Here is a 72,089-nt window from a genome sequence, read left to right on the forward strand (position 1 = left end):
TGGTAGCTATCTATTGTTGGTGGGGGGTGGCAGGTATCCTGGTGGACAGAGTTATCTGGTAGCTATTGTTGGTGGGAGATGACAGGTATTCCGTGGATTTAGTCGAGGTGCGCCCAAACTGTTGGGTTCAATTAGTGTGAATGAAAAATGGAGGGACACAACCCTTTGAGGAAAAGATACATTCTTTTCAAAAAAGAGTGACTGTCCGGATAGTTGTGTCTGTTCAGAAAAAGACACAATGTTTCGAATGAACAAACATGACTCTTCCAAATGATACACCTTTTCGGATGAACCATTGCCACCTTTCGGAATGAGCACTTTATGGCTATATAAACTTGCATTTTTTCCATAGGTTAAGTATGAAAAAATTATGCAAAAAGCTCTTCTTGTTTTATGAAAATACTCCGTGTGATCATCTAATCGTTGAGTGAGTTCGAAGAAAATCCGATCGTTTGATATACCACGACAGTAGGATTGTTAAACTATTTTATCCTGGAAGAAAAATTTCGCAACCTCGGGTACTTGAGGGGAATTATTTCCTTAAGGACACTTTGTGAAGTCGAAGGAGTTGGCCTTTTTCTATTTCATCTAATTTTCTGAAAAACACACTTCTTTGAAAGGTCTTTTTGATCTTGTGTTGAGGGTGTTACTAACTTCATAAGTGTTCTTATTTTATACTTGAACTTGTGTTGAAGTTGTTGTGCCAAAATATAAATTTTTATATACCCGAAGAACAACAATCTTAAGGAAATAATTTACTAATCTGTATTGTTTCGTTTATTATTTTTTCAGTAAATAGTTGAACTTCATTTTGATAGTTCATAAGTTGGTTGAACTTGTGTTGAAGTTATTAACATTTGGTTTTGCTATTTTCTAGAAAATAGTTTGAACTTCATTTTGTTGATGTTCATAAGTTGGGTTGAACTTATTGTTAAAAGTTCAAAGTTGTAAATACAGAGTTAAAACTTCATTTGATTGCTCATATGTTAATTTGAACATGTGTTTGAAGTTATTATTGAAAAATACAGATTTTATCAAAATTGAGAAAAACAACACTAAGGAAAGTATAAAAATATTTATTTTTACGCTTCTTTGGTGAAGGAAAAAAAAATATCGCCATTTGTAAATCAAGTATTTGGTTAATCTGTATTGGGTCTGATTTTGTGGAGACTAAAATCTTTTGATTTCTACTCCCTCGATTAGAAGAATATAAAAACTTCATCGAAAAATCAGTATGAGAATTCGGTTCGAAGAATATAAAAACTTCACCGATTCGTTATGATCTCTGTATTGGTTTCTGGAGTTTAAAATCTGTGGGATTTCACTCTGTTTGAATTTGATTATGATTTGAAGTCATAAAAACTTCGTTATGTTTCATAGTTCATTCGGTTGATGATTTGAAGATATAAAAACTTCATCATTAACTAGAAACAATTTGGCTAACGATTAACTTCTTTATTGTTAGTATTCTGAAATACTAAAGAGTATATCAAAGATTGACAAGAAAATGACGAATGAAACCAAATAATAAATTGATTTGGTTGTGAATGGTGTTTTACCAACGACTACCAATGTTGCGTCATTAAGTCATTCAGATATTTCTCTAGCAATAAAAACGACAGAGAAATAGAAAAATATTTTGGCGTGAACTTCAAAGAATGACATCAATTGATGTCATTTTGACTGGTCAAACTTGCAATGTAAATGTTCATAAGTATAGTTCCTCATATTTTAAAATAATAATAATAATAATAAAAATAATAATAATAATAATTGAAAATCGATTATTTGATTTGAAAGATCTTATGAGTCATTCCAAGATAGACGAGGATAATGACTTGAATGAAAAATCATCAATGATGGTTGCAAATCCTGTTAAGGATGATGCTCCAAATAATAAGAAGATGAAGAAGTCTTCTGGACAAGAAAAGAGATTAGATAAACATGTTGGAAACAACTAGAAAATTTGAAAATCTATGTGATATAATCACTGAAAGCAATCTAGTCGGACATCCAAATGAATGATGGTTTAATTTAGGAGCCACTAGACATGTTTGAGCAGACAAAGAAGCTTTTGCTACTTATGATTTCGTTGGTCCCAAAGAAGTGATCTTCATGGTAAATAATATAACAACTAAGGTTGAAGGAAGTGGGAAGATATTCCCAAAAGTGACTTTCAGCAAGGTGTTAACTCTCAACAATGTTCTCTATGTTCCTACTATTAGGAAAAACTTAGTGTCGACGACACTTCTCATTAAAAATGGATTTAAGTGTGTGTTTGTTTTAGAGAAAGTTGTAATAAGCAAGAATGAAACATATGCAGGAACGGGCTACCTCAATGAGGGTCTTTTCAAACTTTATGTAATGGTTGCTGAAATGAAGAAAGTTGATGCTTCTTCTTACTTGCTAAGAGTCAAACGATTTTTGGCATAGTCGTTTAGGACATGTCAAGTACAAAACCTTGCAAAAACTGATTAACTTAAAAGTTTTACCAAACTTTAAGTGTAATAAATCAAAATATCAAACGTGTGTGGAATCAAAGTATGCTAAGCATCCGTATAAGTCCATTGAAAGAAATTTCAATCCCTTAGACTTAATCCACACTGATATTTATGATATGAAGTCAACACCATCTCGTGGTGGGAAAAAGTATTTTATAACTTTTATTGATGATTGCACTAGATATTGTTATGTCTATTTGTTAAACAGTAAGGATGAAGCAATAGATGCGTTTAGGCAATATAAAACAGAAGTTGAAAATCAGTTGGATAAAAAGATCAAAACGATAAGAAGTGATATGGGCGAAGAATATGAATGGAAGTGTCCATCAAACTACGGCCCCGTATTCACCCCAATCTAATGGAATTGTGAAAAAAAAATCCGAACCTTGAAGAAAATGATGAATGTCTTACTAATAAGTTCAGGTTTACCGCAAAACCTATGGGGGAAAGTTATCCTTACAGCTAACTGAATACGCAATTGAGTGCCCCATAGTAATACACAATCAATTTCATATGAAAAATGGGAAGGAAGAAAACCCAAATTGAAATATTTCAAAGTGTGGGGCTGTCTAGCGAAGATCCAAGTTCCTATCCCTAAAAGAGTAAGGATAGGACCTAAGACAGTGGACTGTGTGTTCATAGGATATGCTAAAAGTAGTAAAGCATGTGGGTTTTTGGTTCATAAATCTAAACATCCAGATATCAATGAAAATATGGTAATTAAGTCAGATAATGTTGAATTCTGTGAACACATTTATCCATATAGAACTAGACATAAACAGTCTAGTGGGGGGTTTAAACGACCTCGAGATGAACTAAGTGAGGATGTACATAATGATGAGAATCCAAGACGTAGTACACGTCAAAGAACGTCAACTTCGTTTGGATCGAATTTTGTAACATTTCTCTTAGAAAATGAGCCTCAATCGTTTAAGGAAGCGATGTCGTCAAACTCATCCTTTTAGAAAGAGGCAGTCAATAATAAGATTGATTCAATCTTAATCAACCATACGTGGGAGTTAGTTGATCTTTATCGAGCAAATAAACCTTTAGGTTCTAAATGGATCTTCAAAAGAAAAATGAAAGCAGATGGTACTATTGACAAATACAAGACAAGACTTATAGTAAAAGACTTCAAACAGAAATAAGGCTTTGATTACTTTGATACATACTCGCCAGTAACAAGGATAACATCGATTCGAATGTTAATTGCCTTGGCAGCGGCATATGATCTTGAAATTCATCAAATGGATGTGAAAATCGCATTCCTAAATGGAGAATTGGAGGAAGAAATTTACATGGAACAGCCTGAGGGTTTTGTGGTTCTAGGAAAATAAAATAAGGTGTGTAAACTTTTTAAGTTACTTTATGGACTAAAATAAGCACCTAAACAATGGCATGCGAAATTTGACCAAACCATGTTGGCAAACGAATTCACGATTAATGAATATGACAAATGTGTGTATATTAAAGACACTCCAAATCACTAATTCATTGTGTGTTTATATGTGGATGATATGTTGATCATCAGTAGAGACATTTCTGACATAAATGTAAGGAAACGAATGCTCGAGAGCAAGTTCGATATGAAAGACCCTGGAATTGCGGATCTGATCTTAGGAATAAGAATCCATAGAACTCCACAAGGATTGGCATTGTCACAGTCTCAGTATATCGAAAAGGTACTTGACAAATTTAAGTATATGAAATTTGGTATTGCTAAGACTCCATTAGATGTGAGCTTCGCGCTTTGAAAGAATGAAGGTGAAAGTGACTCACTATTGGAGTACGCAAGAGTGCTGGGATGTTTAATGTATATAATGAATTGTACACAACCAGACATGACATGTGCTATTAGTAAGTTGAGTCGGTACACGAGTAATCTTAACAAAACTCATTGGATGGCAATGAAAAGAGTTTTGGGGTATCTGCATTATAATAAATATCTCGCGGTACTTGAAGGATTTAGTGATGCAAATTGGATCACCGGATCGAACAAAGTAAAATCCATGAGTGAATATGTATTTACTATCGGTAGAGGAGTGGTCTCTTGAAAATCTTACAAACGGACATGTATTGCTCGCTCTACAATGGAATTTGAATTTAGCGCATTGGATAAAGCCTGTGAAGAAGCAAAATGACTTCAAAATTTCTTGGAAGATATTTCTTATTGACCCAAACCAGTGGCACCAGTGTGTATTCACTGTGATAGCCAAACGACAATAGGTAGGGCAGGGAGCATGATGTACAACGGTAAATATCGTCACATAAGACGAAGACATAATACTGTTAGAGAACTTCTCTCTAGTGAAGTTATCGCTGTTGACTATGTGAAGTCAAAGAATAATGTGTTGGATCTACTTACAAAAGGTTTATCTAGAGAAGGAGTTGAGAGGACATCTAAGGGAATAGGTTTAACGCCTAGGACAAGTGAGCATGACTGTAACTCTACCTAGCAGACTGGAGATCCCAAGAGCTAGGTTCAAAGAGATCAAACAAAGTTGTGTCTGACAGGTTCAACATTGTCAATATACCAACTCATTCTCATGATGTAGAGAATGTTTAGTAAAAAAGGACAAGACTTAAGGTGAAAAATCGTTTAATAATTATCTAAATTTAGCAGATTTGACCAAATAGTTTAATCTACAGGATTGAACATTTAGAAATCACCTATGTGAGGGCGAAATTGAAGCCGCTTCAAGGAGAATATTAGTAAAGACCTATTCTCTAAGCTCTCATGAAACCGGAACGTGTTCATGGCTGAAACGAATAAAATCGTGAGAACCATAAACGGTAAAAAGATTGGTTGTGTGACATGTGTTGTCTAGGTGTACATTAAAGCTCGACGGTTCAAAGATATCAAATCTACCAATTGATCGAGTGCATCCGATGCATGTTCACTATGAAAAGTTTAAAGGGAAACCCACTTATCCAGATACAATCAGTCTTTGCTTGATGATCACATACTTGTCCGTAAAGTTTTACAAAGAATAGTCATTCCCCATTTATGTGGGGGATTGTTGGGTTCAATTGGTGTGAATGAAAAATGGAGGGACACAACCCTTTGAGGAAAAGACACATTGTTTTGGAAAAAGAGTGACTGTTCGGATAGTCGTGTCTGTTCAGAAAAAGACATAATGTTTCGAATGAACAGACATGACTCTTCCAAAGGATGGACCTTTTCGGATGGACCATTGCCACCTTTCGGAAGTGGCACTTTATGGCTATATAAACCTGTATTTTTTCCACAGGTTTAGTATGAAAAATTTCTGCAAAAAACTCTTCTTGTTTTCTGAAAATACTCTGTGTGATCATCTAATCGTTGAGTAAGTTCGAAGAGAATCCGATCGTTTGAGGTACCACTATAGTCGGATTGTTAGGCCATTTTATCCTATGAGGAAAATTCCGCAACCTCGGGTACTTGAGGGGAATTATTTCCTTAAGGACACTTCGTGAAGTCGAAGGACTTGACCTTTTTCTATTTCATCTAATTTTCTGAAAAACACACTTCTTTGAAAGGTCTTTTCAATCTTGTGTTGAGGGTGTTACTAACTACGTAAGTGTTCTTATTTTATACTTAACTTGTGTTGAAGTTGTTGTGCCGAAATATAAATTTTTGTACACCCGAAGAACAACACAAACTGGCCCGGACACATTATTTTCTTGTTTTACCGTATAACCAGATCTCTTTTCTTCTTGAACTTTGTTTACCATTTTGATTCTTTCATCAAAGTTTCCTCAAGAACAATACTAAAACAATTTTTTAACTCTTTAACATGGTAAACAATAGTCCTACGTATATTTTAACAATTTTTTTTCCCTTTATAAGCATCTAAAGAATTACTATACAATCTTAAAGTATCATAAGTTTTGTCTCCAATATTTTGTCAGTTTTAGTGTTGAATATTTTAAAATTAAAAAATTAATATCAATGTTAAAGATGCTTATAATGCATTCAAAATTGAATTCTATGGCCAAAAATATGACAGAAGTTCTTCATGAATATAAAGAAATTTTAAGATAGGTTGGAGGAGCATGTAGACTTATTGTGGTAGAAGATCAAAGATTAAATGCAAATCGGCTATTTGAAAACGATGAAGATAGAATGTTTAAAGAGAAGAAAGAGATCATGAAAAATCAGTGTGAAATTTTGAAAAAAAAATATATAAAGAAAATTGGTAACCTGTTACGACAGGTAACATTTACCTGATGGTGTAAAAAAATAAAAACACTAATAGAACATTAGATTAAAACTCGATAAGATAATATTTTTCTTGCTTACATATCAAATATCAGAAAATAAGTAAAAAAAATTAACTTATTTTTTGAAAAAACATTTATCGTCGTGCCAAACACACCCCAAGAAAAAAATTTACGGTGTGCTATGTAATGCTTCAAGAGGAACTGACTTAATAAAATCAATTCTAGGTAAAGAAGAGGGCCATTAGAGACTTTTAGCACATGATTTAATCAAATCTTTCTATAAAATATGTATAATTATGAAATACAGAGCCATTAGTCATGGTACTCTAGATTTTGGAATTATAACTACCATTATGTTGTTAGATTGATTAGATAATTATGTATGCAATATATAATGACAGCCACCTTTAATAGTTATCACTGCTTCCTCATGAAATGTATCAACTTTGGTTGGTTGTGTAACTTATATTAAATAATCACATCTCACTCCACCCCCTAAATAAGGGTAAAACTTCAAATATTTATCGCAGTGGAATGAATAAGATTTATTTCATAAAATTTTGGATCAAAATAGTGTTAAGTAAGGAATAATTTCAACAAATAGGTTTGTCAGATTTTTCATGATCAAAATGGTGAAAACGCATGGCGAATGGAGCACCTTTAGAGTGCAATTTTCACGTTAAAAAATAGACAGACCGTTAAATATATTTACACTGAAGGTACTCTACTCTCATGAGCTTCAGTGAATATTTTGCATTTTAAAGAAAGACTCATTAATAGTCATGGGCCTTCAATATTAATTTACTATTCAAGAATCTGAGAAACACTGTCATTTTCTGAACTGATGGACAATAAAGGACAACTTTTTCATACTCTAAAGGCTCATGCAAAGCAATGCACCTTCAATGCATCATAGGCTCATGCAAAGTAATGCACTTAAGATTTAAAACTTTTAAATAAATTAAAATTCTTATTTTGATTTAGATAAGAAATAATAGTATTTAACACTTTTAAGTAAATTAGAATTTTTCTTCATATATATATATATATATATATATATAATATCTATAGTACTATTTAAATAGCATTTTAATTAAATTTATTAAAAACATATGTGTGATTGTTGTACTTTATTTTTCTTCTTACTTTGATATTTTAGTTTTGCTTTTGATTGATGATTGATTAGAGTTTTCTTCTTGAATCCATTACAATCATCTTTTCTATATTTCTCTATTTATTTAGTTAGTAAATTTAAAGATTATATATCTGTAATACATAATCAATTACAATAATCTTTTTTATTTTTCTCTATTTATTTAGTTAGTAAATTTAAAGATTATATATGTGTTATACATAATCAATAATTGACTATGGATTCTTCTCTTTTAATAATTTCATGTTTCTTTTTTAGTTAAAAATTTTTGATCAAAAAATTATACGAAACAAATATGTTGCAGCCGAATGAATTAGCTGAAAAAATTAAAGGTTTATCTCTTTTTCTGTCTAATTATTTTTACAAGAATAATAATTCTCTTTTCGGTTATCGCATGTTTTTCTTTTTTTCACATGTATATGATAGTTTCTAAACATATTCGCTATTATTTTGATAATGTGTAGTACTAAATTTATAAGGCAATATTATATAGTGTTGTTAGCATAATGATTATTATTGATTTGGTCATTTTTTAATCCCTCTCCGACAAGGTTTTATGCACTTTTTATTTGTTATATCATACAATTCATGTTGAAAATATTTTATTTGTTGAAATTAGTGTTGTTTTGTTATAAAAGTAAAAAATAAAAATTCTTTTTCAGTTTGAAATTAGTTTTTTAGAGTGCAACTTAATAGCTTGAATCAAATTTATGAAATACTTATGATTTTTGGGTTTGTTTCTCACTCCTTCTCTTAGTCATTACCAATTTCAAATTGTATTGTTGATTTCTAGCCTTACTAAAAAGTTACAAACTTACCTTTTTGGATGCTAATTAATTAATTATTTTTAATTACTTATTAAAAAAAAAGCAATATGTGAATTCATACATGGTACATATATACATACAATACACTCAAATTGCTATTTTTTATTCTTTAGTTACTGACTTCTACTAATGCTTTGCTTGAAGGTACATTGCCTGCATGAGCCTTTAGAGTATGCAAAAGTTGTCCTTTATTATCTCATCAGTTCAGAAAATGTCAGTCATTTTCAGATTCTTGAACAATAAAATTAATATTGAAGGCTCATGACTATTAATGAACCTTTCTTTAAAATGTAAAAAATTTATTGAAGGCTCATTAGAGTAGAGCACCTTCAATGTAAATATATTTGACGGTTCATCTGTTTTTTAACGTGAAAATTGCACACTGAAGATGCTTCATTCGCCATACATTTTCACCATTTTGGTCATGAAAAATCTGACAAACCCATTTATTGAAATTGTTCCTCATTTAATACTAGTTTGATCCAAAATTTCATTTCATGCATAATTCTGAAGTTTTGGGTTTACATTTTAAACATGAAAAGAATCATGGGAAAAAAAATATTTTCTCTTTTAATGGGCTTTCGCCGATACTAAAAATTACACAAATACACAACTTATGTTTTCAATATTACAAAAAATCCCAACTCCCTAAACATATTACAAAAATCCCACCTATACACAAGTTATGTATATCCGGCTATGTTATGTATATTAATAGGGAGAGAGAGTAAAATAATTAAAAAAGTGGGAGAGAGTGTAATTACTTTTAAAAGGTTGGTATTTATGTTATTTATACATAAATTTATATTAATCAGAATCACAAAACACATAAACGCTAATTAAACAATAAATATATACTAAATATTAGACAATTTAAAAAAAAATAAAAATAAAAATAAATATAGATGCACTTAATAATACAATGCAATATGACCCCCTTTTTTGTATCCTCTAATGTTGACGGAAGCAATCCTTCTTTAGGTGGTTAATTAATTGTATGCAGACTGAACTAATTGCGAGGTAATTTTGTGGATACTATCGTTTTCATTTTTACTAAAATACAAGTCTCATGAAATTAAAGAAAAATGGAGTATGATAAAATAATAATTATAATAAGAGATGGATAAATCTAAAACGTTTGTCCTTGAAGTCGGAATATGGCAATTTCGTATTTCACTTTACATATTATGGTTAAGGGTTTTGGTGCTTATCTAAATTAGCCAATTTCATGCCTCCCTCCAAAGTGAAACTCAACCATTGCTAATAACAGATTCTTATTAATCTTTCTCTCACAAATCCTCATTAAAGACATCTCAGTTTCGCTACCGTTTGATCATAGTTTTTCTAAGTAGTTTTTAGAAAGAAAAAAAAACTTGACAAATTGTGTTCATTATTTAGGAAATATTTCTGACAAATGTATCAAATTCTCAAATACTAGAAAAAACTAGTATTTGAGTCAAATTTGATTTTTTGAAACACTTTTAAAAATGAAATATGTTTTTCAAATACAATGACCAAACACATGTTGAAATTCCACCCAAATCTTCACCAAAAAATAACTTATCAAAAATATTTGAGAATTCATGGCCAAACGCTAGCTTAGATACCCCATTTTCAATGGAATTAAATATTTATTCCCAAAATCATGTGAATAGTTGTTCTTTAATCTCCATTTTTCAAAAATATTTATTTTTCATCGCCCCATAATGAAACTCTACCATATCTAACAACAAATTCTTAATAATTTTTCTTTCACAATTCCGACAGAGAATGAATGCTCAACCATTGTTGAAGCTCGAAGTTTCAAAGTTTGAAAATTGAATTTTTGTAAATAAGCTTTATTTGAGTGTAGTTTTTAAAGTGTTTCTGCAATAGTGCATAAGATTGAATATGGGAGTAAATACATCTTCTAATTTTATAGAATATTATATCGTGAGTATATAATATTGTATATCAATCTCTTAAATAATTTTTATAAAAAATGAAAGTTTTGTATGTTATTGTACATCGACTTGTTGTATTGAATTTTTTGACATCGCGGTAAAAAATAGTAAAATTGTGGAAAAATTATTACTTGATATGCAATTTTGTGCAAACTGTTATAACGATATATTTTTTTTTTAATCATGAGTGAGCTATCATATTTTGACTAGATTATAAGTTTTGAGCAATATTTTTACAATGTAAATTACATTTTCTAAATTATTATCCCTAATTTAATCACAGAAGGAAGAAAGAGAGAAAAATAATTCGAGAAAAAATAAAAATAAAAGGCAACAAAATAAGATCGTGCAAAGCTTGTTTCTTTCTTTTCCCCTCAAAAAAACAGTAAGAAATTGACTTGAAAAAAGCCAAACAAGAAGAGGTTCCCTTTTGTTTTTTCTTTATTTGTCTTTAATATAACCACCATACCCATAGTCAGCAACTCTATAGAGTTTTTAGTCTCCATTACTATAATTACTTTCTCTCTTAAACCCCCCAAACTCTTTTCAATACTTGAAAATAAAAAATTCCACTTGTTATTTTGTTGAATAACTTCCTCACATTACTAGTAGTCTCTAGTGTCCCATTTGTTTATGTTGTGTGTGCAACCAGATCTGAATTTCTAAGTTGTTGAATCTTGTGCTACATTTCAACTGCTCTATGGTACTTTTTTTTTTTTTTTAAATCTTAATTTTTTTTTGTACTTTTGCTTACCCTTTTCAGTTTTTTTTAGTTCTTGAGTTCAGTGGCATAGTCAAGATTTTTTTTACTAGGGCCATGTAAAAATAGTGTATTTTTTGGTCCAAAGGGGTTAACTCCTTGGCCTTACCTAGCTCCGCCCCTGTTTGAGTTGGTTATGATCAGAATTAAGTTGAAAATTAGAGTCATTTAGCTTTAGTTGGTGCAGTTAGGTAGAATTGCTTTGCTGCCATTATTCTTACTTTGATGGTTTTATGTATATTCCTTTTGACTAGGGTACTTTTTCTGATTTTTCTCTGTGTTATATTTTTGACCCATTTCGATTATTGATGTTTTGGTTTGTCTGTATTTGGTAAAGTTGAGGAGAAATGGTGCTGCATGTTTCAGCTCTAGTAGTCTCTAGCTAAATCATTTTTGATTCTGGCACTTACATCCTAAGTTTTCTTGTTGGACCATTTCATTCTTTTTTGTACTTAAGTTTTTCTTTGTAGAGAAAGTTGAGCGAAGGGGAGCCTTGGGGTAACTAATAATTGTCGCCATGTGACCAGTGACCAGGTGGTCATTTGTTTGAGCTTGGAAGTAGTTTCTTGCAGAAATGCAGGGTAAGGCTGCATACAAAAGACTCTTGTGGTCCGGCCCTTCCCTGGATCCCGAACATAGCGGGAGCTTAGTGCACCGCTGCCCTTTTTAGAAGTAAGTTGAGAACATTACATACATTTTAGCTTTATATGTTGCATTGGGGGAGAAATGTTGATGTTGGGAAGGATATGTGGGGTTTTTGCTGATTACAGTGGTTATCATGAGGGATTCTTGAACCAATTGGTAGTGGTTTAAGATACTATCTGGGGTTAAGGTGAGAATTTATGAAGTTTCTGTCTTTTATGCAGTAAAAGGAGCTCTTTGGGTGCTCACAATGACTAAACCGAGGCAGCAGTTTCAAGGGGAAGATGTGTTGTCGACATCGCCAGCTGCAGTGCGCTCTAGAGAATGGGAAGGACCAGCTAGGTGGACTGAGTACTTGGGTCCTGATATTTCTCCAACAGTAGGTCCTAAGGCTTCTAGAAATGGTAGCTCTGATGGTAGTGCTCATAGCTCTAGCGGGTCAACTAAAGGCTTGAACATGCAATGGGTAAACCAACTCACTCAAGTAGCTGAAGGGCTGATGGCAAAAATGTATAGGTTTAATCAGATATTAGATTACCCTGATGTCATTGGAAACACATTCTCTGAAGCATTTTGGAAGTCTGGTGTGTTTCCAAATCATCCAAAAATCTGTATTTTACTATCAAAGAAGTTTCCGGAGCACCACAGCAAGTTACAACTAGAAAGAGTAAGACAATATGGCCCTCTTTTTATAGATTGCTGTTTGTTTTTTCCTGATGGAAAGTATATTCTTTCGTTTGTGTGATATATGCTGCAAATGTTAATGTAGATTGACAAATTTGCTTTGGATGCCATGAATGATGGTGCTGAAGTACATTTGCAAAGCTTGGAACCATGGATTCAGGTAAGTTGGCTCTGCTCTGTATTCTTCTTCTTTCTTTCCTCTCCATATTCCAGTGCTTCATACGACACTTTTAGTTGCAGTATTGCTGCATTTTTTCCGATGATACTGAAACTACAAAAAGTATTAAAGAATTTCTGAAGCATCAAATTTATTTGGTGCAGACTGAATTATAAGGTATATTTAGAGTAAAAGGCCCATAACTTTTTTCTAGAAATTAACTAGATTCACTACCAGGGAATATGACACCACAGAGGAAATGAGAAGTAGTGAAAGCATCGCAAACTAAGTTGTCAAACAAGAGAATGTTGAAGCTGTATGTATCTGGAATTTGGGATTCACTTATGGGGGGTACGTTATTGTCTGATAGGATGAGTTAAGAACGGCATTCAACTATGATTATATAACAAACACAGTTATCAGTTGTTGATTTCTTTGTTTTTTTTTTTTTCCCTGAAGACCAAGTAATAAAATGGCAGTAAATGTCTAGAGCTTTCTAGGAAATAGTTTTTGAGCAGCATTAAGAGGTTCTATTTGTTTTTAAGAAGTATTGGTTAGACATGGAATGAGCCGGGAGTTTATTGGAAACAACCTCTCTACTTCACCTCTGTGATAGTGTTATGGACTGCGTACACTTTACCCTCCCCAGACCCCACTTTGTGGGAATACACTGCATATGTTGTTGTTGTTGTTGTGGTTAGACATGGAAAGGAGCCATTAGTGACCAACGTTTCTTAGGAGAAAAGAGTTGATTTCAACAGAATTACTTTTCCGGTGGATGACCGACTTACCAGCACCTGTTCATCTTGCATAATTCGTTATAAGTTTATAATTGATACTTCCACAAAATATAATAGTGTACAAAGGGAGTGGAGAAGGTATATTGGTGTGCCAGTAGTAGGACAACTTAATCTTCTACTTCTAAAATTGCTTAAATGATGAAAGGTTTGGGATGCATCATAACTATGAAGCCAAAAGAGAGTGAGAAATCAAATACAGGAAAATATAGTGTCAAGGGTCAAATTTTGTTATCAATTTTGAAATTAGGTGCACAAATTTTCCAGGATATCACCTGTCGGGTGGTTTCTTCTATCATAGTTTTGATACTTGTTTATTGCAAAAAGGATTATTTCGTTATCAGAAGTTGATATAAAATATTAAATAGTATATACACTTGATTAAACTTTCTTGTTTTGATCAGATGCTTCTTGACCTGATGGCATTTCGAGAACACGCCTTGCGTCTTATATTGGATCTAAGCAGTACAGTGATTACCTTGTTGGTCAGTGATGATATCATCTTTCTATCTCCAACTAAAGTTTTTGTTAACACAAATAATGTTGGTCTTCGATTCAGCACAAGAGAGGAACTTCCATAGCCTGACTTACTCTTTTTAAATAAAAAAGGACTGTTATAGCCTAATGGGTTTCTTTCTTGACTAACAGGTAATGCTGAATCTTCTTATAACGATATCATATGTGATATATTTACATGTTTCTTTTGCTGCAGCCTCACCAGAACTCTCTCATACTGCATGCATTTATGGGTCTTTTTTGTGCTTTTGTTCGTGTAAATATATTTTCAGAAAAGGCAAGTACACAAAAAATTCTGTCTATTATTTTCTGTTCTGTATATTGTTGAGTTGACACTTTTATGCTGTGTTATATATAATGCCTTTATAAACTGCTCCTCTTATCGTCCACAACAGATACCAAGGAAAATGATGCTGCAAACATACAATTTGCTTCATGCCATTGCAAGAAATGATAGGGACTGCGATTTTTATCACAAGTGAGACTTCTTATGGATCTAGGCTTACTCTCATTTCTCTTAATTTTTTTTCTTTTGGGGTGGGGGATCGGGGGTTGCGAGGAATTGGGCTCTGTAGTTTCGTTTTAAATAACTTCAAAATTTCTATTTCTTTGACCCCTTAAAGTAATTTGTGTCACATGGTGAGGAATCGGGCTCTTTAGCTTCATTTTAGATAACTTAAAAATTCTCTTTCTTTGACCTCTTAAAGTAACTTGTGTTACATGAATCTAATATATACTTTGCATTTTGATATACTGCTTATTCTTTTCAAAGTCACCCTTTTGTCCACATGATGAACAACATGCCATTGGTTGGACAATTTGTCATGGTTAGTAGAAATTGAAGGAGCCGTTAGATCAAGTTACGCCGATGTCTTCTCTACAAAAGGTGGTTCTTGACTTGGTTATCAGTATCATCTCTGGGGTTCTTTTAGTTTAGGACATCAAGCATTTTAAGAAAATGACGTATACTTGATATCTGCATTGAGAAGTTTAGTCTTTAAGGCGATACTATTTCCAGCAATGACTTTCCATTTACTTTGAGCAATTGAGGGTGGATACAGCGAGCCAAAGTTTTTAGATCCTCTATCGGAAACAACCTTTCTACCTCTGAGGTGGAGGTAAGGTCTGCATACGCTGTATCCTCCCCAGACCCCACTTTGTGGGATTATATTGGGTATATTGTTGTTGCTGAAGTAAGATGTTCCATTGAAATTTGGATCCTCTTCTTTTTTTACATATATGTTGATCCATTTAAGCCTTGTTTTTTCGGTCAATATCCTGCACTGGAAAGGAATATCGTCTTTGCTAGATGTCAGAATTTTAAATTAATTGATCATAACGTCAAAAGTTTGAAATGGTGGTTGAGCTGGTGGAAAGCAGAATAAGCTACACCCAGCTTTATGATATATGGTAATCTCTGGTGTATTGTAGTTTCTCAGGTTGGTATCAGATGGCTCCGGGAAATTATACTGCCCTTGAGAAAGCATGATCAGATCTAGAAGTTTAGCATGATGGCTGGTTTGCCTGACGCCCATGGAGGGTAGGTTTGCGTGGCGCCCTCGATGGAGGGAAGGTTTGCGTGACGCCTACGATGGAGGGCAAGTTTGCCTGAGTCGTGATGCCCACGATGGAGGGCAGGTTTGCGTGAGTCGTGACGCCCACGATGGAGCGCAGGTTGATGAGGGTGGCTTAGGCAAGGTTTTGAAGAAGGGGTTGGTGTGTATGCCACCATAGGCAAATATCATACTGGTAAGAGAGGGATGATATAGTGTTATATAAGACATCACAAGTTCACATGGTACACAGGTTTTGGACTCGATATGGTGTAGTTCAAGAGACAAATCCATGAGATTTGTTGGGCCAAAATGGCCAAAATGGCCAAAATATGCTATGGGCTGCGGCAAATATGGTTCCAGAGCCAAACCCCTGTTGTACAATGGTGGGGTAGCCCTCAACGAGTATACTGAGTCCTGAGGGGGTTCCATATGACAACCTTGAAAAAGGGAGGGCTTACAAGAGCAGGTTAAAGAAAATGATGTGCAGAGTTCTAGCTTCAGAAAAAGGGGCACACATAATGCCTTATGCAAATCCAACATTGAAAGGGAGAGGAAGGGAGAGGAAAGTAGTGCTACACCCTATATGAGACAGAGCATAAGCTTATGTGGTGTGCGTGCTTTTTGACTCTATGTGATAATTTCATCTAACAAATTTGTGAGGTTTCTGGGACAAAATGGAGAAACATATTATATGAACCCAAATGTACTATAGGTGCCGTTTCCATGACAGCAATCTTTTTACTGGATCCTAGCTTACTTGTCCACCAACTAGTTGACCTATTTGCCACTCTTTTGGGAAAGAACCGCGGGATATTAAAGGATGAAAGAATGTCCTGCAATCTATGAATAAAAGGTGCCTAGGGTTGAGGAACTTAAGGCTTTTTTCTATTGGCTATGGAGGTACAATCAAGAACACGATGTTTGTGTGCAGTAAGCCTCCTTCATATTCTCACTTGATTCATGGAAACATATTAGAAATTATGGGTTGAGTTCATGACATTTCTTGAGAGGTAATCAGAGTATTGAATTCTGGTAGGATGCAAGGATTGGGCATACAACTCTCAGGGAGGAAATTTGGTCTTTTCAGTTTGCATAAAATATACATATCCCGGTGTCGAAATAACAACTGGATGAGGTGAGAAGGAATGGTAGGTTGGAGGTTTGGAGATAAACCCTGGAGTTTAAAGGGTTCAGGTTGAGTAAGACCAAGACAGAGTACTTGGAATGCAAGTTCAGCGACTTGGCACTTGAGGATAAGGTGGTAGTGAAGATGGATTCCCAGATTGTTTGTAGGAGGGATAGTTTTAAGTACCTTGGATCTATGATTCAGGGGAATGGAAAGATTGACGAGGATGTCACTCACCGTATTGCGGCTGGGTGGATGAAATGGAGGCTCGCCTCGAGAGTTTTGTGTGATAAGAAGGTGCCTCTCAAGCTTATAGGTAAATTCTATAGAGTGGCAGGCCGTTCGACCATGCTGTATGGAGCGAAGTGTTGACCGGTTAAGAACTCCCATATCCAGAAGTTGAAGGTGGCGGAAATGAGGATGTTGTGGTGGATGTGTGGGTTTACTAGGGGAGACAGGGTTAGGAATGAAACTATTGGGAGAAGGTGGGGGTGACTTCGGTGGAGGACAAGTTGCGAGAACTGAGGTTGAGATGGTTCGGGCATGTGATGAGGAGGGGTACTGATGCCCCAGTTTGTAGGTGTAAGAGGTTAGCTTTGGATGGTTTTAGGCGAGGTAAAGGTAGGCCGAAGAAATATAGGAGGGAGGTGATTAGACGTGATATGGATCAGTTACAGCTTACTGAGGACATGACCCTAGATAGGAAGTTGTGGAAGATGCGAATTAGGTTAGAGGGATAGCGCGGGTGGGCGGGCGTAGCTAGTAGATAGAGTGTTCTGGGGTAGCCTTGCTAGTAGTTGTAGGAGGGTTAGGGTGAGGCGTGTGCCCCCGGTTTGATAGTGTAGAGTACTACTTTGTGGGTCTTTCTTTCTATTATTTCATCTTGTTTCATGTTTATTTCGACTTTGTTTGCGGTCTTTTGTCCTGAGTCAGGGTCTATCGAAAACAAGCTCTCTACTTCTTCAGAGGTAGTAGTATCGACTGCGTACATTTTACCCTCCTCAGACCCCAATATGTGGGAATACACCGGGTATGTTGTTGTTGTGGTAAGAAGGAATGGGTAGGAGATGGACATAGAGATGGCATGGTGAAAGCATTTAGGAATGCATACAGTGAAATATGGCTACAAAATACTCTCTGAGATGATAGTAAAGTAACATTGTTATTCGTGAAAAATGCTACAAAATCCGAAGTCCCTTCTAGAATTGCATATTTTTGGGTGGACGGCACTTCATGAAACATGCCTAAGTTATGCCTAAATATAACTTGATAGAAGGAGTTTTCTTAGTTGTAACATATAGTATGTGTGAAAACAAAATTGGAAAATGGTAAAGGTTTGTTTTTGCATTGTGCTTTGACAATAGAGATGTAGTGCATGCTTTAAATCTTTTTGGGGCTAAAAAAAGTGATGCCTACAATTCCAAGAGAAACATTTTATAGTTAGAAGTACAGGAAAGCATAATGCAACAAACAACAACATACCTAGTATATTCCCTCATAGTGGGGTTTGGGGAGGGTAGAGTGTATGCAGTCCATACTACTACCTCAAAGAAGAGGTAGAGAGGGTGTTTCCGATAGACCTTCGGCTCGAGACCAAACAACGTAAGAAATGACATAATAGAAGAACAAGAAACAAAAGGTAGTAACAAAACAACAGACAGTAACAGTACAATAGACATTAGCAGAAACAAGATTATTACCAAATAGTACCACCAAAACCACAAACAACACCCAAAAACTCCAAGAACAAGACACTATCCGTGAAATGCTACAACTACTAGCCCCTATTCTACTAACCTTCTATCCTAATCCGCATTCTCCACACCTTCCTATCCAGAGACATGTCCTTGGTAAGCTGTAACTTCTCCATGTCATGTCTAAACACTTCCCTCCAATATTTCTTCGACATCCGTGCCCCTCCTCATTACATGCCCGAACCATCTCAACCTTGCTTCATGCATCTTGTTTTCTATTGAAGTCACTCCCACTTTGACACATATAACCCCATCTTAGTAATGGAAGCGTTCATCTTGGGTAATGGAAGCGTTGAGCAGGATGATGAATAAAGATGTAATGAGAGGATTCATAAAGGGTTTCAATGCTACAGTTAGGGGTGCTGGAATACTTTCGGTTTCTCCTTTGTTGTTTGCAAATAATACTTTGGTGTTTTGTGATGCAGATAGGACCCAAATGGATTATTTACGCCAAGTTAGACCGTAAAATTAACCTGAGAAGTGTGAGATCATTCTAGTAGGAGAGGTGGGCGACATTGAATCCCTGGCTCAAGTTTTGAATTGCAAGGTTATGATCCTTCCTACTACATATCTTGGTTTACCATTAGGTGCTTCGAACAAGAATGTTACAATGTGGAATCCGGTTATCCAAAGGATTGAGAAAAGATTAGCAGAGTGGCAGAAGAGATATTTGTCCAAAGGTGGAAAAGAGGTGCTCATTAAGAGTACACTTTCGAGCATTCCTACTTATTACATGTCTTTGTTTCAGGCTCCAGCTTCGATCTCTGAAAAGTTGGAAAAGATCCAAAGATTTCCTTTGGGGACGCGGTGGATGGGACAAAGAAGTTTCATTTGGTGAAATGGAGACCGTCATTTCTCCCCCCAAAAGGGGAAAGGCTGGGCATTAAAGATTTAAAGGTGTTTAACAAAGCTTTATTAGGTAAGTGGCTTTGGAGGTCTGGGGTAGAGATGAATGCTTTTTGGAGAGAAGTGATAGTTGATAAATATGGGACTAGGGAATGGAGAACTAGAGAAAACAACAAATTTTGTGGAGGGTTATCTTGAAAGGATGAGATGATTTCAAAGTAAACATCTTATTCAAGGTAGGAGATGCGAAGAGAGTAAAATTTTGGGGACAAAGGTGGTGTGGAGACAATTTATTGAAAGATGATTTCCCTAGCCTTTGCAGAATTTCTTGCCAAAGAGACTTGACAATACAACAAATTAGGGGGGACACAAGGTAGAGAGACCCTTTGGGACCTGAGATTTAGGAGGGACTTCCACGACTGGGAGGTGAATGAGTTCCAAAGATTGTTGGACTTACTCCATAAGCAAGTCATGACAGTGATGCATTATGGTGGGAGGTAGAAAATAATGGTATGTTTTCAGTCAAATCTTATTATGGAAAACTTCTGGTTAGAGAGGTAGATGTTTTTCCTTTTAACACTGTTTGGATTCCTAAGGCTAAGGCATCAAGGAAGGTGTGTTTCTTCATCTGGCTAGCCACTCATGGATTGATCTTGACGGCGGAAAACTTTAGAAAGCGAAAGGTTGGTTGCATTTGTTGGTGTTATATGCAAGAAAACGGGTGAGGACGTGGATCATCTTCTTCTTCGTTGTGATTTTACCACGAGGTTATGGCGGGATATGTTTAGGTGGTTTGATACTTCATTGGCAATGCCAAGAACTGTGAACGAATTGATAATTAGTTGGAAGAGAGGGAGGAGGAGGAGAAGATGTAAGGCTTGGAACGCGGTTCCACTGCGTTGATGTGGGTGGTATGGAGAGAAAGAAATAGGAGAGCTTTGGAGGAGGTAGAACTGCGCTTTTCTTTTTTTTTTTTTGATAATTGGTACTGTTATATTCCTCAGCATTAAGGGATGCTGGTCACCTCCAAAAATAATTACAAATGAGAACTTAGAGTCTAGAATTGAGCTTTTCTTATTTGAGTAGTCTTCTCTGGTCCCTTATTTTCTTTTGGTGCACCCATAGAATTCCAACTTGTATAGGAGATTGGGTGGAGTTTGTAGAGAATCATTTATTAGTGAAGATTCTCTACTCGCAACATCCTCATCTCGACACCTTCATCAGGAAAGCACAAAGGAACATCTGAAAAATCTGGACTGCTATTTCACATTGACTAATCCTCCACAAAAAAAGGAGGAAAAAAAGATTGGATTTCCACAACTTATGTCTTTTATGGATTAAATGGAGAGAATGAGCAAGAGATGCTTTAAAGGAAGAGAAAAAGCCTTACACGTATTGACATATGCTTGTCGACATTGTATTAATGGTGTAACTTAAATGTGTGCATAAGCTGATAAATTTTGTCAGTTCCCTATAGTCAATTATGACGAGGCATTCTGTATTTTTGTATATGCCGACCACTGTACTCTGAATGAACTATAAAAAATGAAATCATAAGAAGTTCCCCTGAATATCTCTCTTGTTTTCCTTTCCAGGTTAATCCAGTTTGTTGATTCCTACGATCCACCCTTGAAGGGTCTGCATGAAGACCTGAATTTTGTCAGCCCTCGTATTGGAGAGGTCTTTACTCCTGAATACCTCAATCTTGTACACAAGTTTAATTGTTCATTTACAATGTCAAAAGGAGTTCTTGTGTCTTAACTTGCAGTACTACTGCTCATTTATGGGAAAAAAGAAAACGAAAAGTCTGTTGTTTTTTCATTTATAAGTATCTCGTGCTTAACTATATATATGTGTGTGTGTGTGTGTGTGTATGTATATCTCTATACTTCTAACGTATTTCAGTTAAATGTAGGTATTTGGGAAAGAAAAAAACCCATTTTTTTTAGTTTTCAATAGTTTGAGATCCTTTATAACGGTTTCTCGTAATTAATTACCATGGGACTAGTCGAAAATGAACTAAACAACAATAAATGGAACACAAAATCTTCCAATTTTGAGTTAACAGGAAAATTAAACCAGATCTCAGCCTAATTAACAGAACACAAAATCCAAACTTGCAATCATGTTTTAACTCGTTGCATTGAAGTTTCATCCACGTCAATCATCTAATTGGTAAAAAATTATTCCGAGCCCTTATACATACTACATCGCTTCGTTCACTAAAGGAACACGGTTTTAGTTCCTCTATACTAGGGGAACATGGTGTTGCACTTTATATTTCTATGAATTTTCGTTGTTACAGCTGATGTCTGTTCTAGATTTTGGATACATTCTACGAGTTCATTGAAGACTCCTTATTGAACTTCATTTGCTTCAAGCATGAATAGTAGGCACTACTTTATCTGAGATCTCTCTCTGAAGGTTTTTTTGTTCTTTTCAGGTTTTAGAGGCTGTTGGTCCCATTATATTCTTATCAACTGATACACGAAAGCTGAGAAATGAGGGTTTCTTAAGTCCTTTTCATCCTCGATACCCAGATATACTTACAAATTCAGCTCATCCAATGGTGGGTATCTTCTATTGCTTTATATCATGAACAAATGGACAGTCAGAATAAAATTTACTCTCCAAACAAATACTTTTTGTATAAATGATGTGCAGGATTCACTGTTTTACTCACATTTTGTGATCCCTTTCTTATTTGCAGAGAGCCCAAGACCTAGCAAATGTTACATCTTATCGAGAATGGGTGTTATTTGGTTATCTTGTCTGTCCTGATGAACTTCTCAGGGTCACCAGCATCGATATTGCTTCGGTACTTTCCAAGGACAATTGTTTTATGTGTCGTGTGGACCTGTTTAGGCTCAGACTGCTGGTAATATCAAAGAACATGATAATGAAAGAGTGCATTTTCTAGCTACGATATGGCAAAGATGTTGAGTCTCTTGAAGAATTCCATGTTTATTAAACTGGTGATGTATTTTAAATAAAGAATGGAGAACTTAAGGGTGCATTAATCTGCTTCATTGATGCAATATTCATTTTGTCTTTTGGGTAAATACTGTCCCATGTGTACTGGCCAATGCTTAGGAGCTGATAGGTTTAACTTTGCAGTGTTATGTCTTATATCTCCTTACCTTACTCACGCATATGAACAACTAGCTTTCTGCTTCTGATCAGTGAGGTCTTTTCTTTGACATATTGAAGTCGGTTGCATGTTACCCATAATTAAACCTAGCGTTCTCAATCTTTATTTTGTTTAATTCCTTGCAGATTGTACTCAAGGAAAATCTAGTCCTTCCTCTGTTCAGGGATGAGGTGGGTTATTTGTGGAGTTGCTGGTTATCTATGTCAGTAGTGCAATCATGGTTTCATTTGGGCTTTTGTAACATAATTGAACATTGAAATGCACAGTATATATTGCTGCATGAGGATTATCAGTTATACGTCTTACCACGGATACTGGAGTCGAAAAAGATGGCAAAATCTGGACGGACGAAACAAAAAGAAGCAGATCTAGAGTATAGTGTAGCCAAACAGGTAGAGAAAATGATAAGGTACTGACTTGTGATTGGACACTAAAACGCTGAATTCTCTTATGCTTTTTATTGTTAACTACAACGTATAATATTGCTTAAATAGTGAATACGCCTGAACTTTGTAAGCAAGTGACATAACTTTGATTATCTGGATAAAGTGAAACTGTGCAATAGGTATGTGAAAAGGCAAGTGATGTTATATAGGAAAGATAAGGGAGGGATAGCCTAGCAGGAAGGTCCTCTACGTCCAACCATGTGGTTTCAAGTTACCAAGGGAGCAAAGTGGAAAAATTCGCTGTTTTCGGTTTCAAAAAGAAAAAAAAATCATTGTTGGGGTTCTTGGTAATGGAGTTTTGAGGTGGCGTGGGGTTGAATCTTAACATGTAAGTGATCTTGTATGAAAAGAAATGCTTCGACTTTCAATACAGTAAAAAGAGTCATGATTGGGAGAGATGTCCAAAGAAAGGTTATGATTGAGAGAGATCAGATCCATGACACAATGTGAAATTGACGAAAAGGCTTGTCAAAATTAGAAATGAAAAATTAGTGACAAATGCTGCTTCCGTATATTTAGCATCAGTCATGTAAATCTCCCATGGCACTGAAAACTGAAAGTGTATTTGGAGTTTGAAAATTTCTCAGGCAGTCAATCTCTTATTTGGCTTGTCAATTGATATATATATATATATATACACTAATAAAAGATCCCAATTGGAAGTAACAGTTTTAAGTGATGTGCTATGGTACTTCAAATATGTACTTACTGGCTGAGCTCCAGGCTATTAGCATTCTACTTGCATGATTACGGGGATTATAAATTAGATGTTGCTGAATTTCCGATACCGCAGTTTTTCTAAAATGATGTGCTATGGTACTTAGTAACTTCTTAATGATTGCAGTGAAGTACATGAACAAGCATTATTTTCCTGTGATGCCATACACCGTGAAAGAAGGATATTTTTAAAACAGGAGATCGGAAGAATGGTACTTTTTTTCTCTGACCAGCCAAGCTTGTTGGCACCTAATATTCAGGTATGCTGTGCCATAGATTACACTTTTTTTCGTGTTTCAAAGTTTTCTTACATGGACCTTCCCTTTGCCTGTCCCCCCCAAATCCACCCCAACACTATTCTTTACTGTATTCAAGGCCAAATTTGAGATCACCTGCCACCAACCAAGCTCTATCTTTTACACAATCTACTAATATGGAACCTTATTTCCTACCTGACTCATTTTGTTATTTCATTCATTGTTTAGGTCATGCATATAGGTAGCTATATGTTTGTGCTTGTATCTTTGGCTTTTATTGCATGCTTGTCTTTAAATGAGAATTTTGTTTATGACTAAATCACGTTTCTCTATCCTTTGGTGCTGTACTTGAATGACAACTGTATTAGTTGCATAATTGTAGATGTGCTTATGTAGCCAAATAAGATACTCTCTAAAATCATTTCTGAATGCTTCCACAGATGGTATATTCGGCCTTGGCCTTCGCACAAAGTGAGGTTCTGTGGTATTTCCAACATGTAGGAATAGCTTCATCGAAGTCAAGAGCTGCTAGAATGGTTCCAGTAGAAATAGTAAGAAATTTTCATCATATCAGCCTTTTGTGCATAAAACTGTTATGTTATTATGCAGTGTCTTCTTTGACTGTTTGTTCTGGTGTGTTTGATTTTCCTTTAATGTCGATGCAGGATCCAAGTGATCCAACCATTGGCTTCTTGTTAGATGGAATGGATCGTCTTTGTTGCCTAGTGCGCAAGTATATTGCAGGTTAGGTTTGTTTTTGCTTTTAAAGTCATATAATCATAAATAAGTTATAGTGTTTGGATTTGCTTCTATTAACTGAATATAATGCAGCAGAATCCTCCCTGCTATAGTTTTTAAAAAGTGAGAAATGAGATGACAAGCTTCATGCAACTGGACAGCTGATGGAAGTTGACTAAATTGTGAAGGTTTTCTATAGAACTCTGAACTATGGAACTGAGTGAAATGATGTGCATCAGATATGTCACCTCAGTTTTATCTAAGTCAGAACTAACGGAATTAGTTAGTATAGTTGAGGCATTCTTAACGCGACCTCATTCTAATATGTGCATGTCATGCTTACCTATCTAGGTGGTGTATATACACAGATCACTATGGAGTTGTCATTGCTAGAATTTGATGGTTTAACAATTGCCTCCGCTGCACTAAGCTATCCTTTCTTTCTGTAATATTACCATTTCGAAATTAAATCTCATAGAATCCTTTATAGTTTGTTAGTGTTTGTTGTCCTTTCTAGTAATAAAGTTTCAATAGTATTTTCTGCATTAAAGAGTCCGTCAATGCTTTCGCTTCTCTTTTATTCATTGATTTTGCTATAACATTGTCTATTAATCTCTTTCTGGTAGCTAATCTACAAAACCTTTTATTGCTTCTTCAGCTATTAGAGGATATGCCTTATCATATCTATCATCCTGTGCTGGTAGAGTCAGATTTTTGTTGGGTACTCCTGGCATGTTGGCTCTTGACCTGGATGCTACTCTGAAAGGACTTTTCCAGAAGATAGTTCAACATCTTGAGAATATACCCAAGCCACAGGGTGACAATATTTCTGCAATCACATGTGATTTATCAGTAAGCAGCTCTTCAGAGTTGATTTCTTTTCCATGCAGTCTTCTGTTTCATCATTCAACAATAGCTAGTTTATAGTTCAAGTACTGCAATTATGAAGAACTTAGAACTATGGCTCTCAACTTCAACAGTTTTGACTTCAGATGGGACATATCTGCTTTATTCCTTTGTTTGAAAAAGAAATTTCCCTTTTTTACTCAGTTCTTAGTGAGTTAAGCTAATATATACAATGTGGACATTCCTGAGTAAATCATGTACGAGCTAATGCAAGTTTTATTTTTCATATTTAGGCGGCCATCATTGCATTTACTTTGTTTCTGTTTCTGTCTTTTCTTCTGACAGAAAAACATGTTTTTGTCTATCAGGAGCTGCGGAAAGATTGGTTATCCATATTGATGGTTGTTACTTCTGCTCGTTCGTCTATAAACATCCGACATTTGGAAAAGGCGACGGTATCTACTGGAAAGGAAGGCCTATTATCGGAAGGAAATTCTGCATACAATTGGTCCAGGTTCTTGCCTTTTACCTTGGAAATTTTGACACAAATTTAAGTTAGCTGCATGTTATTTCTCAACTATGAAGTCATTTTTGCTTATGTTGTGACCTTAAAGTTATCTCTTCCAGATGTACATGTGGTCTGGATAGGAATTTTTCCCTGATTTTGATTCTAGCATCTAGGAGAATGACAAAATAAGACAATTAGGCTTCTTATTTTCTAAGCTACTCGTCTTGTTGGAAAGCTAATTTCATTTCTCATCTTGTCCTTTTAGTTTAATAGTGTCTTCTGGATACTTTAGTAGTTTATCATATCTAAATCCAAAAAGTACTCCGCAATTAGGAACTAATTTTCCTCTACTTTCAGAATCAATGATTTCCTTTCTGCATTTCCGTCTTTACTTAGGAAAACCTGGCAATAAGGAAGTCGTTTTCTTTTACTTTCAGATTCGAGGACTCTTTTTCTGCATTTTCATCTTGACTTGTTACGAAAACTTGAAAAGAAGGTTCTTTTTTCCTTGTAAAATAGTTTGGAATCTGGATACAGACAGCACATTTTTAGATAACTTATGTGCATTATTGTGCCGTACCTGTGTGAAATGACTTTTTCCTGTGTCAGGGCAGGTGTGTTGATGAGCTTGAATACCTGTTATCTAAACATGGAAGTCTAAAGAAGCTTTACTTCTATCATCAACACCTTACAACAGTAAGTTCTATGAAAGAGATTGAAGAGCTTATGCTGTTCACCGACTCTTTTGTTCCACGAATTTTGGAGTCTTGGTGAATCTATCTTGTTGATCCTTCTGTACTCTTTGACTTTGCTCCTTCTCCCTCCTTTCGTCTAGCTCTTCTGAGTCTGTGTTAAAAGCATATAATATTTCTGAGTTTATCGATCAAAAGAGAGTTACTTCCTGCGTAAGTTCTTTCCATTGGGAGTTTGTGTTTTAATTTGATTTTCAACTGTATTATAGGTTTTCCGTAATACCATGTTTGGTCCAGAAGGTCGTCCACAACATTGCTGTGCATGGCTTGGTGTCGCCAGTAGTTTCCCCGAATGCGCTTCTTCAATAGTCCCCGAAGAGGTATTATGGTAATTTGAATTTTTAGGGTGCTTGTAAATGTTTACTCCACTCACTGGGGCATGATGTTTTCATCAGAAGAACTACATTCACATGTGTTTTGATGCTTCTAAGTTCTGATCTTTTTGTGGGTTAACCATGACCTAATTCATCATAGTTATCTTTCGACTTTCTGGTTTTGCTGTTTTAAATTATGTTCAGCTTCTTAGTACATGACCAGTGATATCAAAGTGTTGAAGGTGAGTGGAGGGGGTTTAGATTCAGGCTAACCTTCTGTAACCTAACACTTCTGCTGAACCTTCAACCCAGTACAACAACTACACCTCCTTCCCTCTTTAACCCAATAATTGAGCCTTAGTTCTTGAACCTGCCATTGATACTTAATGGTGGATGGACCCTCTTAGCATGTGTTTAAGAAGTTAATTAGATGAAGACTATGAGAGGAGGAGAGGAAAAGTTCAGTTACGTGTTTAGAGTGCCATTATTAAAAGAAGTGTTTGAGTGAAGTGAACATTTTGATCCATGAAGAGATCACTAATGCTTGTGAATGTCAAGAGTTACTCACTGCCCATTATATTCCCAGTTTTTATTTCGAGCATCATCAATATGTTTTGGATGGTTTCAGGCGGGGTAGGGGTAGGCCGAAGAAATACTGGAGAGAGGTTATCAGGCAGGACATGGAGCAGGTACAGCTCACAGAGGATATGACCCTAAATAGGAAGATCTGGAGGACGCGGATTAGGATAGAAGGCTAGTGCCATTTTGGGTCGCTGGGGTAGGGCATTGCTTGGTAGGGTATTATTCTTGTTATGACGCCTTGTTGCATGCTTTATTACGAGTTTGTTTACTGTTCTTTGATTATTATTCCTTGTGGGTGGCGTAGGTATGTACCGTCATCTTGTTCCATGCTTTATTAAGGATTTGTGTATTATTCCGTGTCTTGAGCCGGGGGTCTATCGGAAACAACCTTTCTACTTCTCCGGAGGTAGTGGTATGGACTGCGTACATCTCCCCAGACCCCACTATGTGGGAATATACTGGGTTTGTTGTTGTTGTTGTATCATCAATATGTTCATTTTCGTGTATGGATGTTAAGGGATTGTGACATTCAGAATTCTAAACTGGCAAATCGTCTAAGAAAGCTTTCAAGTGATAGCTTCTTTTGGTGGCCATCTTCTGTAACATCATTGAAAGGGCAGCCCGGTGCGCTAAAGCTACTGCTATGCGCGGTGTCCGGGGAAGGGCCCCACCACAAGGGTGTATCGTACGCAGCCTTACCTTGCATTTCTGTAACATCATTAACAGAGGAAAATCTAGGATTTGTAGAATATGGAAGCACCACAAAAAAAAATAAAAAAATAAAAAAATGTATTCAGTGGGAAGTGGTCTTTATGTAAATAACTCAACATTCAACCAAGTGCACCACATAGCCTTCTTGTAGCACCCGTGCCAAGAGATACTGTTATACCAATTTTAGAAAATATATACACAAATGACCCTTTTTTTCCACATAGATTCGCATTGCTATCGGAGCATAATTTGATTGTATCGGAACTGATATGTGGGAATGATCTTTTGCAGTTTCAGTTGCCTTTTCTTCTGCCATAGCTTCTTCCTATTGATTAGTGACTCATAGGGAACACGAAAAGATAATTCCATGGCCTCATTTTACGTGAATATACAATACTTCTTAAATGTTTATCTGGAATGTTTTTGAGTTGAAGAGACCGATTTGATAGCTACTTTGCTGATTGCAGGTGACTAAAATTGGTCGTGATGCTGTTCTCTATGTTGAATCCCTAATTGAGTCTATCATGGGAGGTTTGGAAGGGTTGGTAAATATTCTTGACTCTGAAGGGGGATTTGGCTCTTTAGAGTTGCAGGTTAGTATCCTTTATCATCTTCTCAACACATGGAAACACTGATGATTTATCTTTTCCAGACTAATTCAAGTGAAATATCAGCTTTTTCCAGAGCAGGCGGCACATCTCATGAATTTGACTTCCAGAATTTCTACTCCTGCTGCGAAATCCCCAAGAGCCATGTCGGGCTATCATTTACCTGGATATGAGAGCTACCCTGAAAATGATAACTCCATAAAAATGTGAGCGCTTACATTAGATTACCCAATGATGTATCTTACAGTTTTGCTCAGTTGTTCCTTTGAACTTTGTAATGACAGGTTAGAAGCTGCAATGCAGAGGTTGACCAACCTTTGCTCAGTTTTAAATGACATGGAGCCTATATGTGTTCTAAACCATGTGTTTGTTCTGAGGGAGGTAAGTAGCCCCTCATCATTCTGCCTTGAAATGATTGTGTCTGAGAAATGGCTAAATCTGGATCATTGTTCTCTCGTTACTCCCTCTGTTTCATTGGTTATGGTGTCTAAGAAAAAATGGAAGACATTTGCGACTTGTGGTTTTAAACATGCCACTACACTTTATGTTGGTTATCAAAGCATGTCATTAATAATAAAATGGGAAGTTTAAAGTCAAATTATTTTCAAATATAGAAAGGTGACATCTTTCTGGGACAAACTACAAAGGAAAGAATGCCATGTGAATCAAAATGTTTTCTTTTGTCAATGCTGGTCCGCCCTGATTTTGTGGGAAATGGCGCAACTAGACTTGATCCTGTTAATTGTACTCCATATTACATATTTGGAGGCTTGCTCTTGTTTGCTAGTCTTTTCCTGTTTCCTAGTGCGAGTCAAATTAATTTATTTATTGTGTTGAGGCTGAGGGCTCATTTTGGCTTCTTAATGTAGTGTTGCTTGATTTATAAGGATTAATTGGCCTTCTCTGCTGGCTCCGCCTTATTTCTTGACCCCATGAGTTGACAACTTTACTGCTTAGAACGTAAATAAAGTGCAAAGCTACAAGTTTAAGTTTTTATGTTCTATATGTTTTTCGAAAAAGGTCAGGTAAGCTTATATATCCATGAGGAAATCATCGTGATTAATAAACTGAGACTAAGTATACTTGATTCAGGTTGATCTTTAGTCCACGGACACAAACTGTATGTTAACCCTCTCTAAATGCATCTTTAATGCAGTACATGAGAGAATGTATCCTTGGGAACTTCAGAAGGAGACTGCTTGCTGTTCTGAAAACTGATAATGATCTTCAGCGTCCTACTGTCTTGGAATCACTGATACGCAGACATACATCTATTGTCCATCTAGCAGAACAACACATTAGCATGGACCTAACTCAAGGTATCCGAGAGATATTACTTACAGAGACCTTCTGTGGTCCAGTTTCATCTTTACACTTGTTTGAGAAAGCTGCAGAGCAGCATACAGGATCAGCCACTGAAACAGTATGTAACTGGTACATTGAAAACGTGGTCAAGGATGTCTCAGGTGCAGGTATCCTCTTTGCACCCCGGCACAGATGCTTCAAGAGCACGAGGCCAGTTGGCGGATATTTTGCCGAGTCAGTGACAGATCTAAGGGAACTGAAAGCATTTGTCCGTGTTTTTGGTGGTTATGGAGTTGACAGGTTAGACAGAATGATGAAAGAGCACACAGCTGCACTCTTGAACTGTATTGACACATCATTACGAGCAAACCGAGAGAATCTGGAGGCTGTTGCTGGAAGCATGCATTGTGGTGACCGGATAGATAGAGACACAAATATCAAGCAAATTGTTGATTTGGACACTATGGTTGGGTTCTGTATTCAGGCTGGACAGGCCGTTGCTTTTGACCGCCTTCTTGCAGAAGCTGGGACAGCTGTGCTTGAAGAAGGTGCTCCATTGATACATTCATTACTCACAGCGGCTGCTAAGCATTTACCTGATGAAATACCTGAGAAAAAGGAGATTAGAAGGTTGAAAAGAGTAGCAAACAATTTCAATATAGCTGGTGACCATGACGCTGAGTGGGTCATATCCATACTAGAAGAGGTTGGAGGTGCAAATGATGCTTCCTGGAGCTTGTTGCCTTATTTGTTTGCCACGTTAATGACATCAAATATATGGAATAATAGCGGCTTCAATGTTGACACTGGGGGCTTCAGCAACAACATCTATTGTTTGGCAAGGTTCATTTCTTGCTTAAGATCTCATTTGTGTAAAAGTTACGAGGAAGTCTTTGCTCCTCTATCTTTCGACAGATTTTCTGTAGCAATGCTGGTTTCTTCCTTTTCTCTTTTTGTTGTTCTCCCTAAACTCCCAGTTTCATACTTATAATCATGTACCATTGGCATTTTTGTTGCTTGGCTTTACATAAGCAGGTGGAGAATACTTATATGGAACTAAACCTTTTGCTGTTTCAAAAAGCAATACGATTTGGGTCCTCTCGAGTTGAGGAAGAAAAAAGAAATATTACTGTCTCGAAGTCTGATCTAGTTTGTAAACTCTAGTTTTATGCCTATATCAAACTTAACTAACAATTGTTTTTCTTGAAAATCCATTCATGGATGGTAAGGTAATCATCATGTGACAAGTATCGGGCAATGCAAGAGGATGCTTAAAAATCTTTCTTCTTTTTCTGGTGAAGGATGCTTAAAAATGTTTCACAACTGTGTTGTCTTTCTGATTGTATCTTTATTTTCATTCTGTAACGTGGTTGGTTTTCTTTTGGTAGGTGCATTTCTGCAGTAATTGCAGGAAGTGAATTTGTTAGACTTGAAAAGGAGCATCACATGAAACAATCCTTTTCAAATGGCCATGTCGGTGAGACATTGGATCCTGAAACGCACAACCAAATAACAGTTGAGACAAACATAAAATCCACAATGCAGCTCTTTGTGAAGTTCTCATCTGGAATTATTCTCGATTCCTGGAGTGAGAATACCAGGTATAATCGTGTTTCTAGAGTATCTAGATAAAGTTGCTTGAAAAATTCTGAAAATCATAGATACTTCCTCTGTTTCAGTATGATTGTGCTGTATTGGTCACAGGTTTAGGATTTTCATTTTGACTAGCTTATTACATTAGTGGGAGTGGAGGAAAGTAGTAAAGAATGGTTGAAAACTTAGTTTGATAAAAGAATACACCACATCAAAGTCAAAAAGTTTAATAAATATGAAGTTGGATAAAAATGGAACAGTGCCAAACATCTGGAATGTCCTTAAATGGGAAGTGTCATTTCAATTGAAACATAGGGAGTGAATTATGTTTCATGTGGTGGCACAATGAGTTTACTTGTAATTTTCCTGCTATAGCTACCAACTATAACAGCTTACTTCTGATTACATCTTTTTTGTTTACTCCCAGTATTAGACACTGCTAATAAAAATCCTGTTGATGCCCTGTGTGAAAATTGACAAATGACTCGATGGCCAATTTAGTCGTCCCACTCCATTACTAATTTATTGACCATTGCTTGGTCTAGTTTTGAATGTAAAGCCTTGGTTAAAACTAGATTTTCTGTGTTAGCGAAATTTGACGAGCACTAAAGAGACAACCCCATATTAACTGCCAGTTGTTTCTTTCATGTAACCTCATACACTAACATGGGTAGATTTCTAATCTGTTTTATGATGTTCAATAATTTGAAAATCGTGTGTACCTCTTCTGCACAGATCTCATCTCATCTCAAAGCTCATTTTCCTGGACCAGTTATGTGAGATGTCCCCTTACTTACCAAGAAGCACGCTGGATGCATATGTTCCTTACTCCATTATCCGCTCAATATACAGCCAATACTATGGAAGTTCATCTCCTGTGCCGCTGACACTACTTAGTGGCTCACCCCGTCATTCACCAGCTGTATCTCTGGCACATTCATCCCCTGCCATGAGGCAGCCCCGCGGTGATTCCATTCCTCAGTCAAATTCTAATGATTCAGGTTATTTCAAACCAACCTCAAGCCATGGTCAGGATCAACCATATGATACAGAAAGCGGAAGCATTGAAAATATGCCTCGGAATACTAGGCGTTCTGGACCATTGGAATACAGTGCAACTCGTAAATTAAAACATGTGGACGGCTCAACATCAGCAAGCACAGGTCCCAGTCCATTGCCAAGGTTTGCAATGTCTAGGTCTGGTCCTATGTCTTACAAGTGATAAAAATACGGAACTTTTGAAATAGTATGTAAATTTCGTTCGTCCTGTCTTTTACTAGTCAGTAGTGGTGTATCTATACATAAAATTCCTCAATTTATTCCTCGACATTCATCAAGCAAATGATCAGGGCTCTCAATTGGCATTTATTGTTTAATGAACTTGGTGAGACATCACTGCATATAATGTAATTCCAGTCCTCCCATGTAGCATCCCCGAGTTCTATGTTTCACCCATTGCACTAGTATTCCCCTTGGCACAATTACGTTCCTCGACTATTTCGACAACATCCTGCATGAAATCCGCAAGTGGAGTCTACGTTCCTCGACTATTGTGCTCTACATATGGAAATGCTAAAAAAGAGCAGCAAGATTCCTAGATCGCCTCTTCCGAATCCTTTTGATGATGTGCACTATGTCAGTTTTGGATACCATGAAAGAAACATAAGGGCGTTTTTACCAAATAGTATCCCCGAACAGAGGGGAACAACAGCATAGTATACCCACTATAATTTCACAAGACATTACCTATGCAAGAAAGGGAAGGAGACTATTTCCGGTAGACCATCAGCTTATGGTGGGAAAGAACAAGACACCGGAATAAGAAGAGAATCCCCAAGACAAAGCGAGACAACAATTATGCAATATTGCTTTGGGATAATGGGAGTTGCATGCAATTTATAAAGCCATTAATCATCATCTTCTTTTGCATAATCTACCAAGTCAATGTACAAACTCCAAAGTATAGGTACGAAACACCTCAAACATTGGCAAATCTTGTATACATACATTTACATTAAATACATATCATCAATATTGGAGGACGATCCATTATCATGCATCTCCTGTTTAGCGCGATTCAGCAGGATCTTATCGAAGATGGTGCCTGCAAAGATGATATCAAATATGTTGCGGTGTAAGTGGAGAGAACAAAAAGCAATGAAAGATAAAATCAATCAATAGAATGATACTCCTATAATAGGAGATAAAAGAAAAGGTTGCATGATTGGACCAAAAGGGGAGGGACCTCAAAGTTTCTTTTGTTCCTCGACGAACTTTGCAACGAATAGTTGGAAGGCCAAGTTGCTGATGAGCTTCATATCGATGACAACCAGAAAAACCTGGAAATGACAATTATTTGGATTCTCTTTAATTATTAAAAATCAAGTACAGGTTGAAATAGATCTCATGATAGACTATTATCTTAGGCAAGATATAGAAAGGAAGACATACCGTAATAAACCCCATCCACTTCAAGCACATCAATCTGCATGAGAGATAGAACTGTCTCTGAGTCTAATATGCACACCAGATTAATTGACATGAACTAAGGCCAAACTTGAAAAACTTCAAAGAATGAAAGAGCAAGAATTGAAAATTTTCTCTTTGTATTAATTTGACTATGACAATCTTATTTACATAGTCAAACGTGTAGATGACAAGGCCCAATATGACCGATTATTATCTGTAGAGTCCAGGTAAGCAAGAGGCCCGACAACTTTCAGTTGCTTATCTCTTTAGCTTGCATCTACTCTCTTCATCTCTCTTCTTTTAGAGGCAGTAGAAACAGTACGATCATTTTCTCCAGCAGTATAAACATTGCGATCATTTTCTCCGGCAACAAAACTTCTATGGGTAATTACTTCAACGATGCATATAAGAAGGGACTGAAGTTATCAAATGCAAGTTTCCCCATAATTAACTAAATAAAGGGCAGCACTTTAGAGACGTCAAGGGTGTCATCTATCTCTTCTAGCAAAGGAGTGCTGGAGACTTGGTTCAGGCGGAGGCATAGGAATTAATGGCTTTATGCCGTACAAGAAATTTTAAGACTTGATTATCGCATCGAGGTTATGGATCATCAGATATGAAGTGAGAGCTGAATAATTCGTGAATCGAAAGACAATCAGATCCATTCACCACATTGAATATGAGAATGCACTCACATTTAAAATAGGTTATCTGGTTGTCATCTTGTGAAGTAGTTCACCAAAAAGAAAGCAAATAGTTGAGTTTGTAATTTTTTTACAGTTGAACTGCATCATCAGGCAACAAATTTTTCCAAGCAATAGGTGAGGAAGTGTTCGATTGTATACTTGGCTTTTATAACTCCATCTAAGAGGAAGAGAGAATTAGCAACTGACTAGGAAACTTTTCAGTTTTGACATCAGAATAACAATACAATAGAAAGAATCCTGCCACAAATATATTTATGGGCCAGGACTCTTCCATGTCGGAGCTATAATAAAGTTTAGAAATCAGTATATTGTACGCTGTTGTTAAAATTGGAAAGGAAAACACACTTCAAAACTGGGAAGAAAAGCAGAAGAGAGCTGGAAGGCAAGTGCATTGAAGACAATTTTCTTTCTCTTCTTAAAGACCAGCAGTCAGGAAGGAAATGGAATAATGTGATACTTCAGAAATTTTTTGAGTCTCAAGGAAGTTTATTCTCTTTTTGTCATGTAATTTGATACTCACAATGGGTCCTTCCGGAAAACAAATGGAGAAGCCAAGGATATGAAAATCAGCTATAGGACGACCATAAAAAAAAAGGGCAGCCGGGTGCCCTAGAGCTCCCACTATGTGCAGGTCCGGGTAAGGGCCCCACCACAAGGGTGTATAGTACACAGCCTTACTTTGCATTTCTGCTAGAGCTGTAGGACGACCATAATGTATTTATAATGTATGCTTGATACCTCCTACCTTGTTTGCACCTCGATTACTCAATCATCCACGTGTATTGTGTACATGCTTATGTATGATCAAGAAGCTTAATCCAGTACTTAATTTGTGGTCATGTGAGGACCTTGGTAGTCTAGGGCTACAAAAATTTGCAATATTTTCTTTAGCTCCCCAGGGATTTCATTTTCGAAAAAATTCCACTTCAACTTTGTATAATAATCCTTTTCCACTTTTTGCCTTCCAAAAACAACCCTGTCACCAACCACCTACAGGCTATTCCTGTTCAGGGTACAATTACCTTCTTTCTAACTAATCAACCTGCTTTCAGATATATCCTAGTTTATTGAGTTCCCTTATTTTAAGATTTTGTTATCCAGCAGATTTTATCAACGAAGTAAAAGGCCTCAAAGATTTCCTTGTTATTAAGTTCAATCTTTTTTACCAACCACCTACAGGCTATTCCTGCTTCTTGTTAATTATGCCATAAGGTCCCTGTTTCATTCAGCAAATTAATACTCCCCTTGTTTCAATTCATACATCTTCCTTTCCCTTTTAGTCTGTTTCAGAAAGAACAATGTTTTCTATATTTCGTAATTTTATAATTTCAACATCCTACATGACATGTTCAAGGCCACATACACATCTTTAGTTTAACACCACATGATTCAATAGTCTTCCTTATTTTCTCAAACTCCATGTCAAGTCAAACTAAGACACATGAAATGGAATGGAGGGAATAATATAATAAACATGTAAGAAGAATATTAATCTGCAACTTACATATGAAGGCAAAATAACATTAAATCATGTGAAAAGTAAATGAAAGCATGATTTTGTAATTACAGGTACTTGAAGCCCGATTTCCTTGATACTATCCATCAGTTCCTTCACTTTCTTCTGGTCATTAGATCTGGTACGCATGAGCGGCCTTCGGATTTTATCAAGGGGAAGTTCAAGAATCACTGGCCCGGCAGATTGAGGCACACCAGGAGCAGACCCTGAAACCATATTATGATTAATTTAGAGGCATTAACCATTTAAAATGAAGTTAAACACACTAAGTACTCGAAAATGTTCTTTAACTCATAACAAGTTTACTGGACTATTACAAACACGGAGAACTGATAGGTTCAGGAGTAAAGGCTTTGCATTAGAAAGAAAACCAACTTGGAATATCTAATTAGCCAGACTGGAAAGTTCGTACGAAAAGGAAAGGAATAAGGATCATCAACTACATATTCCTGTAACTGTGCTCTTAGTTGCTGTTTTCTTATTTATGGACGGGATTGGCTGATAGCAACTGATCTCCTCTTTTGCCCCTGATATAAGAACATATTTTCCTCTGTATGTTGTACAATGTATAGAGATGAGAAAATAATTCTATTCCATTATTTTTCTCATCTTTTATTTACCCTTGCAACAATTATCAATCATGGGTTGAACCCAGAAATGCTCCTGCTAAACTAAGTTCAACTCAATGGATACAACCATTTACCAAATTTGATAACTATGGATACACTTATAATAACCCTTTGTACTGATTTTGCTATAATAGCTGATATAAGATTATAAAATAACTCAATTACGAGGCAATTCGTTGAATCCAAACAAGCTTGGTTGAAAGGGATTCACAATAAACAACTACACAAACAAACATAAAAAAGGCACACATCTTTAGCCCAAATTGGTTTTATATAGATTATGCTCATTGAAGAGTTATGTATAATAAAACTACTTGATTTGAGAAGAAATCCATAATTTCTTTTTATTGGTTCAACTCTATTGAAACAACAGATAATTTTTTTCTTAAAGAGTAGGGATTCTTAGCAGAAATTCTCAGTAGTCATGTAATATTTCAGACAGAAAGATGCAAAAAAGGAAGGTAGGGTGGATACCATTAGAGGAAGAGGAGACAGTGAAGCTCTGGAAACGCAGCTTATTTGGCAGTTGCAGTACAAAATTCGACATTTCTCTCTATTTTAACTTGTTCAATCTTAAAGAATCTGAATGTTAGGAAAATAAAGGGACTATGTCATTGAATAACTGTCATAAATATTTGAAGAATTCTGCTCTTTGGGAAACAGAAAGTAATACTAGTATTGCTTAGACTCATCTTTTATTTATCCATTTATTTATTTTTACAAAAACGTGATTAGAAATTAGCATTGACATTTTGTGTTGTCGGAAAGATACACTCCCCCCATTTCCCATTATTATACTCACTCCGTTTTCATGATAGTTGCTTCTCTTGATAAAAATATTTATTTTATTTTAATTATTTAAATTTTAAAGAGTAGTTTATTGTATTTTATCAATATTATCTTTATCATTAAATAATTATGTAAAGTATAAATATTTAAATTCATATTTTCAATACATAATTAATAGGGTTTCTTTAGTAAAATAAATCTCTATTAAATATTTTATTAAGGGGCGTATCAAGTCAATAAGTGCCAACTAAAATGATATGAAGAAAGTAAAAAAGATGTTTAATTGGTGAATGAAAAATATTTTTTAGTATTTGATTAGTGAATAAAAAAATATTTTTCAGAAAATACATTTTAGTATCTAGTTAAAGAATAATTTTTTTTTTAAAAGTAATTTTTTATTCTGAAAAATACTTTTTTTTTAGAATGTGCTCGGTATGAAGAAGAGAAATATTTTCTACAAGAATAAGTTGTTTCTTACTTATATTCTTATGTTCGTTAAGCGCAGGTAGAATTTTTTTTAAAAAATATTTTTATATCTTTAACAGAAAATAATGAGAATGAATATGATAAAAAGGGTGAGATAGGAAAAAGATTTTGATACCTTTTCTGAAAAATAGATTTAAAAGTTTTTTGGGGGAAGGAGGCTGGTAGAGATGGGAGTGGGGGTGGAAGGGGACTAGTCGGGGTGGGGGTCAAGGTCAGGAAGTGAGGGTGGGATAGCAAAAAAATAAGTTTTTTTTAAAAATAAATTTTAAATTAATTTTTGGGGGAGGGGTGGGTAAGGAAGGGGGCGTTGGTAGGGGGTGGAGTAAGAAAAAATTATAATTTATTTACAAAAAAAATAGAAAAGGAATGGTAGGGGGTGTCGGAGTAAGGAATGAGGTAAAAGAAATTAAAATATTTTTCAAAAAGTTAAATATTTATTTTTGATGGGAGAGGTAGGGGGTGGTGTGGTGAGGGATTGGAGGTTCGGGGTAAGGGTGAGTAATTTTGAGAGTTGTATGAACATTTTAACTTAAGAGTGAAGTTGAAAGAGAATTTTGAAAAATATTTTCCTTACTAAGGGAAGTCATGTGAAAAATAAATTGATTTGAAAAATATTTTTAAAAATATTTAAATCAATTAAACATAAGAAATTAAAAGTATTTTTACAAAAAATATTTTCCTACCTACCAAACATTCTCTCAAAGAAAACGGAGCACTCTGAGGCTTCATATAATAATATTTTTTTTGAAATTACTGCTCATGCTCCCCTCCGTTTCAAATTGATTTTTTTTTTGTTAATAGGGATGTTGTTTAATAATTAGATGAGAAAGTAGTCATTAGTACAAACAGGTGGCCCATTGCTAGTCGGAGAATGTTTTGGCCTATCACTATTAGTATATATATTCATAGAGAGGGGAGTATTGCCCTACAAAAATAGTTTCGACCTTATCTGTTCGGTACTAACTTTGAACAAACAACGGTGGAACTATCCATTCCTTCCAAAAACAGTCAACTCACCCATTTGATCTAGTAGATCCCTGCAAACGGAGAGTAAGTTAGATTCATCAGCATTGCAACCGAAAGTACGACAATCATTTAGTATTTTGAGTCAGTAGCAACAGTAAGTTGGGATAGCTTCATTTGTATTGCCATTTTAAGCCCTATTATCAAGGCAGATGTTTCTGCTTCAAAAATAGATTGGACATTTATACTAGCACTTAAACCAACCAACCAACTACTTTTTTCGTTTCTAAACACCCGTCCTGCACCTCCTTGCTTTAAGTAATTAATGAAGGAGCCTTCCACATTTAATTTTATACCAACCAGTGGGGGGATCCAGTTTAGATTAGGTTCAGCATGGTCATTGCTGACCTTTTCTTTGGCAGTTAGAAAATGATTCTCAATTGCTTTCTCGTAGGCAGTATTGGTGGGGATATCAAGATTTATTTTATTAAAGATATTCGCATTACGGTTGAGCCATATATACCAAAGAGAGAAGGGAAACACATCCTTTCAACTTGAAGAATTTCTAATCTTAAAGTTCCTAATGTTCCGTAAGCTTCCCAGCCAGTCATCATTGTTGACATTGGTAGCCTTAATTCGTAGCTTGGATAAGTTATTCTTAACCCAGATTTTTTGAACATATTTGCATTCCAAGAAACTGTGTTTATCGATTGGTGACAAATAGAACAGAGGGTATCGATATTAATACCAATGTGGTAAAGGTAATGTTTGGTCGGAAGCCTGTCATGATGACAAAGCCAGATGAAGTATCTCAGCTTGTTTGGGCATGAAAATTTCCAAATCCAATTAAAATCTTTATCCACAGTAGTGTTGAAGTTGGCTGTAGAGGTGTTGTGTTCATAGGCGGATTTAGTGGAAAATTGATCATTCTCCGTGATGGCCCATATTAGTTTATTAGTAACTGAGCAGCTGTGAGGGATAAGCATAGAGTTTATTAGGTTCTTTGTTTCGTGAGGAAGGAAATAACTGATTTTATTGAAGTTCTAATTACATTAACAATTATGTCACTTACATACATACTCTCATCATTTTCACTTAGGGGAGTACTCAAAACGTGGGCTAAGGCTTTTGTATTTGGGATCTAATTGTCCCTCCAAAGGTTAATTTTTTTACCGTCGCCCAAGTCCTATCTAGAGCATTTTTTACATATGGCCCATCCCATCCTAGGAGGATGTTTCGCCAGGTACTACTACAACCAGTTATGGGTTTTCCTGGGTCACGTTGCCAGTCATAGTTCTTCATTTTGGCGTATTTATTTGCAAGAACCGACGCTTAAAGGGAGTTGTTCTCTTTTTGAAATTTCCAAGCAAGCTTTGAAAGAAGAGCAAGATTTTTACAGTTGCTCTTTTAAAGACCACCCAAGCCTCCTTTATGCTTACTAGCAGTAACAATTTTCAATTTAAGAGGTGCAATTTTTTATTTTCACGTGTGGTTCTCCAGATAAAGTTACACTGAATTTGATCAATTTTGGCTATTATCTCTTTGGGTAATTCGATATAAGTCATAACATGAGTGAGAATGCTATTAAGGGTAGCCTTAGCCAAGGTAGTTCGATCCGCTAGGGTAAGAAACTTAGTTTTTCATGCAACTAATCTCTTGGTTAAGTTGTCAAGGATAAACCCATAATCCGTAGGGACTGATTTCTTATCAAAGATCAGGAAACCTAGATACTTACTGAAATTCTGACAGTAATTCATGTTAAAGAAGTTGGCAGTGTTTGCTATGTTACTGGCTAAGGCATTTACCGAGAAAGGGATTTTTGATTTGTTGTTGTTAATCGTTTATCCCAACAAAGTACATAAATTTGCTTATTGTTTGACAGTTGGAGGAGTTATTTTCTGCCATTAGGACAAGATCATTGGCAAAGAATAAATGGGATAGGGATGGACAGTTCCTAGCAATTTTAATTGGGTCTTATTTACCTTGGTCCACAGCCTCGTTTATGTTATGGGATAGAACTTTCATATATAGAATGAATATGTATGGAGAGATTGAGTCACCTTGACGTAACCCTCCGGAGGATTCAAAGTAATTGGTCCTTGTACCATTAACAAGGATTGCCATAAAATTGGTGCTTATGCAAGACATTATTAGGTTGATTACCTTACTAGGGAAGTTGAAATACATCAAAGTATGTTTAACAAAGGACCATTTGATTTTGTCAAAATCTCTTTCCAAATTAATTTTCATGATAAAGTTGTCCTTTTTTCCTTTCATTTTTTTAAAGTGACATATGATTTCTTGGATAATTATAGCTCTCTCTGCAGACTGTCTATTTCTTAGGAAACTTGTTTGACAGGGCCTAATCAATTTATTAATAATGTAACGCAATCTTTGAGCAATAATTTTGGCGATTATTTTGTAAGAAGTATTGCATAGACTGATAGGTCTAAACTATTTTAGGGTATACGCATTAGGGATCTTAGGATGAGGTACACGTGGTAGCATTTATCTCTTTCGAAATAACTTCATTGAAAAAGATTTTTTTGCAGAAGAGAATAAGTGAGGGTCCCATTATATCCCAATATTTTTAAAAAAACACAGGGTGTAGTCCATCAGGACCAGGAGCTTTATAAGGTTGAAAGGAAAAAATCATTCTTTTTATCTTTTCATCCGTTATGTAGACGTTCTAGATCCATTTTTTCAAATTTCGAGAGGCAAGCTTTGCTTTTTGGAATCATAAGGACAGAAGATTTAGAATGATTTGAGGAGAACAGAGTAGAGAAATAATCTTGGACATGATGTAAAATAGCCGCTTGGTCGTGAATTTCTGAGTTATCATCTAGGGTTAGACTAACAATACGATTCCTGCAACGTCTAATTAGGGTGGAAGTATGAAAGAACTTGGTATTCGTATCCCCATCATTTAGCTAGTTAATACGGGATTTCAACTTCTCGTAATCTTCTTCCATTTTAAGAATTCTATTAAAGTCATTTATGAGCTGATGTTCAAGATTTTGAAGAAAGATACTGTGGGAAAGATGTTTTGAATTTTGGATGCCCTGCAATCTGAAGAGAATCCTTTATTTTTGATTGAAAATATTGCCAATTTTTTTTCCCAGACTACTACGGCATCCTTAAAAATATTAATTGCATGGGTCAATGAGTTACTATTATACCATGCATGTTGAATGATATGAGGAAATTTCGGATCCGACACTCACATAGTTTCAAACCTGAAAAACTTTTTCCTCAGGGATGGATCATCATCGTAGATGCTTAATAGCATAGGGTATTGTTCGGAATGTGTGCGTGGAAGGTGTTTTGCATACGTATTCGGGTATTGGGTCAACCAGGTATCATTGGCAAAAACCTATTGAGTCTTTAAAAAATAAGGGCATTTCGACTTTTAAAGTGTTTGTTAAGACATGTGTATCGATTCCCCTTAAACCTCATATCAATAAGCTCACAATAATTAACCATGTTAGTGAACTCAGAGGTACGAGAATCGTTAATCCTCTTGCATCCTTGTTTCTCTGAATTATGGAGTAGGTCGTGAAAGTCCCCACCTATGAGCCACTTACCATTGTAGTTATCCTTAATGTATTTTACTCCAAAGAGTTCATATTTTGCACCTATAGGTACTTACGTATATATAACTTAGAAGAAAAGAATCATTTAGAGAGCTTACCTTCACGATTTCATGAATCTCTTGTTAAGTGATTGCCACATCACTTAGATCCACTATGAAATCATCCGAAAGGACTTCAAGGCCTCCAGCATTGCCTATGGTTGGTACCTCAATGACTCTATTAAATGAAAAGTCATTTAGGAGAACCAAATGATCTTGCATTTTGGTTTCCAAGAGAGCAACACGCGGTGGCTTATGCCAATCTACAAGAGATCTAAAATTTCTCCTAAATTCTGGATTATTGGGCTCCCTACAATTCCATATTATTAAGTTCATTGATTTGTTCAGACGAGGGGGCTTCACTAGGCAAACTTCCTCTGGGGAGTTTTTCAAGAGGATATTCGGGTTGAGCATTGTAGTATTCATTACTAACACGTAATTCCCTATCTCCGGGTTGAATGAATGACGTATGTCTAGGGAGATTTTCACTAAGTTATGGGAGCATATAAGGATGAAATTCTTGGCGAACTTTTCATTAAATACTATAACTTTTATATCCTTTAAGATTGATATTTCCGTCCTGGTTTCCCTCATGACCTCTAAAGCTTCTTCTATTTCCCTTGTGGTGGTACTTACTGGTCTCAAAGGGTGAACTAAGATTGGATTGGGTAGTACCTGAGATGACGAGGATAAGTTATTGGGAAGCATGGTTCGAGGGATCTTCATTAGCAGGTTCGTCTGTCCTAGAGTCAGGTCTACAAATCCATCCCTCTGGGTCCCTTTATTTGTCTGCCAATGATGCTATGCCAAATCTATATCCTGGAATTTGGAGAAACTCAAAACAACCATTTAGCATCGTCACCAGTGTAGGTGGTTGTTGAATATTCAAGATCGGAGTCTTCTAGGATGGGATATAAAAGAAAAATAGTGATGGAACCGCGAAGCTTAGTGGTGGCTGCATCACTATCGATATCCACACATAGGCATTGTAAATCTCCATAGCACGGCGCATTTCTTTAGAATCTAAATATGCTAGGAGCTCCGGTGTTTGGATGAGGAATATCACATCCTTGTCTTTTATGAATGCTCGCATTGTTATGGTCTGACCTTGTAGGGCCATCTCCACCCACGACGCGGGGTTTGAGTTCATCGAAGCTAGAGGGGTCGAGTATATCGGGATAGTACCCGTCGGAAGGCCAGACACTGGATACAGATGGATAATTAGGAGGGTAATTTAGGAGTAATTTTGGTTCATAGTTGAATTTTGGTTTTGTCTGCGCTGATGGTTCCTTCACTGATGAGAGCTTCGAGGCCTCCTTGGCATTCTTAAGTAAAGAAGTGGAAGTGTTTGTGTAATAAGTTTCGGAGATAATGTTCTTATTTATTAGTGAATCTAAGTTCCTTGGATGTAGGAAGTGGAAGCTTTAGGATATTTTGTGGTCCCAACTGCTTCTAAATCTAGCAATTAAACATGTGCATAAATATTACTATTTGTAGTATCTATGTGGATTAAAGATTTCTCAAAAGGAAAATCTTGGCCTATTACGTTTGTGGTTACTGAATTGTCCACGTAGGAGTAAGTGGGGGTCTCATTGGGAATCGAGGGGTCATTTATGAGGTGAGTTGATGTCTGGTGGACCCCTATTGGAGACATAGGAGGCGTCGTAATGGCAAAGGCAATGTAGGGGTCAATTACTGTTGGGGGTAGGGGTCATTTGGTATTTTGCCTTGAAGTATTAGGGGCCAATCTAGAAAGGGTACTTGTGGAATTATGATTTTGATGTAGGGTTGAATCAGTCACTATAAGAAGCTCAGAAAAAATATTCTTGGAGATAATGGTGTCAGCTATGTTAGGAGTGTTGTGTCTAGATTTCGAAACCGTAGTAGAAGTGTCATGTAGCGATTGTTTTTTTGATTTATCAACGTATTTAAGAACTGTATTTTCTAGATACTTACCTGTATCGGCACTATAAATTTTGACATTTATAGGCTCACCTGAAGCTTTCTTTGAAGGATTTTTTGGAGTAGCATCAGTTTTAGGGTGTGGACTGCTACCGAACTTGTTTGTTGACTTTTCTCTTTTTGTTGGTCATTTATCTTTTCGCACTTCCCTCATAGGAACTTGGGATATTTGTATTTCTGTGTTTGCTTTAGAGCTGTTGACAGTTCCAATATCCTAGGCCCTGTAGGCACTCTTTTTTTACACATGGAGAGGGTATGGCCTATCACACTATATGCCTTACATAGAATATCTGCTCCCTCATAGATAATTTGTTGTCTTAGATGTCCTATAAGGATATGGTTTTCACTGTACTCCAAGAGGAACTTCAATACATATTCTAGTATATCTCTCTTTTAGAGTAGCAGAGGTGCAAATATCGGTCTTCACTAGTCTCCCGAGTTTACTCTCAATCTTAGATAAAATTAAGTGATCATAGTATTCAGTTGGGAGTTCCGACAATCTAATCCATATAGCTGAATAGTGTTCCTTAGCTTCTAAAGCTACAAAGTTTGGGTGCCATCTTGACAGACAGAAAAAATTCGTTTATAAACCATGGCCCTCTTTGTAATGCAGTATGCATATTGTTCTCTTCGAGGAATTTTACAGTGTAATAATCGGACCCCAAGTCTATTAGCACGAGGTCCTCAGTGGGTTTCCATAACTGCGTTAGGCGTTTCTTTAGGTACTCATGGTTGATTTTTTTGGTGGCTAGCTTTATAATGACTGAGTATGTCCATAGTCTATATATTCGTTCTTTATCCACTGCAGACAGTGCAATTTAGTCCTCACCAAGATCTGAGTCCATTTTTGAGACCATATCAGTATTTTTGAGGGATGAGGCATCTAGCACTTGGGTTAAAGTTAGCAGAGAAAAAGTGCTTACGGTTTGCCCATCGATGGATGGCACTGTCTTAGTTAGTGCAGATTTGTAGTTGATAGAATTTGTCTCAGAATTAACGTCTTCCATCATTTTATCTGATGGATCTGCTGGTACATCGGTCACACTGGAGTTTGGGGTTAGGAGTGTAGAGAGAAGTCACAGAATTTTCTAGAGAGAGAAAATCCAAAGTCGCCCCATCCTTTGCCAATTTTCCGTTTTTTCAATATGATTATGTTCTTTTAAACGAATATAAAAATCAACATTTCGTTCTTTTTAATTTATATTACTTTATTTTTTTCTAATTTGGTCCGTGCATTAATATACTTGTGTTAATAATACTCGCATTAGTTATGCTTGAATATTTCTTATCGAATATTTAATTTAATATATTAAAAATAACATGAATTACATAACTCTTTTGAGAAAATATTTGTTTATAAAAATATCATTCATAAATATGATGAAAAAAATGTGGAAAAGAATTTGATGAATAGTGTGTCTTTGTGCATTAGAATCTATTGTATGCACTCTTTAATACCAAATAAAATGTATTAGTTATACATAAAATTAAAAATGCATCAAATAAGATATTAAATGCATCATTTTTCTAATGCACTCTATCAAACAATCACTAAAAGGCTTGTTTGGTTTAAGAGTAATGAATAATAATCCCTGGATAACATGTGGTTCGGAAGTAATGGATAATAATCTCAAAATAACATGTAAAATTATATTAAAGAATTATTTCATACACCAATTTAAATAAGTAAGAAATATCTTATTGAACTATTTTATCTATAAATGGTAGAATAAATAATCCTGATATTAATTAATAACTCAAATTAAATATAATATAAAATAATCATTCATTTTATTTGGAGATTATTTATCATTGTCTCTCACGCCAAACGACCCCTACTTGTTTAGAGACCCGTAGAGTTTCTTTCATTTTGGTCCCCTATTAGACCATTAAATTGCAGCATTTCCATTTTCTCCTCACTCCCATGGCTGCTATGAGCTCTTTCACTCTTCTGCGGTACAGCCCCCCTCCCCCCCTCCCCCCCCCCCCCTCCGGCACGCACACACACAGAGACTTCCTCCTTATTGCATTTACTCACTGAAAGATGTGATTTTTTTTTCCTCCATACTTGCAGTGGCCCGTCAATAGTGAAAGTTTTGGGTTTCATAAAGGCATCAAATTCCATACCAAGAATTGTACCTACCTCTCTTCGTAACCTTACTTCTCACAGGTATGTAAACTTCACAAAAATCGTGTCTTTAGCGAAAAATATGTTGTTCTTGGTGACTGGTGTTGCTGGGTCACCTTGTACATTATGCTGCTCTTACTGTTCCATTATCTTTATCTTTTTTTGTTGAGGAATCTATCATTTTCTTACTTGCTTCAGCAAAGAGGGTTCTTGCAGTCTTTTTTCAAATTGGGGATAGGGGAAGGGGAAGGGGATTACAAGATGGGAATCGAATCCCCACCAACAAGGTAGTCATTGATATTTCCATTCTTGGGGAATCGAATCCCAGGTAGTCAACCGACTGAACTACTAACATGTTCGGGTTCTTGCAGTCTGATTTATCCTTCTCATTGATATTTCTATTACTCCCTTATGTGATGATAATTGACTGGATACGGAGCTTAAAGAATTATTTTTTTTAAAGAAAATTTGGCTTGTAATTTATACTAGGGATAATTGAAGAATCTGTTTGGGTGATGGTTGAAAGTTGATCTGATAGAATAAAAGCAACATGTAAAATTTAAATTTTGAATAATTTGATGAATTTTGAGTACGTGATAGTTGTAGAGGTTTTATAGAAATGTAATGTTTCAAACTATTATGGGGTCTCCTAACATGAAATGGGGAAAAGGGTGTCATAAAAAATTGAACAGAGCACTATTGATGTATTAATCCTAGCAAGTGATTTCATATATCTATTTTGTCATCTGAATGCAAGTTCTGTGATGGTTGTCTGAGGTTGTACAGTGTGGGGAGCTATTGAACTCCTTGAATTGGTAGTCTTCGTTGAGGGATGATTACTGTTCCTGTTAACCTGATCTTTGCTGTTTTCATTTCAAAGTGGAATGCTTTTTCTGGTTTGCCTCGCTTTTACTACATTACGCACATAATAAGTGATTGTAGTCAACTAGTTGTATCTGAATGCTCATTCTCGTCATAATTACCTTAGTCTCATATTTTTAAGCTGTAACTGACGCAGTTATGATAAACGTTTTCTATGTTTGATCAAAACAAATGTGAATCAGGATGTTATTATAGAAATATCTGTAATTTAGTATCCTTCTTTTTCTGTTCCCAGAGTTCCTCTTCGAATATCTTATTGAGATCTATTTTCTTTTTGTAAAGACAGGTCTTATGTAGCTGCTGCGCATGATGAGGAAGCAGCTGCCAGGGCTGCTGCTGTAAATGCTGATACAGGAGCTCCAACCATGTAAATTTCCCTGTGGATAAAACCTTTTGTAGTTCTATTACTTGATTGAGTTCAGATTGTCAAAGCCTGAAATAATTGTCAGTGTTTGTATCAGTTATATGTTCTTTTTCTGATTGATTATAGTATTTAAATGTTAATTACACTTAAGGAAAATAGAAAACCTTTTATTTATTGAATGCCGGAAGTAATTATTGAAGAAGAGTCACACTGTAGAGTTATCTTTTAACTAAAACGTCGAAGTCATTGGCACAAAAAATTTATAAGTCAATACCAGTATTTGGGACTCTGCATCTTTTTGTGTATATTGTATTTTTCTTTTGGACAGTTATCCTTTCACTTGCATTTCTTGTCACAAACCTCCCAGTGTATATCTCTTCAAGAACTGGAATTTAGATTAATATTACCTTCTCAAAAAAAAAAAAAAAAAAAGAACTGGAATTTAGATTTTGGAATGATATGCCTTGGTACATAAGTTTTTTATATGACACTTAGTAGTCAGAGAAAATGAAAAGGCTGATTGCGACAACATCTGCTATTTGTTTCCCATGTAATTTCCATATTACTTAAGGTAGATGATAACTAGAAATGCATCTGTAAGAGGAAAAGATGTCTACTTTGAGAAGTATATGACCTACAATTTAATGTTATTACTTCAGTTATCCTCAGTTTTTGTCAAGATGATGTTAACTTATATTTGGCTCCAACTGTTCCATCTAATACATATTGTGCTGTAAATCACCTAATTTATGCAGAATTACCTTCGACCTTACAGAGAAATAGGAAAGATCTGAAGTTAATTGGACATCTGAATTTTTATGAGGCAACAAGCATTTGTTCCGGTGATAGTTTCTTTATATGTTCTGTGATTGCTTTCCCTGAGAAAGAATGATTAAACTGATCTTGGTAAATTAGACGAGCTGCTTAATCTCTTTTTTCATTGTAGTAAATTTGCGGGAGCATCCTCAGTTGACTTGCATACTTTCTTTCAGACATGATGACTGAATGATCTCCTAGGCTCACCGCATTCTGATCAATTTGTTCTGCATTCAGATTTGACAAAATCATTGCAAAGGAGATACCTGCCTCGGTGGTATATGAGGACCAAAAGGTTCTTGCTTTTCGTGATATCAATCCTCAAGCTCCTGTTCATGTCCTAGTTATCCCGAAGTCGAGGGATGGATTAACAGAGCTTGGAAAGGTGATCCTTTCCCCCCTTTATCTATTTTCTGATCTTATTACTGCTGTGATATTTATTCTAGCACATATTCCATGTCTATTTTCAAGGGATGCACATCTTGATTTTTGGTAAAGCACAAATCACAAGTCATATCTACTAAAATTTGGGGTGTCAGAGTTTTTTGTCTCGCAGGAGAAATAGATAACCAGTAACTGCACAAGTTGATATCCCTTTTGGTACTGTCTTTTGTCCTTACCATTGAGATCTGTGGTTAAGGCAAACACATATTTGGTTGTAAAAGGTGGTCATCTTACATTGCTTTTTGCATGACATTACAAAGCTATAGAACTTTTGTCTGAAAAGTGCTTTTAGTTTGACAGTGATAATTAAGGAATAGAGAATAGAAGTATTTAGGGAAGTGGGGAATCTAAGGTCCGTGAGCAACTTTATAGGTTAGCAACTTAGCAGTTGTTCCTCCAAAATGCTAATTTTGCTGTGTTGTGCTTCCAATTCTTTACTTTTATGTTCATTCTGTGCCAATTCCTCTTGTAATTGATGTCTTGCAACTGGTCCCGTTCCTATCTTTCAAGGCTGAGCAAAGGCATGAAGATATATTGGGTCACCTCCTTTATGCTGCCAAGATAGTAGCGGAGAAAGAAGGCATTGTAGATGGCTTTCGAGTTGTTATTAATAGTGGCCCCTCTGCATGTAAGTCTATCTCCCTTCAAATACTTCCCAACTCTCCTCCAAAAATGTGAACCTAAGCTAAAATAGGAATTTTGTTAAAAACAATGGAAGTTTAACAATACTTACTGGAGTAAAGACTTATTTTTCCTCTTTCTCTCCCCCTTTCTTGCATAGGTCAATCTGTATACCATCTTCACTTGCACGTACTTGGCGGGAGACAGCTGAAATGGCCTGCGGGTTAGAATCAAGCTTGGTTGTGTGGCAAGTTCTCCATTTCTCTGTCTTAATGCATCATGGCATGTAGACTGATGTTCATGTGACACACCATTATTATATACTATTGTTATATGTGATTCAACTATATTTGGTGAATGACTCAAAATATTTTTCTTCATTCATTAATGCTGTAAAGTATTCCGTGACTGTTTTCCTTCTCCAGGATGCCCTTAATTGCTTCTGTTGATATTAGCCTATATAGTTGCTATGTTGAATGTACATTCTGCCTGATTTATTAGTTAATGTAAAACTCTTTCTTGGAGTAGCTAGCCATTTGGTTCTCCCACTTTACTACAACCATTAAGTTTGATTGTATTAAACACTGAATTCATAGTAGCGATAAAAAATAAAATTAGGTGATTTCTTCCTATATGTCTAAGCTTTAGTTGACAGAGTTACCTAATATCCTGAGAAAAACTTGCTTCGTGCAAGTTGATTCAGATATTACCATCGAAATAAAACACCTGCTGAATTCCCAAAATTGAATAAAATTGTGAGGTTCTTCATGTCAGATTTAGCCAATTCCACGATTATTGGACCGATTCCATTTTAAGAAACAAAATCAAGGTCTTATTCAACTCCAAAAGCTAGATCATGACGACGTTTACTGTAAAAGAACCAGGAAATCAAGCATTTCATTAACCACTAATTTGAGACTCCTTCACACCCTCTCATACTCTGAATAGGACGTGTGAAGTATGGACAATTTATGTTTCCTTCAGAGAGATAAAAAGAAAAAATTGCGGATGCAATCAAAGCAATCAAAGAGGAGTAAGAGAAATTCAAGAAAAATAACTTCATTTTGACTCCTTCCTTCCATCACTCCTCTTGGCGGCAGGTCTCTAATAAGTTACCACAAGTTAATGATCAATCGTGACAAATGTCAGGTGAAAAGGGAGCTCACTGAACCAGATTGCTCGTCTTTGTTCAAACTCGTCAGGGATCTTGCCAAATGCTTCCATATTTGACGACGCACGCATGAATGAGTAAACATGCTTTGTTTATCAAGGCCGGCCTTGACATTTGTCCTGTTTACGCTACTAATCTCATTGCTGACTATGTTTCCTCCAACTCCCTTACCATTGCCCTCAAGGTGTTCGACCAAGTGCCTCTCAAAGACACACCCTTACGGACTTCTCTCATCTCAACCTATGCTTGCTCCAATCAACCCCACAATGCCCTTCACCTCCTCTTCCGCATTCTTCAACAATCTTAATCTCGTCCTAATCACTTTGTCTTCACAGCTGTTGCTCGCGCCATTGCTTCCACTTCCGGTCCACACCACCTCAATTTGGGACAAAACTTGCATGCCACATCATAAAATCTGGATTTCTGCCAAGAAATATCATTTTTGAGACTTCCTTATTGGATTTGTATTGGAAATGTGGGGTCACAGAGTGTGCCTGGATGTTGTTTGATGAAATGCCAAGTAGAAATTTGGTGACCTGGAATGCTATTATTTCTGGGCATGTTCAGAATGGACAGGAATGTCAAGGGTTGAGAGTTGTTTTATTGAATGAAATGCAGAGGATTTTACGTGCCGTTTTATCTGCCTGTGGGTATGTGCAAATTACTTTTGGGCATGCAGGCTCATGATTAAATGCATGGTTATGTATTTAATCATCTGTATGCTGATGCTTTGAAGTGCATTTTGTCTACGGAGAATGCTGTTGAAATTTTAGTTACGGATCAAACTATTTTCGTGCCTTTTCTATCTACCTGTGCTAAGTTGCATTTGCGTAATGCTGGGAAGCAACTCCATGGTCTCTTCATCACTTTGGTGGATTCATGTAACACTGCGCATTTATTAAAAGAGAACAGAATGATTATTGGAAGTACACTCGTAGACATGTAAAACAAGTGTAGTGATATTGGTATAGCGCGAAAAGTTTTTGAAAGTTGGCTACCTGCACGACACGTTCCAGTGTGGAATTATATGTTGTCTGGTTTATTAATAATGGACTCATTGAGATGCGAAGGCACTTTTTGAAGATATGCCCGAGAAAACTATTGTTTCTTGGACTAGCATGATGACAGGGTATGTTTCAAAAGGACTTGCCTAAAGAAGGCTTAAATTTATTGGCAAAGATGTATTCTGGAGAAGAAGGATCCAGGATAGAAGGAACCTGCTTGACTTTTGTGGTGACTCTTGAAGCATGTTCCCATCTAACAGATTTGGACAAAGGAAAGCAAATACAGGAAAAAATTATTAGAGCATTACCAGATGCAGATGGCAATATGGCTGTTGGTACAGCTTTAGTTGACATGTATTCAAAATCAGGTTGTGTTACAAACACACACACACACAGATTTTTTGATGCAATGAAAGAGAAAAATGTTGTTTCATGGACTTGTGCAGGGCTGTTCATGGATTTGCCTTGCAAGTCCTTGAACTTTTTCAGCGCATGGTAAACATGGGAATTAATCCCAATGAAGTGACATTTAATGCAGTATTAACTGCTTGCAGTCATTGTGGTTTAGTAGATGAAGGAACTGCAATATTTTACGCAAATGAGGAAGCGGTATGGTATGACCCCCAAAGAAGAACATTATACATGTGTAATTGATTTATTGGGGCGTAATGGAAGAAGGCTTGAGGAAGCATGGGATTTGGTGGAGGGAATGGAAGAGAACCATCTTCCAAGTGATGGGTGCTCTACTGGTGCCATTTGGGCCGCACTTCTAGGGGCCTGCCAGTTGTATGAAAATCAAAAACTGATCATAAATATCGTATTGGTTTGATTATCAGTTTAGTGTGTTGATAAAGCAAAAATCGATAATACATAAAATTGAACCGAATCGAGCAATGCAAACCCAATAATGAAATGTTTGGTATCCACAATTACCTCAACCTTGATGTGCAACAACATTGAATAATCAAATATAGTCTAACCAAATACTCATAATTTTCATGGTATTAATCGGCATTCATAGCTTAGGGTGAGATTTTTACTCACCTCAACCGTTCTCATTTCTCTATTTAGTGTCCGTTTGAATTGAGTTTTGGCTTTTAGCTTCATAAGTTAGACTTTAGAGCTTATGACTTATGATTTTGACTTATTTTTAGCATTTTAGCCTAATTAAATGTTTATAAACATTTCTTAATTTATCCAAACACTCAGGTGCTTAAAAGCAACTTAAGCTTAAAAGCACCTAAACTAAAGTGCTTAAAAGTTAGGAAAAATTACACAAATTCCATATTTAAGACATCATATTATACAATATTCCTTAATATTTAAAAAATTACATAAAATCCCGGATTTCATATTTACTAATGATACATATGCTATATGTATCACTAGTATATACATATGTATATACTAGTGATACATATACATATGTATCACTGCTTAACATATGTATCACCAATTCGAAATTCTGGGATAAGATATAATTAGCAAATTATCCGGGATTTTATATAATATTGCTGAAACTATTCAGAATTTATATAATTTACTCAAAACGTTATTTAGGCTTAAAAACACTAAAAATAAATTAATCCAAACAAGCTATTACTTATCATCTTACAAGCCTGTTAATTCTCAGTGGTGCAATGTAAGTCATTTTTTAGTGTACTGAGTGTTAGAATTTAGATCATAGTTATATATTTAGTTAATTTTTCATAATATTTATACATATTGAACATAAATTTAAATATATCTATTAGAGATAAATTTTGAGTTCTAATTATTTCATAAATTATTTGTCAGTATTAAATAATTGTTAATATAAATATAATATTTGAGCTAAATTATCGAGTTCTGTTGAACTTTTTGGCTTCGTCATAATTGTTTATCATGTTTTTCAACCCCCAACAACCACAATTAATACCATTGAGTTAGGTTTAAAAAAAAACTCACAGACAATCATAAATACAATTCATAGAACAAAATTAGAAAGTTGCTCGGATGTTAAATCGTATAAGCACTCCTCACCTCTAATTTTGAGGTTGTGAGTTTGAAATCAAAAAAAAAAAAAGTGTGAAACCTTCTAGGAAGGGATTTATAAAATAGTTTATAAAATATCATGCTTCAAATCTCACTCTTTTGAATAGTACTTGAGGGATTTGTTGGATGATACTAACGTTTAGGGTGAGTGATTGATATTATTATTTTGAAAAATAAAAATTAAAACTCACAAAACTACAAAAGAACAAATAATGAGAATATTTTACACGACTTCAAAGTTGGCTCCTACAAGTCGACTTGGTTTTGGTTCAGGTGCAGCACTCCAGATGCAACGGAAGTTATTATGGTTTTAAGGTAATTTTCATGTCCGATGGAATGGTGCTTCCCTTCTAAGTGTAATCTCTTTCGATATTTCATAAGAGATTACTATTTTTGCATGTCCAAAGGAAGTTGAGACAATTGTTCAAGTCTCATCTAGTCACTTTTGGTTATTCAGGAGAATTAGTTTAGTTGGTTAGTTACCTGAACTCCCACCTTGCTGGTGAGGATTGATCCCCACATTGTAATCCCCTCCCCCATTCCCCTTCTCCACCCCCAATTAAAAAAAAAAAGGTTACTTATCTTTCACTTATTATGGACGGTTAACTGTAGTATTTATTTATCTTTTAAATGATCAAACAGTTGTTGAGATATTAGAAGCAAAAGAGAAGAAAGTTTGGAAATTACTGTCTTGATTATTCTTTGAGGCTAGTGAGATTAAATAGTGCTATAAAGAATTTAAATAAGGAAGGAAACTAATAAAAATACTACACAATTTTATAAGTGCCCATAATTTGGGGATAATGTCATATCCAAACTACCCAATTATAGAGATATTCTCATATCTATATTATTTAATAATGATATCATATTTAACAGTTGTGTATAGAAGATGAACCACGTTATATCTTATGTGTGAATACAATTTACCCTATCCTACTGAATTTTGAATATAGACCTTAGACAATCCCTTATGTGAGCATATTCTACACTACGCTATGCTATCTCTGCTAAGTCCAAAATTTCAAGCCGATTCACAAATCACCCAATCACTTGCTCTTATAGAAAAAGCATATTGAGCAAGCTGCAAAAGCCGTATATAGATGAATCAAAAACATAAGTAACCAGCATCAATATTTACCACAACTACTTAAGAAGTCTTGCAGGTTTGCTTTTGCTGAAACAACTGATAGATTTGGTGAGTTCTCAAAAAATGGACGATTAGATATACTTAAATGAATCATGAACATGAATAATCATCTATAAGACAAAATCCTTTAAGCGAGTTTCACAAAGAGCCTCCTGAACACAAGATACAACGAACCGATAAATTAAGGGTATGAGTAGATTATCATCTTTTTTTGTTTACATGATTAATTAACATAGAGGCATACCACTTGCAGGGACTAAACCTATAAACCTTGCCATATATGTGTCACTCTGCCAAGCAACACTAAGAGGTAATTGGGAAAAGGCTAGAGAATTTTTAAGCTTTCACTCCTGATGCAACATCTGTCGGGATCACGTAAGGGTGGGATGCTGCTCTTCACATTGCACCAACATCAAAACTTTGTCCTTTTTATGAATGTTGTTGTTCCTTTAGGGATCATTTGGTTTTAGGGATTATTTGGTGTGAGGTATGAGGGATAAATAATTTTGAGATAAGTTGGAGGATTATTTTATTTCATGTTTGGTATGAGGTATTAATTAATAGTGAAATTATTTATCTCATTATTTACATACAGTGATGGGATAAGTTATTCCAAATTCAGGGTGGGATAACCCTTTGGGATGGGGTGGGGGTTGTTGAGTTATATGCTAGGTTCATTACTTTAGGCATACTTTTTATTAAATGCCTAGTAAAATTGGAGTGTGTAAAAATCGAATGAATCAATAAATCGAATCGAAAAAATTATTATCGGTATCGGGTTATTGAATTAACTATTTTGAAACGATTTTAGAAATTTTTTATTGGGATTTCATTTTTCGATTTAAAGGTTTTGGTTAACTGTTAAACCGATAGTCCAATAGAATTATATGAAAATTTTATCTCTATCCTTGGTTATATAATAATGTCTTTATATTTTAAAAACATACCCTTTTTTTAGCATTTCATCGCTGTTTTCTTAGAATTTGTTCTTTTATTTATAAACTTGTTGGGTTTCCACCCATTATTATAAAATATAAACCTGTATTGATTTTATTTTTTGAGAGATCACTATCGAGTGCTACCGCCTTCAAGTACACTAGTTAACCAAAAAAAAAAGTTTGTTTTGAGTAATAATGTATTTGAAATTGCTTGTACTTGTACTTTGTATAGGCTTTTATGCATGAATATATATAGAAACATATGAAAATAAGAAGAGAAGGTAAAAAAAATAAAAGGAACATTTTCTTATCGGTTAAATTGATAAATTCACAATAAATATATTATTGATTTGTTTGTCGGTTTAGCGTATTGACAAATTGATATTCGATAAATCAAACCAATTATACATAAAATCAAATCAAATCGACTGATTCACACCCTATAATGAAATGTTAGTTATCCATAATTATGTAATCTTGATGTGAAACAACATCGAATAATCAAATACAGTCTATCAAATATTCATAATTTTCATATTACATTATTGATCACCATTCATAACTTATGGTGAGATTTTTACTCACCTCTACCATTCTCATTTTTCTATTTAGTGTCTGTTTGAGTTGATTTTTGATTTTTGACTTCATAGTTTAGAAAATCCAACTTGTGATTTTTGATTTATCTAAAGCATTTTAATATTTATATCTATAATATATTAAAAGTGTGAAGATCCTTAGAAAAGTGATTTAAACTTTTTGTCATTTATGAAAAGATTCTACAATAAATAAAATCGTCTTTTTACTAATTTTCATGAACCATTACTTAGAGGGTGTTTGAAAGGGTTTATTTTTTTGGTCAAAATGGCTTTTAAGCCATATTTTGCTTTTGGAAGTGTTTGGTAAATTTTCAAATTGCTTAAAAAAAACTATTTTTGACTTTTTAAAAGCCAAAAGCCATAAGTTACCTTTCCCCACTTATTTTTAGAGGGCTTTTAAGCCATTATAGTTGACCAAATAAATAACAATTTTGTCCCTCATAATTATTCATTATTCCAAATTTATCCTCGTAGACTTGGGTTGAAGAACATTATAATTTGGTTGAATTATTAATTAGATAACACCACTTTTAAAATATTAATTAGTATATGGTGGTTGAATTATTTTAAACTTAGAAGCTCAGGTTTACGGTTTTGATTCTCAGTTCCAGAAATTATATATATATATATATATATATATATATATATATATATATATATACACTTTTATCCAAACATTTAACTGCTTATTTTTAAAATAAGTTCAGCACTTTCAAAAGCAATTTTCAGTCACTTTTTTCAGCCACTTTTTTTCAGCCTATCCAAACGGGCTCTTAATTATTAATATATTGTTGACTCCTATAGTATATGGGATCAGTCTTTTGAAACATATAGTAACAATTCTTTTTAAGTTAGGAGTTCTAAAATATATGGTAAGAGTAACTGTTATTTTGTAATTTGTAGGTTTAGCTGTCCAATTTCACCTATATATTTATATTAATCCGTACAAAAATTCAATTCCTTAACATGACAAGAAATCTAATGAAAATAATATACTACCCATGCAAAACAACATTGGTTTGTTTTTTAATCTATGTCACTACTACTAATTATTTTATTTATTTTGATTTGTGTGCATAAATTCAAATCTATGTTGCTTATATGTTGTCAATCTCCCATTCTTTTTCTCCAAAAAAAGTTGCTTGATCTGGTTGATTTGTTTTAAATTTATGTGTAAATATATATAAATTATTCACTAAGAGCTTTCTCTTTGTTGTAGCTGAGTCTGGCGGTATGATTAGTTTTAGCTTTCTTCACGTTAAGCTTGAAATACTTGTCATAGTTCTTACTGTTGCACTACCTATCAATGCAAACCTACGAACTAAGAAACCCTGAGCAGGGAAGGTTAGTTCACATTGCTTAATATTAGATTTATATACCAAAACCTTATATTTATACGTAAAATTAAATTTACCTTTGACTAGATTTATAGTTCGATCATATTTCAAGTTAAGGTCAAATTCATATACTCTGGTGTGACAATTTTCTGAACAATGACATCCAACATATTTTACAATGAACTCCGATTCTGTTACTATTTGTTACGTTTGTTGCTATTAGTTGTTGTTTTTTGTACATTTCATTTTTTCATATTTGGGACTGCTTTGAATCATTTTTCTTTGAGTTGAGGGTCTATAAGAAATAACAAAAATATATAGTTGTTGTTGGTAGTTTTTTTCTAAATTATTTTATTTTGCGTTTGTGAAATTTATGGGATATTGATCAGATATACAAAAAGAGGAGAAGAATGTTCATAAAGCAACAAAAGAAGTAGCAAAGAGAAATCGTATGGGTTCTATGAAGGCGATTAACTGCTCAGTTGAACTTTTAGTTTGAAAATTCTATCACATAATCCTTTTTGTTGGTGATGAATGTTTCTATATATGTTTACAATCTTAGGTACGAGGAGTATACTAATAAATTGATTAAAGTAAGCTCTTATAAATATTGTGTCACTTTGAATCTAGGAAAAAATTATTGATGTTTTCACATAGTTAGATGTGATTAATTACCTAAAGCATGAATATTTACGAAAAGAAGAAGACAAAGAAGAGCGTTGAAACCTACAAAATCTACACCTCGAAGGTGTTGAAGAGGGTTTATCCAAATATTGATATTTTTAGCAAGTCAATGGATATAATAAATAATTTAATTAATGGTATTTTGAGAAGCTTGCTCAGGAATATTCTAGATTGACTAGAATCAACAAGAAGCCGACTATTACATTTACATATACGGAAATTCACACTACAGAGAGACTTGTTTTGCATGATGAACTGGCTAAGTATGTTGTTTTCTCAAGGGACTAGGATTGTTACTAAGTCCACTGGCTCTTAGTAGTTTGAATTTGGTAGCTTTTTGCATTAGGATCAATGTAAAGCTTGGGGTTTTTTCACATTTGTTTGTGTTGGCCTTTGTAAGATTACTGCAAAATGAATGAAAGTTTTTTAGATATTGAAAAAAATATAGCAAATTTATTAATTAACAGAATATTAATTACCTTATAGCAGTTACCTTTTAGCAAATGAGCGTATTTTTGCTTTTCTGAAATACGAGCTTAAATATTTTACAATAGCAGGTCAGTACACTAAAACTTCTACAATGTACGGGGTTCGAGGATGGCCAGATAACAAAGACCTAGGGTAAAGATGTTGCGTACTATAAAACATTCTCTTATATACTTTTAACGTTATATCATTTTTTATTAAGATGATGGCACATTTAATTAATTAAATTATACGTGAAGTAGTATTTCTACTAAAAAATGGCTCTATAAAAGGATAGAATAGGTACATTACAAAGTTTAGATAGAAGTTTTTTTTTCTTTTGCTGAAATTTTGATACTGAGCGACTGAGGATAAACTAAAACACTTGAATATGTCAATTATTTAATGATCGAGCTAATGATAAAATTAAAAAAGATTTGTGAAATGTAGGGGTGACTCAATGAAGACAACACTTGAATGAGAAGATTGACATCTGATTTAATGGATATATACATGTAATTTTCTTTTTTGAACATTAAGCACTACGTGCAACACACGTACACTAAACTAGTACAATAAAATGCTTATAAAGATATTTTAAATTTACCCAAACATTCCAATGCTTAAATGCTACTTAGGCTTAAAAGCACATAAAATCAAATGATTAAAACTACTAAGACTAAAAAACTCCCAAAATAAGTTAATCCACACAAGCTCTTAGTTATGCCCTGGAAGCCCATTAATGCTACAATATGAGTCCTTTTCGTTTATGAGTTTTAGGGGTCGTTTGGTATAATGTATAAAATAATACTGAATAGACTATATTAGTAATGTTGGGATAGAGTGCAGCGATTAGTAATACTGAGATTATTTTTTATGCAGTGTATGATTTGTTATATTAAAAAAAATAAGTACTGTTGTATTTTTAAAACAATATTATTTGTTTACAAAAAATTATAGTACCCCGTACTTTTTCCTAGCTTAATTTTGCTCTTAAAATGTCAAAAGTTAGCTTCACAAATGAATAACATTTACTGCGTATGGAATTTTTCAAATTTAGACCTTCCATTGTGAGGGAAATTGAATAAGCTTTTCATTGATACCAATTTCGCCCAAATCCGATACTCAGGTGAGAAGTTATGGCGATTTTGATAAAGTAGTGTATTACCTGGGCAACCACTGCGTCGCGGTGAAGGGTAAATTCCTATTTGTCAAATTCTAGTGGAACTTCGTAATTGTGTCGCATCATGGAGAGGTCCAATTTCCCATTTGTCAATTTCCAGTAGGCCAATGTGATTATATCGCGTCGCGCGATGGCCTAAATGACATTTCTATAGCGTACCGCGATTGGTCTGCATAGCGGAGAACTTCCAGTTCTCACTCATCATTTTCTAGTGAGCCACCGCGATAGTGGCACGTCGCGGTGGCCTGCCAAATCGAGAAAAAATTGCTTTTCCAGTTCCGATTAAAAGTTTAAAGGGGGTACTTTGGTCAATCTCCAAGGCTGCAATTTGTCCAAAACAAGGAATTAAACATATTCAAATCACTTTATGCCCAATTTCTTCCATTCTCTCTCAAAGCAAAACCCTAGAACACTAAAGTTTTTTCTCTAAGAAACCAAATTCCTCCATTGTTTCTCCAAGAAAGCTCCAAATTGAGGATTCCCAAGACAAGATAATCATGAACTCATCTTTAAGAACTCAAATAGGAATCTAAAATTCACGATTCTTCATCTAATCATCTACCAAGATATGTGGGGTTTATGAATAAAGCTCTTCTTCCTTTCTTGTGCCCAAAACCAAGTTTTAATTACAAATTCATATGATTTTGAATGATTATACATGAGTTTTGAATTAGGGTTCATACCCATTACTGCTATTACAAGATTATGAGATTTCAAGTATTTATGAAGTTGAATTGCATGTTTATTTTCACGTTTTCATGCCTATTGCAACAATTTCAAGATTTTGAGATGAATTATCATTGTTTTCATTATCAAGCATGATTATTATGATGGTTTGACATGAACATCATGGGGGAAATCATTTGCAGTTTTAGAATTGTTCATCTATGCCGTCACCATCTACAGCTAGTGCTTTGACTCCCATAGCTAGGCAGGAGCAGTGGGGTAAGTTTTCTATATCCAGATCTCAGAAGTTATCCTCTATGTTCTAAGTGTGGTAAGAATCATCTTAGAAAGTGTTTGGCTGGACAGAAGGGTTGTTATGGTTGTGGTAAGTTGGGTCATGGAATTAGAGAGTGTCCGCATGCTAAGTAGGGAAACAGAGATTTCCGTCCCCAGACTCAGGCTACTAGTGCACCAGCTTATTTAGGTTGCCCAGTCCTTCCCCAAGGTGCATCATCTAGTATCTATGGCAGTCAATGCCGAAATCAATTTTATACTCTACCATCCCGCCAGGAGCAAGAGAATTCACCATATGTTATTACTGGTATGCTTTGTGTCTTTCATCTTGATGTTTATTTGTTGTTAGACCCTAGGTCGAGTTTCTCTTATGTGACCTCGTTAGTTGTAATAAATTTTGAAAAAATCCCTGAGTCCTTTTTAGTTTCTACTCTAGTGGGTGAGTCAGTTGTTGCCAAACAGGTCTATAGAAAGCGTCTTATCATTGTCCTTCATAAAATCATATTAGCAAACTTAATAGAGTTAGATATGGTTGACTTTAATCTTATTCTTGGTATGAATTAGCTCCATTCCTGTTATGCTTCTATAGATTTATTGCACCCAAATGGTGAAGTTTCAATTCCCAAATGAGCCAATGTTTGGGTGGAAAGGTAATTTAGTGTCTCCCAAAAGTCATTTCATATATTATCTTAAAGACAGAAAGTTGATTTCAAAAGGGTGTATCTATGATCTAGTTCTATTCAAGGACACTAATTCTGAGACTTCAATAGTTCAGTCAGTCAGTGTAGTTAATGAGTAACTGATATTTTTCCTAGAAATTTGCCAGGGTTACCTCCCGATAGGGAAATAGAATTCGGGATTGACCTTCTCTTAGATACTCAGCCTATTTCTATCCCTCCTTATCATATGGCTCCCACCGAGCTTAAAAAGTTGAAAGAGCAACTCAAAGATCTGTTAGATAAAGGTTTCATAAGGCCTAGTATTTCTCCATGGGGCGCTCCCATCCTATTCGTGCGAAAGAAAGATAGTTCTTTGCGTATTGCATCGATTATCGTCAACTGAATAAAGTTATAGTAAAAAAAAATATTCTCTTCCTAGAATTGATGACTTATTTGATCAACTCCAAGATGCAAGTTATTTCTCAAAGATAGACCTTAGATCCGGATATCATCAGCTTAGAGTAAGGGAATGTGATATTCCAAAGACAGTTTTCAGAACCAGTTATGGTCATTTTGAGTTTCTAGTCATGTATTTCGAGCTAACGAATTCCCCAAAAACCTTCATAGACTTGATGAACAGAGTGTTCAAATAGTATTTGGACATGTTTTTCATAGTCTTTATCGATGATATTCTTATGTACTCTTGTTGTAAGGATGATCATGCAAACTATTTTAGAATTGTGTTACAAACTCATAAAGACCACCAGTTGTTTGCCAAATTCAGTAAATGTGAATTTTAGCTAAGGTCAGTAGCTTTCCTTGGTCATATTGTTTCTAGTGAGGGTGTTAAAATTGATCCCCAAAAGACAAAAGTTGTAAGAAATTGGCTTAAACCTATCTCTCCATCAGACATTAGGAGTTTCTTGGGTTTAGCTGGTTGTTACAGATGTTTTGTTAAGGGCTTCTTATCTATTACATCCCCTATGTCTAATTTGACCCAGAAAAAAGTTAAGTTCCAGTGGTCAGATTCTTGCGAGAAGAGTTTTCAGGGGTTGAAGACTCGACTCACTTCAGCCCCAGTTTTAGCGTTACCTAATGGTACAGATGGTTTTATTGTTTATTATGATGCTTCTAGAATTAGTTTGGATTGTGTTTTAATGCAGAGAGGTAAGTTCATAGCCTATGTCTCTAGATAGCTTAAGCCTCATGAAAAGAATTATCCGACCCATGATCTTGAGTTAGCTACTGTTGTGTTTGCTTTGAAAATCTAGAGACATTATTTGTATGGGGTGCATGTTGATGTGTTTACGTATCACAAAAGCTTGTAGTATTGTTTACTCAGAGAGAGTTAAATCATTGCTAGAGAAGATGGTTAGAATTGTTGAAAGATTATGATATGAGTGTGTTGTATCATCCGAGCAAGGCCAATGTAGTGGCAGACGCCCTTAGTAGATTGTCTATGGGTAGTGTTGCTCATGTGGAAAATGATAAGAAAGAGTTAGTTTGAGAAGTTCATTGGCTAGCTAGATTGGGTGTGAGGTTGGTTAATTCAGCTGAAGGGAATGTTTGGGTTAATTCTGAATCCTCTCTGGTTTCGAAAGTGAAAGAGAAGCAAGATAAGGATTCTAGTTTGGTTAGACTGAAGGAGTCAGTTATAGACCAAAAGGTAGAGGTTTTCTCCTAAGGGGGAGATGGCGTGTTGAGATACCAAAGTCGATTGTGTGTGCCATGTGTTGATAATTTGAGGCAGTGGATTATGACGGAAGTACATGGTGCATGTTATTCCATATATCTAGAAGCCACCAAGATGTACCACAACTTGCGGGAAATTTATTGGTGGAGTGGTATGAAGAAAGATATAGCAAAGTTTGTAGTCAAGTGTGCAACTTATCAACAGGTTAAGGTAGAGCACCAAATACCTGGTTATACATTTCAAGAGTTTGGTATCCCCACTTGGAAGTGAGAAAAGGTGAACATGAATTTTGTGATTGGTTTACCCATTCAGGTCGTCAACATGATTCGATTTGGGTTATTGTAGGAAGATTGACTAAGTCAACGGATTTCTTGCTAGTTCACACATCTTACACAACTGAAGATTATGCTAAGTTGTATATCATAGAGTTAGTTAGATTTTATGGAGTTCCTTTGTCTATCATCTCAGATAGGGGTAGTCAGTTTATCTCTCAGTTTTGGAAAGCCTTTCAGAAGGGTATTGGTACCCAAGTTCATCTTAGTTCAACTTTTCATCTGCAGATAGATGGTCAGGCAAAGAGGAACATTCAGACTCTAGAGAATATGTTGGGGGCTTGTGTTCTTGATTTCAAGGGTAGTTGGAATGAGCATTTACCATTGTTAAATTCGCTTATAATAACAGTTACCATACTAGTATTCAAATGGCTCTGTTTGAGGTTCTTTATGGGCGGAGATATAGATCGCCAGTTGGTTGGTTTGAAGTGGGTGAGGTCATTTTGCTTGGGCCATATATGTTGTTTGAGGCCATGGAGAAAGTTTGGTTGATTCGAGAAAGATTGAAAGCAGCTCAGAGTTGTCGAAAGTCTTATGCAGACGTAAGAAGATGAGATCTTGAGTTTGAGGTTGATGATCTTGTGTATTTGCAAGTTTCACCCATGAAGGGGGTGACATGATTTGGCAAAAAAAGAAAGCTTAGTCCCTGGTATGTAGGTCTCTTCCAGATTTTGAGTCGTGTTGGGAAGGTAGCGTATGAGCTTGAGCTACCCGCAAATTTATCCTTATTTCATCCAGTGTTCCATGTGTCCTTGTTGAAGAAGTGCATGATGATTTAGGCATTATAGTTCCTCTAGAGAGTACAGATATTCAGAATAGTATTTCTTACGAAGAAGTCCCAGTAGAGATTCTTGATCATCAGATTCGTAGACTATGGAACAAAGAAGTTCCCTTAGTCAAAGTTCTATGGCGAAATCAGTCTGTTGAGGGTGCTACTTGGGAAGCAGAAACAAACATGCGTACTAAGTATCCTCATCTATTCTTCACGAACTCAGATTCAGTCGAAGGTAATAGTTTTCCTTTATTCAGTTCTTTTCCAATCTCAGATTCAACTATATAGTTATTTTCATGTCACCTCATGCACTCACAGATCAGTTCAGAAGCTCAGTGTGTTTTAGATTCAGTCATTCAATTTATGTCAGTTGTGCGGGATAGCTTATAGCCTCAGATTCCTCTGTACTTTTAACTTAACTAGCCACGTTCGAGGACGAATGTTCGCAAGGAGGAGATATTATAATACCCTATACTTTTTTCTAGCTTAATTTCACTCGTAGAATGTCAAAGGTTAGCTTCAAAAATGAATAACATTTATTGCATATGGAAATTTCCATATTTAGACCTTCCACTGTGTGGGAAATTGAATAAGCTTTCCATCGATATCAATTTCACCCAAATCCAATACTCAATTAAGAAGTTATGGCGATTTTGGTGAAGTAGTGTGCCACCTAGAAAACCACCGCATCACGGTGAAGGGTAAATTCCCATTTTTCAAATTCCAGTAGAACGCTGCGATTATGCCGCGTCGCGGAGACGTCCAATTTCCCATTTGTCAATTTTCAGTAAGCTAACACGATTGTACCGCGTTGCGCCGATGGCCTAAATGACATTTCTATAGTGTACTGTGATTGTTCTGCATCCCAGAGATCTTCCAGTTCCCACTCGTCATTTTCCAGTGAGCGATCGCGCTAGTGGCACGTCGCGGTAGCCTGCCGAATCGGGAAAATTTTGCTTTTTCAGTTCTGATTAAAAGTTTTAAGGGGATATTTTGGTCAAACGCCAAGGCCCCAATTCGTCCAAAACAAGGAATTAAACATATTCAAAGCACTTTATGCCAATTTCATCCATTCTCTCTCAAAGCAAAAACCTAAATCACAAAAGCTTTTTCTCCAAGAATCCAAATTCCTCCATTTTTTCTCCAATAAAACTCCAAATTAAGGATTCCCAAGATAAGATAATCAAGAACTCATCTTCAAAAATGCAAATAAGAATCCAAAATACAAGATTCTTCATCTAATCATCTACCAAGGTATGTGGGGTTTATGAACAGGGATCTTCTTCCATCCTTGTTCCCAAAACCAAGTTTTCATTACAAATTCATATGATTTTGAATGATATACATGAGTTTTGAATTAGGGTTCATACCCATTATTGCTAATTGCAAGATGATGAGATTTCAAGTATTTATGAAGTTGAATTACATGTTTATTTTCATGTTTTCTTGCCTATTGCAGTAATTTTCAGATTTTGAGATGAATTATCATTGTTTTCATTATCAAGCATGATTATTATGATGTTTTAACATGAACTTGATGCATGGGTTAGTAAGCCCAAGTTTCTATGTTGATATTTCAAGAAAGATAATGCTTTAAGTATCTTATGATTAGATTATTTATAGATTTTCAATAAAGTTTTGATCTTTTGATCCTCGGATAAGATTTGGAATCCACTTTACAGATTTATTGTAGATTATAGAAATTCGAACAACTTTATTTGCAGATTTAATCAGATAAATGCATAATTAGTTTCAGAATAAACTCTTTTTCTAGTTTTTAAAGTGGATTTTCAACAAAATAAACATACAGATTAAAAGGAGTAGTATTTAGCATCGAGCGAGAAGTGTGGGATTAGTATGACCTATTTTCCACAGAACTACGTAACCAACGTAGTTACGGATTCAGATTATTCCCATTCCAATATGGGTTACAGTTACAGATGTTATTACTCATTGCAGGTTATACTCTTTGGCAAGAGTATCACACCTCTCCCCATCGTGAGTTTTTTCCATAGAGGAACAAGACGTTGGACTCCATGTTAGCTCATATGGTTTATGTCGGTTAGAAGGACCTCCCTAATAGTAAAGACTTTCAGAATAGTTTTTAAAGTATTTTTTCCCTACAGACTACACCCATAAATAATTAAAACAAGAATAAACAAATAACCAATAATGATAAGTAAAATTAACTGAATTTAATCCAAAACAATAGTACTCATGTTTTTGGATTTAACCCTAGAAAGCGGGTGTTTAGCCGATAATATTCATAATTATGATCCAAATAATTAAATACATGTTATAAATAATTAAAGACTAATTGAAAAAAATAATAAACATAAAATAGTGCAGCAACCGTTTTGTTGTCCACTCACGTGTCCAGGTTCCCAGGTGTGACAAAAATATTAATGTTCAAGTCTCTTCAATTTTCTTCCAAAGTTGACCAGCTGTATCCCTTTTATATTAATATTTCCCAAGTAAAATATATCACATATTGTCCCAAAGTGTCCAGCTGTCCAGCAATTCATATTCTCCTTATTTTTGTAGGATTTGGAAAGCTAGCACGTGGGTCCAAGGGAGATTCACAAGATTCCCTCAAAAGCTCCTCAAACTGTGTGCACTAATTTAAATTAAAATAGGACCTTGTCGAAAAAGTAATTTTCTATGCTAACACATTGATGTGATGCATCGACTTCACGTTGCTGGACTAGTTTGAACTGCAAATGTCGACGGGATGCGTTGACTTACCGAAATTTACTTTCAAAATTTTGATTAAGTGTCGAACATTCTTTCTTTGTTCATGTCTTTTGTAGTGTATTTTTCACGAATTTTAAACCTTTAAATCATCAATATATCACCATATTTAGCTTACAAATCCTCCTACAATATTTTTCACCATATATTAGAGATTAAAACAACACAATATCCTTAATGATGAATCAAAACAAGAGCTATGATAAGGCAAATTCGTAATGATCTTCCACTTATTATTCTAACTCTTGACTTAATCAAATTAAGCTTTTCATATTATAAACAAGTTATTCCACACATAATTACACTTTTAATTCATTTGGAACAAATTAAACACATTAGAATCCACCGAAATCAACTAGACATACACCTATTATCAAGCTAGTAAAACTAGTTTCTAGGTTGAACTCTAAATGACTCAATTAAGTACGAACTTGTTTGAAAAATACTTTGAACATTGTAATCACATACTTGGACTCTTAAATGCTTATTTATATCAATATGAACACATTAAGCACACGAATTGCTCTCAAAATAAGGCAAACTAAGATAGAATAATAACACTAGTGTGTAAAATCACCTCAGATTAATAGCTCATGGTTTCGTGGGTGAGCTCGGGGTTCGGCCATGCTGTAGCTTGAAAATTGACCAAGGTTTGATAGGGAGGTTGGGGAGCATTCCAGTGTGGATATTTTGGGTGGGCGGGTCCATTTGGGTGGTTAAATGGAAAAAAAGGCATGAATGGGGTATTTCAAGGCCCAATCGGTGTGCTATAGCCCACAGTTTCGTGGGTGGGCTGGGGTTTCGACGTGGTGTGGTTCAAGAATTGATCATGGCATGATAGGAAGGTTGTGGAGCATCTCAATGTTGTTATTTTGGATGCGTTGAGCCATTTGGATGGTCAAACAAGTGAAGCAAAGTGAACAAGGCCTTTTCGGGCTAACTTGGTGTGCTATATAGCACATGGTTCTATGGTAGGCTCAGGTTGCGATTATTTTGTGGGCAAAAAATGGATTGATACATGACAAGAGGTTTGGGGAGCATTTTTGTATGGTCCTTTTGGGTGGGCAAGGCCATTTGAGTGGTCAAACATGCAAAATGGCTCGAAAGGGGCATTTTTGAGCCAAATTTGTATGCTATAGTCCACCTTTCTTTGGGTAGGCCCAAGTTTCGAGCATACTGTGGGCCAAAAATTGACTAGGGCATGTAGGGGAGGTTAGGGAGAATCCCAATATGGTCCATTTTGGAGGTCGGGGCCATTTGGATGGTCAAAGGGTAAAACAGTGTTATTGGGGCATTTTTGGGCCAAATCGGTGTTCTATAACCTACGGTTCTGTGGGTAGGCCAAAGGTTTGGGTATAAAGTGGGTCAAAAATTGAATAGGGTGTGACAGAGAGGTTGGGAAACATCCAGTATGGTCTATTTTGGTGGGTGGGGCCATTTAGGTGGTTAAACTGATGAAACAACATGAACGGGACATTTTCGGGCTAAATTGATATGCTATAGCCTACTATTTCGGGGGTGGGCTCAGGGTTTGGGTGTGATGTATACTGAAAATCAATTGGGGAATGCCAGGGTTATTAGGGAGCATTCCTTTGTAGTTCTTTTAGGTGGCCAGGTCCATTTGAATGGTCAAACGGGCGAAAAGGCACGAACAGAGCACTTTAAGGGAAAATCGATATGTTATAGCTCACAGTTCCGTAGGTGGGCCTAGGGTTTGGGCTTGTTATGGGTTTAATATTGACTAATAATTTCCAGGGAGGTTCAAGAGCATTCCTGTATGGATCGTTTGGGTGGGTGAGGCTATTTGGGTTGTCAAACAAGCAAAACAGTGCGAATAGGGCATTTTAAGACCAAATTGGTGTGCTATAGCCCACTGTTCTATGGGTAGGCCTGGGTTTGGGTGTGTTGTTGGATAAAAATCAATTGGGGCATACCAGTTAGGTTGGAAAGCATCTTAGTATTGTCCATTTTGGTAGGCGAGGACATTTGGGTGGTAAAGTAGGTGAGACAAAACAAATGGGAAATTTCAGGCCAAACTGATGTTCTATAACCCACAATTTTGTGGGTGGGCCTTGGGTAAGGGTGTTCTGTAGGCCAAAAATTGAACATAGTGTGATAGGGAGGTTTAAAAGCATTCCATTATGGTTCCTTTGGGTGTAAGGGTCTATTTGGGTGGTCAAGCGACATGAACGGGGCATTTTTAGGCCTAATTGGCATGTTATAGCCCACAGTTCCATGGGTGGGCCCGGTGTTTGGGCATTTGTGGGATAAATATTTATAGGGACAGGTTAGGGAGATTGGGGAGCATTACAATATGGTTTATTTGGGATGCTAGGACCATTTCATTGTTCAAACGAGCGAAACAACGCAAATGGGGCACTTTGAGGTCAAATTGGCGTGTTATGGCCCACAGTTCCATGGGTGGCCCATGGTACGGGCGTGATGTGGGGAAAAATTGATTGAGGTATGGCTGGGAGGTTGGAAAGAATCCCAGTATGGTCCATTTATGTTGGAGGGTCTATTTGTGTGGTCAAACAGGCAAAATAGCGCGAACGGGCATTTTCGGGTTGAATTAGTGTGCTATAACCGACGGTTCCATGGGTGGGCCAAGGCCTCGGGTGTGCTATGGGCCAAAAATTGATTAAGGCATGCTAGGGAGGCTAAAGATCTTCCCAGTGTGGATTGTTTTGGTGAAAGGGGCCATTTGGGTGGTAAAACAGGTGAAACAACATAAATAGGGCATTTTAAGGCTAAATTAGTGTCCTATAGCCCATGATTTTGTGAGTGTGCTCGGGGTTCGGGAGTGTTATGGACCCGAAATTAATCAAGGCATGCCAGGGAGTTTGGGAAATGTCCCATATGGTCTATTTTCATGGGCGGGGCAATTTGGGAGGTCAAATGAGTGAACCGACACGAACGAGGCATTTTTGGGCTAAATTAGTGTGCTATAGCCCACGGTTCCATGGGTGGACTCGAGATTCGGGTGTGCTATGGATAAAAAATCAATTTGGTCATACCAAGAGGTTGGTGATCATCCAGTATGGTCTATTTGGGTGGGCAGGACTATTTGGGTGGTCAAACGGGCAAAATGACACGAATTTGGCATTTTTGGGCCAAATCAGAATGTTATAGCCCACCATTTTGTGGGTGGACCCAGGTTTTGGGCATGCTGTCGGTCAAAAATCAACTAGGGAATGGTAAAGAGGTTGTTAAGTATCCCAGTATGATCCGTTTGGGTGGAAAGGGTCATTTGGGTGGTCAAACGGGAGAAACAGCATGAATGGGGCATTTTTAGGCTAAATCGGTGTGCTATAGCCCACGGTTCCTTAGGTGGGTCTGGGGTTTGGGCATACTATGGGGAAAAAATCCATTGAGGTATGGCATGGAGGTTGGGAAGCATCCTAGTGTTGTCCGTTTGGGTGGGAGAGGCCATTTAGGTGGTCCAATGGGTTAAACAGTACGAACAAGGCATTTTCGGCCAAATCGATGTTCTATAGCCCGCGGTTCCATGGATGGGCCATAGGTTCGGGCATTTTATGGAACAAACATCAATTGGGGCATACTAGAGGGGTTTGAAGAGAATCTTAGTGTAGTTTATTTGGGTGGAAGGGGCCATTTGGGTGGTCAAATAAGTGAAGCAGCGTAAATGGTGCCTTTTTAGGCTTAATTGATGTGCTATTGCCCACCGTCTAATGAGTGGGCTTGGGGCTCGGGCATGTTGTGGGTCAAAAATTGATTGGGGTATGCCAGGGTTGTTGGAGAGCATCCCAGTGTGTTCTGTTTTGGTGGAAGATTCCATTTGGGTGGTTGAACGAGCAAAACGGCATGGACGGGTCATTTTTAGGCCAAATTGGTGTGCAATAACCTAGAGTTCCGTGGGTGGGCCCGAAGTTCGGGCGTGCTGTAGGCTAAAAATTGACTTGGACGTACTAGGGAGGTTAAGGATCATCCCAGTATGGT

At 35.8% G+C, this 72,089-nt stretch overlaps 3 protein-coding genes across 5 annotated transcripts; 2 read left to right on the forward strand and 1 right to left on the reverse strand.

Annotated features, from left to right (window-relative positions):
- The first annotated feature begins 11,005 nt into the window (after nucleotides 1-11,005).
- On the forward strand, nucleotides 11,006-33,393 carry LOC107858908 (protein NAP1). Of its 3 annotated transcripts, XM_047406595.1 has the most exons (25): nucleotides 11,007-11,330; nucleotides 11,915-12,059; nucleotides 12,254-12,696; nucleotides 12,799-12,873; nucleotides 14,072-14,152; nucleotides 14,380-14,460; nucleotides 14,579-14,661; nucleotides 21,061-21,145; nucleotides 21,909-22,034; nucleotides 22,176-22,283; nucleotides 22,742-22,786; nucleotides 22,883-23,025; nucleotides 23,907-24,039; nucleotides 24,477-24,587; nucleotides 24,702-24,780; nucleotides 25,433-25,626; nucleotides 25,989-26,134; nucleotides 26,743-26,824; nucleotides 27,090-27,200; nucleotides 28,955-29,080; nucleotides 29,162-29,301; nucleotides 29,380-29,476; nucleotides 30,252-31,243; nucleotides 31,789-32,001; nucleotides 32,729-33,393. In XM_047406595.1, the coding sequence occupies exons 3-25, from the start codon at nucleotides 12,280-12,282 to the stop codon at nucleotides 33,213-33,215; spliced, it is 4,155 nt and encodes a 1,384-aa protein (XP_047262551.1). In that variant the 5' UTR covers nucleotides 11,007-11,330; nucleotides 11,915-12,059; nucleotides 12,254-12,279; the 3' UTR covers nucleotides 33,216-33,393. The 3 variants fall into 3 exon arrangements, with proteins under 3 accessions (XP_047262550.1, XP_047262551.1, XP_016559198.2); XM_047406594.1 differs by lacking the exon at nucleotides 11,915-12,059 and having other exon boundaries at nucleotides 11,006-11,330; nucleotides 22,176-22,343; XM_016703712.2 differs by lacking the exon at nucleotides 11,915-12,059.
- Nucleotides 33,394-33,862: 469 nt separating this feature from the next.
- LOC107857945 (sulfiredoxin, chloroplastic/mitochondrial) lies at nucleotides 33,863-38,014 on the reverse strand. The gene is made up of 5 exons (XM_047406596.1): nucleotides 37,789-38,014; nucleotides 36,737-36,891; nucleotides 34,445-34,478; nucleotides 34,239-34,332; nucleotides 33,863-34,097 (listed from the first exon to the last, which is right to left on the reverse strand). Exons 1-5 carry the CDS (start codon nucleotides 37,859-37,861, stop codon nucleotides 34,082-34,084), a joined length of 372 nt encoding a protein of 123 aa, XP_047262552.1. The 5' UTR covers nucleotides 37,862-38,014; the 3' UTR covers nucleotides 33,863-34,081.
- Nucleotides 38,015-46,942: 8,928 nt separating this feature from the next.
- Nucleotides 46,943-50,784, forward strand: LOC107858909 (14 kDa zinc-binding protein). The gene is made up of 6 exons (XM_016703713.2): nucleotides 46,943-47,101; nucleotides 47,220-47,315; nucleotides 48,442-48,522; nucleotides 49,573-49,720; nucleotides 50,290-50,407; nucleotides 50,561-50,784. The coding sequence occupies exons 1-6, from the start codon at nucleotides 47,070-47,072 to the stop codon at nucleotides 50,626-50,628; spliced, it is 543 nt and encodes a 180-aa protein (XP_016559199.2). The 5' UTR covers nucleotides 46,943-47,069; the 3' UTR covers nucleotides 50,629-50,784.
- The last annotated feature ends 21,305 nt before the right edge of the window (nucleotides 50,785-72,089 follow it).

The sequence above is a fragment of the Capsicum annuum genome, chromosome 2 (genome assembly GCF_002878395.1).
Source record: "Capsicum annuum cultivar UCD-10X-F1 chromosome 2, UCD10Xv1.1, whole genome shotgun sequence".
In the NCBI taxonomy this organism is placed as follows: domain Eukaryota; kingdom Viridiplantae; phylum Streptophyta; class Magnoliopsida; order Solanales; family Solanaceae; genus Capsicum; species Capsicum annuum.

Coding starts and splice junctions, on each gene's coding strand:
- LOC107858908 (XM_047406594.1), top strand. CDS start 12,280: ATGACTAAACCGAGGCAGCAGTTTCAAGGGGAAGATGTGTTGTCGACA. Junction 26,825..27,089: donor ATCATCAACACCTTACAACA/GTAAGTTCTATG, acceptor ACTGTATTATAG/GTTTTCCGTAATACCATGTT. Junction 31,244..31,788: donor AACATCTATTGTTTGGCAAG/GTTCATTTCTTG, acceptor TTCTTTTGGTAG/GTGCATTTCTGCAGTAATTG.
- LOC107858909 (XM_016703713.2), top strand. CDS start 47,070: ATGGCTGCTATGAGCTCTTTCACTCTTCTGCG. Junction 47,316..48,441: donor CGTAACCTTACTTCTCACAG/GTATGTAAACTT, acceptor TTGTAAAGACAG/GTCTTATGTAGCTGCTGCGC. Junction 50,408..50,560: donor TAATAGTGGCCCCTCTGCAT/GTAAGTCTATCT, acceptor TTTCTTGCATAG/GTCAATCTGTATACCATCTT.
- LOC107857945 (XM_047406596.1), bottom strand. CDS start 37,861: ATGTCGAATTTTGTACTGCAACTGCCAAATAAGCTGCGTTTCCAGAGC. Junction 34,479..36,736: donor AAATCGGGCTTCAAGTACCT/GTAATTACAAAA, acceptor TCTCTCATGCAG/ATTGATGTGCTTGAAGTGGA. Junction 34,333..34,444: donor AGTGGATGGGGTTTATTACG/GTATGTCTTCCT, acceptor TGTCATTTCCAG/GTTTTTCTGGTTGTCATCGA.